Genomic DNA, 72,089 nt, shown 5'->3' with positions numbered 1-72,089 from the left:
AGCCCAAACATAAATGATGATGCTTCTTTGTTCCTGGAGTTGTTGTTTATGCATTAAAGACTTTGAGACAGAAAAACACAAAATACCCCATTCAGAGAAAGCAGAAAACTTCATTAAATCTCTTCCTACTCAGAACTGCTACCTTTTTTTTTTTTTTTCTGATTGTGCATGCTGCAGAAAATGACATCATCAGGCCAATTTTTTTTCCCCCTCTATACATCATCTTAATTTTCTATAACTTGGATTAGGTAAACACAAGTTAAACCAGCACAGAGTCCTGTCTGAGCAAAGGCTGACTTTCTAAGATGAAGCCCCTACTGAAAACTTTCCTTAGACAAAAACAGATGTCTGTGAGAAATCGATAACTAGAAACAAAGTTAAAACTGCAGTTACAAATCCCAAAGTTTTAGTTAAAATATACCAGCTATTTTTAACTGTACAATCAATTGCAAATTAAATGTTATCAGTATGAGCATATATATATATAAATGTTCAATTTAATAGAAAAAATGATGAACAATATTTGAGGGCCTCCTCTTCACCTGGCTTTTCCATGGCTTCTGTCGTTAGTTTTGCCACTCCTGTAGCAGCAATATCTGCTTTTGTGTGCAAGTAGGAGACCGTGTGGCCTTGTCTTCAAAGAGGGCTTGACTTTCCTTTATATTTGGTACTGAACCTCAGTGTTTTAAAAAACTAATGACATCAATTTCTGTAATAAATAATATAACTGAGTTATATTCACGTTTCTAAGTATTGAAAATATTTTTTTAAATATAGATATTTTATGACTTTGATATGCAGTTGTGTTGTAGATGAGACTTTTGGATCTCAGGTTTGCAGCCATGAAACATTTGACTATTCTGATGGAAAGTGGATTTTCACACTGCAGTATTCAACTCTTTTAGTAGGAATGATAGAAGCTTGAATATTAATAGCAGGATGGAAACTTGAAGTTTTCAGAAGTAAAATAAAGGCCTTTTAATTCTTAATAATCTTTAATTAGAATTCTTAAATAATTCATTTACACAGTACATGTCTAACTAATGCAGGATAATTCTAACTAAAACTAATATTATTCAAGCTATCACTATAATTTTCTTCTTTTCCCTTGTTTGTTATATAGTTGGTGAGTTAGAAGCCTGCCTTGATTTCTTCCTGAAGGCTTTGAAGTTCCATTAGTTTGTTGTTTAAATTAACTGTAAATGTTTAAAATTGCCTGCCATCAAATATGTAGGTGGGAGTGGTTTTTTTCATTATAAACATGTTGAACTTAGGTTGCATCTAAACAGTTAACTGCTTTCAAAGTTACAGTTGATAAATTTTCTCCTTATGACTTCTGTTGGATATTTTACACTGCTTCATCAACATAGAAGCAAAATATTTAAGCAGCAATTTCTTCATTAAAAAGTGCTATAGAAAACTGAAGCCTTCTGTGCATACATGGGCCAATGGAATTCTCTAAAGGATCTCATGTCTTAACTAATGAGATTTCAAATTAGTAAATTCTTTCATGCAAAGACATACATAGAAAAATAAGACATAAACAGAAATAATGTGGGAAATATGGAATTTTGGGTGAGAGGAGAAGAAAGGTGTATTTGTTGGCCTTCAAAATAAAAAGAAATAGGTAAGATGTTTCAAAATTGTTAACTTAGGCAACAGTATTTATTAAAAAAAATATAGGCAGGGATAATTTTTAAAATATATTTACAATTTGTTTTAGAAAGAAGTCTTAAAATAGATTTAAATTACAGAAGCAGGGACTTGAGATACTCAACCTTAACTCTGGTAGCCCTGTAGTGACACCAGGAGGAAAAAGGAAATCTTTATCTTCTGAAATCACTTTTCTCTAAGCTAGGATCTTGGTCACTAAAAGGCTTTTATCATGTCTTCATGATTAATGCATAGAATCAGTAACAGGAGCAAAGCTGATGCCTCTCATGTCTGTTCTTCCATGTCTGGAAATCTTTTACATTAATCTTAATCAGTTTTTCATATTCACGTACTACTTTGTTTCACTATTTTTTTTAAAATATTGTCTTAATAGCTTACTTTAAATTTTTTTTGGTAATTTTAATTAAATAAGTCTATAAATATCTTTGTGTTGTGCACAAGAAACAGATCTACTCCCTTATATGCCTTATGCATAGTAGATACCCACTTGTGTAATTTTTTGAAGGAAAATGGAATATATATATATATTTTATTTATTGATAATAATCTTGCTTTACTTTCAGGAGGAAAAAAATCCTACTACTTGATTTAAAATATTGTAGTTCAGTATGGCCACAATCAAACATGAACATTTGGGTTGAGGATGAATAATGGTTTTGTTTCATACAGCAGGTCTTGTCAAATTCAATAGACTGAACCATGCATGTGCTCAAATTCTACTTTGTGCTTGCAGTGCTGCTTCCAAACCTGAGTATCTCCCATGATCATTTATGATGTCAAATGTATGAAAAAAAATTTAGAAGGACATAACATTGCTCAGATAACATTAGTGCTTGATTTCCTAAGACACAGGAGTGTCCAAATGATATTCGTCTGGCCATCTTTGTCAGAATTGTCCAAGGAACTCAGAAATGTTTTCCTCCTATAGACTGTGAGCTTCATATGCTTTACCTTTCAGTTTCCCCCATATAAAGTTGGTTAGAGAAGAACAGGCAAGCATGCTCTGTCGCTTGTCTGAAGAGGTAGAAGTTTTCAGTCACTAGGAGTTTTCTAGACTTTTGCTCCTCAGATCTCACAAGAGGAAGTGAGGCTTTGGAGGCACCTTTTTAGTTGTTGCTAGAAATGCTTGGATTAGAGAAGATGAACACCTCACTGCAGCAGTGCACAGTAAAGAGGCTGGGTGGTTTCCAGTCTGTTCTGCAGTTGTGAGGGCCCAGAACCCTTTGTTGTGTTTTGCCTTCTCCCACATCATCCTGAGGTCTCTGCTCTTACCTTCTGCAGGATCCTTTGGCACTTCATAGCCACTGATACCTTAGGCCTGCTGCAGCAAAGCACAGGGCAGGTGAGGCTTTGGAGGAGAATAAGAACATTGGTTCAAATAGAATAATGTATAAATGCATGTGGGATAGTGTATGGGTAAAATAACAAACAGACAAATGTCTGGTCTTGGGTACAGGCTAAAAACCTGCTTCTAAATGTGTTCTTTTTAAGGTAATGGTTGTTTGGGGGCATGCTATCTGCAGATCTGCAGCATGCTTGCTTATTATTTTTAAAACAGTTTGCTCTGTAGATTGTATTTATGTAAAGATCTGCTTCAGGGTGCACATTTCAATATGAAATTTCAGTAAATGTTGAGGCTGTTAGGTTTAAACACTGCTTAGCTCCTAAGGTGATGTGTGTAGAACAGCTCTGCACAAGAAATGGTGAATTTCATTGGAAAGCCTTTACTGACAAACATAATATGTTTGCTTCCCCCCTGTGCTTTATGAGGCAATGCAAAGTTATTTCCAAGATCTGTGAAGGAAGTCTAACAGATTGATAACAGTAATACCTTTATTTCAGCAAAGAGGTCAGTGGGAAAACTAGGTGTATTTTTTGATTCAGCAGTGAATAATTGATAATCTAAATTAAAATAATTGAAAAATTGCCCAAACTTCTCATAAATAATTAGTATTCTTTTTATTAGCAAGTAATGACTGGCAGTTTTGCTTTTCCAGCAGTGTCTACTGCTTTGTTTAATACCTCATGAGCAGCTTCGAATATGAAACTCCTGGTTTCCAAACTCAAAAAATGTGTATATTAACAAAAAAAAAAGGCAAACACATGCTACTACTTTGACCCTAACATAATACATGTATTTTAGAATTTTATTAAAAAGGTCTGGTAATAGGGCAAATAGCTAAATTAATATTTTCAGGATTAAAGTATTCCTTGTGGAGTAAGACATTGTTTTACTTTCTCTTAATTTCCAACAGTGGCTCTGCTGCTCTTTTGTGAGTGGCCTTTCTGTATTACTGAGCCAAATAATTCTTTTGAACTTCAAACCTACAGCTGTGGCTTACCAGACACCAAGCTAAGCCTCACCTTCTGCTTTCTCCCACTCATTAATATGTGTCTTAAACACAAATAGGTGGCACAAACAGAATTTAAACCAGTCTGCCTGCCCCTATCTGCAAACTCCTCAAGCGCTGGCAGATGAATCAACTTGACCATCTGCATCAGATGAAAAAGCACGATGAACAAAGGTAAATGTTCTGTGTGTTTTGATGAAATGACAGGCTCAAATGGTCTTGTTCTGTCCCTGAGAAGCTTCATGTAAACATTGAACAAGAAAGGCAACAGAGTGGAATGGTGAAAAACCTGGTGCTGAGAGCCCTTTGGGCAGAGGAGCAATTGTAGGGCACTGCCCTCTGAGACCTCCTGGAGGGGAGAGGTCACCGCAGTGATTTCAGGCCATCCTTGCCAGAGTCTGCACATGAGTCAGCAAAACTTACTGGTTCATGTTAACAGGGGTTGCTGACAAATCTACAGTAATCAGCATGGAAACTTGACCTCTGTATTTTGCCAGGAGTAGATCACAGACCAATTAAGCTGGTGTAGTCTTTGTACCTTACCTAGGCTGAAAGCCAGATTGAAAAGGGTCATGGAAGTCAAAGATGCCAGATGGCATAACAGCTGTTTAACATAAACTTCTCAGTCACCTTCTTCTCTGCAGGCAGTTTAGACAAGGGATGACAATTGATAAAATTACCAATACTAAGCTGACATCTCAAAGGCAGGTGTGTAGCTGATTATTTAAAAAATGCTCTTAGCATTTTAGGTTTTCATGTTCTGATGAGAAAAGCAGACTTGATAAGATTTCTGACAATTTGATTTTGTGTCTGAAAAACAGTTACATCCTGCCTCATTTTACCATTCCTATCAGGATATGGTTAAAATGTTCAGAGTGCTTGGAATGGATCCATGTATTTCTTAGCAATACAAATGCCTTTTTCTCCCTATTATAATTTCCTGTTTACAGTCTCATCTTGAATCAGAAATCTGCAGCTTCCTTTAAGGCCTGAATAATTATATTAATCTGAAGGATATCTGCTGGATACTGCTGTAACTTTTGCAGTACATCTGGATAGAACAAATCCATCTTTATCTTCTGGAAAAAGATGAAAACAAGCTGATAGGTCACATTAATGATATATATGTTAATATTTTAACAGATTAATTGATGAATCCATAAAATTATGGATAAATTTCCAGTAAAATTGTATTTGATGATTTTTTAAAATTATTTCCCATCTCCAGTTTTCAAATACATAGATGCTTACATTTTAAAAAAGAGACAATCTAATTTATTCTTCTGTTACCAGGGAAAGTTAACTTCTTGCGAGTAAATGTAAGAGTATTTCTTCTGATGGCCTTTTTGATAAATAATAAAAAAATTAGTTTAAAAGGACTCAGTTCAGTTCAGACTACTGTTGTCTAAGGTATTCTCATCTGGGACTGTCTGTACAGTTTATAAATAAAGCTATAGTGCAGCACATGCTCGAAAAAATTTAGAGCTCTAGCTGACAGATGCATAAGGTCATGTAAGAATCAGGCACTTGAACTGTAATTTCTGGAGTTTAAACTTCTTTAAATCTGCTGAAAGTTCAAATCCATTAGGCCTTGTGGTCCTCAAACCAAAATGAACACTTGTAATGGCAGTAAGTTTGACCTGAAATGTAGCCAGGGCAGAGAGCTATAAGAGCCAACTCTTATAAAGTGGCCTATTGATTGGAAAACTTGCCCAAGAAGTGGAAATCTGGGATATAGACTTTCCCCAGTGGGAGGGAGAAGGTGTCCTAGCTAACCTTGTTAGCTATAAAGGTGTGCCAGCTGCACAGCCTGTGGGGCAACATTTTGGACAACCCTGCCCTGCTTAAGAGGCCACTGAGTAGAAAAGAATGCAAACTGAGGTTTGAGAACTAAGAATAAACCAGAGCCAGCCTGGATCTGGGGCATCATCTCACTGAATCACAGTTTCAGAGATTATTTGTGAATTTGATGGTTAAATGATATCTAAAATGCACAATAGCACTAGCAGTGAGGACCTCAAGGCAGAAGGTGGCTCTAACCCAAACTGAAGCCAGACTAAGTTTGATTTCCTTACAATTTACTACAGTGAGAGGATGTTTTTTGAAAAATGCCCAATGTAATCTAAAGTTTTCTACTGATCAGCATGCACAGAAATGGAGATGCTGGCAGATGGTTTGTGTAAACTTTCCTATTCATGTGAGACCGAATACAGAGACACAATTTTTATTAAAGAAAGCTCTACCCACATAATAGAAAAGCATCTATTTTTCAGAGGTATTCTGCTTGTATATCTAGATGTGAATTTACAGAAATCATCATCATAAAAAACCAAAGATATTCCAGGATGGGGAAATGAAGGAGAAGCCTGAAAGACATTTGCCTTCCTCACTGGAGTAGTACAGAAAGGCAGAAAAAATCAGTGTCTTGTGCTACCAGTAAGTGGAATTTTTTTCCCCTTTAGACTTCCTTCTAGACTTTGCATTAAACTAACGATTTGAAGAACTACAGGTACACTTTTCTTCTTTCTCCAGCTACCAGTGGCATCCTTGCAATACTAAAAGTGAAAAGAGTCATTCAATCTGATGATGCAGGAAGCTTTAATATACTCTTTTCCTTTACTCTCCTGTGAAGCTAATAGGTATCAGAAAGGAGCCAGAGATGAGAGCTTTTGCACATGTGCATTAATGTTTTCAGCGTTGCCTGTGTGTTCAAAAGAAAAAAATGACTGTGGGATTCTTTTTTAGTGTGATGCTCCTTTGTTGCATCAATTGAGAAAGGAAGTAATCACTTGGGAATAGCTACTGTATACAAGTTCAAAGGACTCCCAAAAGAGAAGAAAGTCTTGCTTCTCTGTACAATACAGCAAATGCCAGGAAAGGTGGGTCATTCTCACGGCAAGCCATGGGACACATGAGACCAAATTTAACCCTTGTCTAAATTCTACTTGAAGTAGCTGGAATTATCAGAGGATGAAGCTAGATAATTATTGGTGGAAAAAAAAATTAAAGAACTCTTTAGAATATGTGATAATTTCATGGTAGTATGCACAGAGGCTATCAAAAACTAGAGACATGCCAAGAAGTACTTACTGATTTTTATTTTTTTTTTTCCACTTACTGACTTAAGTGCTGATTAGGTATGTGTTTCCTTTCTGTTCTTTAAAAGAAATGGCTTCCTTGCATCCTGGAGGATATCTCTAGTCCCAGCCTGAGTGACCAGGTCTGTTGGTGGAAAGGTGTAGTGCAGTACAGATCTCAAACATGACAGACCTCTAGACCTTACTGTGCTGGGAAGAATAGATAATCTTACTAATAAGATTTTATGGCGTGCATCTAATCTGCACTGAAGATTTGTTTCTCCCTCATTAGCTCAATTCTGCATTTATACTAGCCTACATAAAAGCTCACCCTAAACTAAGAGAAAATCTAGATAACAAGTAAAAATCTTCATATACTGATCAGAATAGAAATGGAAGGTCTGTTAAGGGAGGTCAGCACAGATATGCATCAATCCCAATGCCATGTTCCCAGGATTGCATAGTAAATGTGGACTGTGTCTTTTGTTACTGATCTTGTAATCCTTGGCAGGATTTTCAGAGCATGTAGTAGTTGCTTAATTCATAGTTAGGTTGGACGTACCATGATTTTTATTCTGATTTCAAAAGAAACAGAGGTTGCGTGGCACAATGGACAAGGTTTTCTCAATACAATATTGAGAAAGCATATTTTTAAATACAGAAAGTGTTTAAAACAGAACATCTGTATGTACGCTTTTGATTATGTTCAGTCAAAGAAGTTTTCTGCTGTGAAGTCTTTGATTAAAAATGATTTAAACCACAAGTACACTTGCTCAGTAATTGCTTACAGCATCTACTCACTGGTCTTGTATGTGATCTCAGAAAATGCTACACTTCACAAAGTCTTACTCCTGGAGGTCCCCAGAACCTCTCTGTGTTGGCAGAATAAAAAAGATAAGACTGGATTTAGCAACAAGACTCAGGAATCTGTCTTCATTCCTGTCAGATAGCTGTGTTTGTATGTCTGGAGTTTCTGATAGCACCTCACCCTTCCTTCTTCAGCTTTGGCACCCAAATTTATTTGTAACTGCTACAAACCTCACACTGGTTAAAGGATTCCAGGGAAGGATGATTTGTACTGAGTTTTCTCCCTGCTTTTTGTAGGGGGAAAAATGCATTTTCTCATTTTTTTTTTTTTCATTTTGGGCTTTTTGCTGCAAACAGAGAACAGTCTATTCACAATGCCTTTCCTAAAGTGAACAATGGCTGGTTTATAACACAAGTAGGTTAAAAATGCTGGAACTTTTTGCTAAGAGTATTTTTCTATCTGACAATTTTGTGGCATTCACCTTTACTGCGCAAACTCTTGAAGAACCTTGCCTGTATTCCCATATGTAGTTCTGAATCTTGTCTCAATTAATTAATTTTAATTTACTCTATTACTTTAAGTGTCTTGTTTGTTAAATCTACCTGCTGCAATTGCTTTAATGCACAGTGTTAGCAGTCCTAACTGAATCTGCTGAATGAACATTGCGTATAATGGATCATATTATTTTTTATTAGAGTTTTTAAAAGGCTTTCCAAATTTATGCTTGACTCTGTTTTTACATTATTTACATTAGTTACCATTTATTTCTGTTTAGTTTATTCTTTTGAAGAAATGAATCTCTTCAGGGGAAAAAAAATGTAGGCAAGGAAAGTTAACTCAAGCAAAAGGTTTTTAAGTATTGAATTTAAATAATAAAGACAAGATTCTGTTGCCTGGTTTTATTTGTTTAGTTCTCTTGTAATATTTGTTTCAATTGCTTTACTAATTTTTTAATGTAAAGATACAAAGTATAGTGTGCCATCCTCTCACTGTGTACTAATTAGCAGTTTTGTGATAACATTTGGCAAGTTAAATTTATAAAAACTTCTGCAATTATTTTGATTTTTGCTATTGTTGCTCTGCAGTTTTGTGTCAGCTACAGAAATGTTAACATATTCCCCAGGGCTTTCAGAAACCCATTAGCCCTAGACTTCTGTATGTGTATCCTGGCAAAGGGTCTCCAACACTAATTTTGAGTGTTTGCAATTTTCAACCCAGCTGGTTGCACAGCATCCACAGTGAGAGGAATGAAGCCAGTACTACAATTTGCAGTAAGAACATTCTCTACTCCTTGAAGATCAAATATATTCTTCCTTAATCCCTTATTTCTTTACTCTGAAGTATACAATACTGATTTCATTAGACAGATGCACAATGAATGCATCCCAAAAGGTGGATGGTTTTATTTGGTTGCTTCAGTACCTTGTTCTTTACATACTGTCTTCATTCTTCAAATGAGAACATTGTATTTATTGTATGAGATTTAAAAAATACTATCTGGTTTTGGCCAAAAATATATATAATTGCTATCTTATAATTCGTGGCTCTGTGGTTATCTGTAAGACAAACCAGTGTCAATTGTGCCCTAGTGGTCAGACAGTAAACTGGCAGATTGTTAATCTTTTATTTGTACTGTATTTCCTCCCACCTTGGTGACTTTCCCTGGCTCAGTAGCTATAATTTAAAGAACTAAATTATTTCTATGTACCACAGTGTTAATTGGACTAGTTGTATGGGGTTTTCTTCTAATTTTCACATGGGGGAAAATCAACAACAATTAATTTACTTTAAGACCATAAACTGCTTTTGTTGCTTCTTGCTACGTACAATAATGGAAAGCTTCTATTACATGTGTGTGTAGAATTCATTGAAATTGCTACTCTGTGCATGCATGTACCGTACAGGCCAGCTCCTGTGTGCTCAGAGACATTAATTTCGAAGGAATTTGGTCGTAGGATCACAGTGAGTCACTGGAGGTAATTCTGTGCCTCTCTGGGGCTGAGGTTGTTTACAATGAGCAATGGGAAAGCGCTAATCCTCCCTCAGAGCTCTCCATCTGCAGAAGCAGATGACTGTTCATTTCAGAAATTTGTCCTGATATAGGGCAAAGAGCACATCTGCTTAATCACCCAAATGGCCCATTTTTATAAATGGGTGCTTTCTTGTATAACTATCGTGAATACATACAAATACAGACAGAAACTCCATTGTAGTTTTGGTGATTGATTTCATTATTTTAATGGGTGATAATCCACATTGTGGAATAACATGGCTTTTTTAGGGTAAAGCTTTTCTAAACCATTTTGTTAGAATATGCCACTTAGAATAGTTAGAGGAAAAAAAGAAAACAGAAAAGCTACTACTTAACACACATATATATTTGTGACTTCTGATACCTGAACTGAGAGACACCTGCTTATTGTAAAACAAAGGTAATGAAAGAATTATATAAGTAGCAGAAGCTTTCCCTGACCCAAACAAGAGAATACTAGAGATAGAACACTTTGCTGCCAGAATCACTGTCCCAGTACCCTACACACTTCTAATGCTTCGTGCTCTGAAGCAACTCTTTTTATCAGCAGGAGCGTGGAACAATTTTATGCATAGAGAGTTAGACTGTGCAGTTTTCTTGTTCAGCTAGTACAGTTTTTAACAGTGGGTAGCCACCAGGAAAACATACTAAAATAAACATGGTAGGGGTTTCTGAAATAATTCTAGAAGATTTTCCATATATTGGACAAAGCTCTGTGCAGTTTTTATGTTTTGGAAATTGGGACAATATTTCTCTGTTGACAAGACAGACCTCAGCCCTAAGCAATGACAGAGCCTCTTTAACTATTGTAATGAGAGAGGTTACATGGAAAACAGTTCTCTATACTGTGAAACTTTCCAGCTTTTCAAGTTCTCCCCAGTCTTTCTTAAGAACTGAGAAAAAAAGTCTTAATAAGTGTGTGTGTTGTGTGCATAGAAGCTGATTTTCTTAGACAGAGAAGAGGGATGTAGAAGAGAAATAAGATGAGACAAGAGTTTAAAAAAAAACCCTCAGACACACCAATGTGTGATAGTCAAGTACCTGTTCTGACATCCCAAGTCAAGCTCTTGAATTATTAATGAAGTTTGTCTTCTTTCCCAGTGGATGTTGTGCCAAAGTTGACTTGCTTTGAGTGAAACGTTTCATTTTTGAAAACCTGGCAGTTTCCCAACAGCCACAGTTCATTAAAGCTTTCCCATTAGGAGAAGCAATCATCCAGTGATGTGTTTATAGGTGTGGACTCCGCAGTACTTGTTGTACAGCACTGTGAGGAATGAACAGCAGCTCCATAGGACTCCTGGAATGTAGCATACCCACCAGCACTGTGATTGTATTATATGTGGCACACAATCATATAGAAAATCCATAATGTGATGAATATTTCATACCTTTCCTCATATAAATTATTAATTTGGCATTCATTCACCTTTAATGAGCTAAATTAGAATCACATTTGAAACATTGTTTAAAACATCATCCATTTTTACTTGTCTTATAACACAAGCACCTGTTAAAGATTCCATATATCAAGCTGTAGACCACATTTTTCTTTAGATATCCCTCCCCAGGTCCTGCTGCCTCTAAAGATAGGTGCATCTTATATATTGCTTTTTTTGTATGAAAAACTGTAAACAGCAGGAAGAGCTGTATGGAAGTGCCACTGAGGTTGTGAGAAAGCACGTAAGAACAAGCTGCCATTCCTACCCCCCTAATTTCAGCCTGGAAGAGATGCTCAGAACTTCCCCTTTATCTGCTCCTTGCAGTCACAGCATAGGAGTACCTGAAACAGCCACTGTCAAAGACAAGGTGACCTGGCTTCTTTCATTAGATGCCACCACACTTTAGACTCGGGTGCTAATGCAGAATAAAAGCATACTCATTTCTATCAAGCATACTTGGAATGTCGAAAGTATGGGATGAAATTTTCAGAACAAAATGAACAAAGTGAGGAAAAGCATAGGGGGGAAAGGAAGAATAATCAGAGTGAATGAGGGAATACCAGGCAAATGGCATCAGAATGCAAAAGGGCATAAAAAAGAAACAGAAACCAGTAAGCAAGAAGATGAAGGAAACATATGTTAAGACAAAAGACATCAAGCACAAATATTTAAACATTACCTGTGCACTCTGTCAGATGTATCTGAAAGGGGATGTTTTCTGCAGTCATGTTTTCAACTTTATGAGTTCGTAATTACATAGCCTGACTGCTTCAGAAAAGTGAATTAAAATAGAGTATTTAAACTCCTTTAAGCTGCTACCTCATCTGCCAGGTGCTAGGCATTTCAGAGTGGCTGGAGGACTCTATTTATATGTGTTATATGGTCTTAAATATTTTACAGATGTGAATACAATCACATAATTTTGAGTGTGCACATTCAATAAGGCATCTGCATTTTTCACAACTTCATAAAAGAAGGGATTGTGATTGAATCCTTGGATCTATGATTTTAAGATAAATATGTGGCAAACATTGTTAGCTGTTTATTAAATGGGACATGGGCTAAATACAAGAGTGTTGAGAAGATGTATAATTTCCAAGTGTTGTGTAAAATATCTCATTGGCATGGAAGATTCCAGCTAAATCTCAGCAATATAAAATGAATTACTTTCATTTTAGCTTTTTTCTCTATTTTTAAAAGAAAAGTGCAATTCTACTTAAAAAAATCACCCCCACCCTCAAATTTCTGATCCTTGTTCCCCAAGAAATGGCTTTCAAATTTATATTTTTATTACGAGGATTGAGCTGAATGCAATATTTGTTTAGATAATTTTTCAGGTTTCAGTTCTACAATGTAATGTGTTTGGTGAAGAGGAATAGCCACTGTTTATAACTTCATTTAAAACAAAATAAAAACTGTATAAAGGCAGATACTTGTGTTTTCAGGAGTGATGCATACTGCATTGCTATCACCTGGCAGGCTCAGGCAGGCATGGTTAAAATGAAGTAACTACTGGCTGTCACCCACCTGAAAGAAAACCCAGACTGCATCCACTGCTCCTTCTCAAGTGCTGCTTTACACTGGTGTGGAGTGGAGTGCCTTGGCCATGCAGTTAGGCTGTTGTTTCACCTGGAAGGTGCTCTCTCCCTCAGAATTGTGCATTTCTGCATGATCCCCTTTTCTTTGGTCAGTCTTGCGTTGCTTATCCACTCCTGGCTGGTACTGGGATGGAACAGGCAGAAGTACCTGATCAAGTGGCCTCAGATGGGTAATTTCTCTGTGCTAAAATTCCACTACATTAAGGGAAAATCAAATGTCCTGATAGGGACTAGGTGGGTTCACAATGTCAGATGCAGCAGAAAGCAGATTAAGGTGGTTTGCTTGCCTTTTCCAACAGGCAGCTGTGATCCTCCATGTAAGACTCTGTCAGTGTGACTGACTGTAACTGGTATCTAAATACTGTGTTCTTTAAATATGAGCACAACATGATGGAGCTTAAATTCCAGAGCTTGACTTCACAGTGCCACAGATGTGCCCCTTCTTGTGCTGGGTCACACTATTCAAACAGGAGATGTTTGCTGCAGAGCTGAACTTTGACAACCAATACACCTCTGTTTATTCTAGGCAGAGAGGCTTGGAATAAGCTGTATGGATTTTTTTTTTTTAAAAAAACATTGACTAAGAATGTTTTCTTTTGATATAATATTAGATTTATACTAGTTAAGCTGTCTGCATTGAGATCACATATTTCAAGTTTAGTTTACATTGCAAACAATATTTATCAAAATACATAGCTTTAAGAGTTTAACAATGATAATAAATTATGTTTCTCAGTTTTTCCATAATTTACATTCAGGACTGAATGTTGTCAAGACATATTTTGGAAAACTTGATTTCAAGTTTAAAAATTACTATAATTTGCTAAATAAATGAACACACTAATTTTCTTTTTTTTCTGAAATGCAAGCAGCAGAATGTGAGACAATTTTATGACTGACATCACTGATTCACCAATGCTAGAGCTCCAATGTAAAATCCTGAGGAATTTGTACCTAAAATCTGTACTACTCCCAGTACAAGGTTATTACATTCATACATCTCTTTGGTTATTTTCATCAGTAAATTCCCAAACACCTATGCTATTTTTATTGTAAAAGGGTTGGGTTTTTTTGTGATGGATGTGGTGTTTGTTTTTTTTTAAAGAAATTCAGCACATCCTTCTGAGGAGAGTGTTATTATTACTACTGTAAAATCAATTAGAATGCATTTGCATGGCTTAATTGACCTTGAATAATGCAAACTCTTCCACTCTGACTGAGATGAGATGGAAGGAAAAGGCAGTGAGACTTGCATAATCTTCCTATTAAATTCACAGTGCTAAAATGAAAGAAAACTGACTTGGAATTTGTCTTAAATCACTTTTCTCTTTCCCCTGTGATGCAGATACAGCAGGAATCTGAAAAGAATTTGGTTAGCCCTCAGGAAGGAGCAATTACATTTAATTTCAAGACATTTAATAATGGCTGACATTTGCTATGGTCCATGGAGTTCTCCTTTATAAAGATTAAAGTTCCAGAAATGGTAGTCAGGTTATTTTAAGTTTATAGTATTTTTTTTTCTGTTAGTGATTGCTACTCACCATGCCATTTCTCCATGCACTGTAGAGCAATGCTGAGTTTTACTGAGACGCCTAAGCAGCTTTATGTGTTGCATACATGTATCCATCCACCATGTGTAATTCTTTTCCAAAGCTCTTTGAGATGCTTCTGTTTCTCTCTAACCAGTGATGACAAGTCTGGTCTTCATTAGAATTCTTATATTTTAGAGACATTACAATTACCTCCAGTGTTTTCCTTTTGTACTGGTGGAATAATAATTTCTGGATGGTAACTTCTTGTCTGCCTTTCTTCAAATTTTATTAATATTAAAATAATATAAGTAGTACAGGTAAAACGTAGTGTAGAATTAACATCAGGCCATTACAGGCTTTCAGCACAGATAATGGACCAAAGGGGTGTCAGTGCCCTGAGTTGGAGGGCCATGGCTATGGGAATGATTAATTTCCAGATAACCCTGAGCTTGTGTGGCATCTGCTGCTCCAGCTGGATGCCTACAAATCTATGGGGCTTTAGGGGATTCATCCAAGAATCCTCAAAGAGCTGCTGATGTAGTTGTAAATCTTCTCTCAATGATTTATTCATTGGTTCCCAAGATCATTCAGAGTAATCTTGGGAATCTGGAGTGGTCCCAGCTGATTGGAAGCTTGAGAAAGTTGTCTTAATTTTCAAGGAGGACAGGAAGGAGGACCTTGGAAACTGAAGGCATGTCAGTCTCTCTTCAGTGCTCGGTAAAATCATGGCAAAGATTATTGGGGAAAGCCTTGAACATCATTGTCATCAGTCACAGACAACATGGCTTCATGGGGGAGGAGTCTTGCTTGTTAAATCAAATTTCCTTCTACTTAGGGTAACCACCTAGTTGAACTAGGAAAAGCAGTAGATGTAATCTTTTTGGACTTCAGTAAAGCTTTGGAAACTGTCTGTCATGGGGCCCTATCCAGCACACAGCTGGATAACCATGCACCTTATGGGGTGGGTGAGCAACTGGCTCATGAGTTAGGCACAAAGACGAGACTGAGTGGAGACCTCACTGGTGTCTTCAGCATCTCACAAGGGGAAAGTGGAGGGGCAGACAGTGATGTCTTCTCTGTGACCAGTGTCAGGACTTGAGGAAATGGCTTGAAATTGTGTCAGGAAAAGTTTAGGTTGGATATTAAAAAGAGGGCCTTCACCCAGAGAGTGGTTGGGCATTGGAACAGATTCACAAGGGAAGTGTCAGAGCACCAAGCCTGACAGAGCTCAAGAAGCATTTGGGCAGCGCTCTCAGGTACAGGGTGTGACTCTTGGGGGGGTTCTGTGAAGGGTCAGGAGTTGGACTCAGTGATACTTGTGGGTCATTTCCAACTCAGCGTATTCTGTTGAAATTTCATTCCGTTAAATGTCGTCACCATGTTGTGGGTTATTTTTTGAAAGCACATGTGTTACTTTCTAAAGTCTACAGTCATATTTCAGAAAAAAAGCACACGGTGTTAATCTATTTTTTATTTTTCTTTTGTTGTATTTAGTGAGTTCCATTGGTGACTTTTTTTATTCTGATGTTTTGATTGCCTTGAAGCTACATTGCTTATGGTGATTCTAATCACATCAGTATAGTTGAACAATATTCTAAATATAAGAGTCACTGGAGTGCATATTACTAACCTTTCTGTTGCACAACTGCAGAGAGAATTGGGCTTTCTTTTGTCAGCAAGCCTCCCTCTTCAGTTCATCAAAGGTATTCCTGCTTCACTAAATCTGAACATGTATTTCTCAGCCTCCCATATCAATCATTCCCTGATTTCTTCTGATTTTGTTTCCTCAAATTAGCAATATGTCTTTCATTACTGTCTTCTGTGGTCTTGATGATGAATGTTATCATTTATTGTATTTGTGGGGAAAATCTTAAGCATTGATGGGAGTTGTATGCAAAGTTACAAAGGTTCTTCAAATACTGGAGCTGCTTTACAAAGAAACTTCTTTTTACAGTTCTCCAATCTTATTAGTAACTCAGGTCTGTGAAGGGGTTTCAGAGTGCACATGGTGATTCGCATCACCATCCTTGTACCACATTTTTCCACACGAGAGGCTGTTTGGAACTCTGGAACAGTGGAAATCTAGTGGCCTTCTTATTTCCAGAAGAAAACCACAGAATTAATATATTATGCTTTACTTGGTCTATTTGTGTTTTTCTTTTCTTTTACTGTATTTATAATTATTTTGAGTATTCCGTCATCCTTTTGCTGACATTTCAGTAAATGTACAAGACCAAATATTAAAGCGCAGTCAATGCAAGTGATACTTTAATTAAACTATTGACTCAGGATATTTAATTCTGAATATTATTGAACTTGCATTCTCTCACATTTCATTGATTAACTGCATTTAAATGTAAGTTTTGATTTCACATAGCCTATATTATTTTTAATAGAGGTAATTTGCCTTTAAATATGGCAATTTATTCTGAATATATTCTTTACTCTAGATTATTTATTAGGGAAACCATTTGGCACAAGGAAAAGTATACTTTGAATTATCCATTTTTTTTTTTTCCCTCTACAGGCAATGTAAAGCCTTTTAACAACATTTCTGGATTTTTAAGCAAATGTTATGAATCTATGTAAAATGTATCTGTGATGGACATGTAAGCATTGAACAGAATAGGAGCTTGAAATCATTGCAAGTTCGAGTACCTGGCAAATTTTATCTCATAAAAGGAAAACATTTTAAAATACATTTAAACAAATATATTGTATTAGAAATGGTGATCATTTCAATTCAGTACTAGCAAAGCAAAATATTTGACCTCTCTTTTTAAAACGGCAGGTTTTGTTTGAAAATTGATCTAGCCTGAGAAGTACTTGAACTTCCAAAGTGAGAAGCCAACTTTTTTAGAACCAAATGACATTTTTAGAATTTAAAATTATTTCATTTTTTCTGTTTTTTTTGTTTTTTTCTTTGCTTCATTAATAGAACCACAACTATGAAACCTTTAAATTTCAACCTGATTACTTCTTCTACCTTCTTTACTGTAATTACAGTTTCAGACCCTTTTTCATGGGTCTGTGCTTAGTCCCCTACTGTGTCTGAATCCTTAGCCTGGCCCACTAGACTGTGACACTGAAGTCAGATATGAGGTAGGACTGCTTTAGGATGTTGACAACCTTGCTGAATTTATTTACATATTTACAAGTTACATCCCACCAAACAGTGGACATTGTTTTTGTTTAAACTTACTAGTAGATTATCATAATTTTTGCATCAAAAGAAGAAAAGTAAGCACTTCTAAGACTTAGCTCATCTCATTCTGAGGTGGATGTCTGCAACAGACCACTTACATCACATACTATCTGTTTATCAGTATTTCAGAGATTGCTCAGGGTGGTTAGCTCAACAATTAATATCTCTAGTGCAACAGTCTGAAACCAGGTGAGATGAATCTTAATATCCATGGGCAGCTATACTCTCCTTTAAGGGCTTTAAATAAATGGACTCTCTTAGCAAATGCATAATTGCTTCCTAAATATTTATCACCCCACTAAGAACTTTGAGTCTAATGGAATATATTTTCTCTGCTTTGAATGTTTATTTTCTAGTTTTACAGTAGTAACTGCACTGGGATGACATCTGCAAGTATCATGTTGCTTTATGTAAGATTCAAGCATTCCAGTGAGCCAATTTTTAAAATTAACCCTATCTGCTTTTAAGGGAAATCATCTCTTAATAATAATCTTGTCCCATCAGCAATAATTTTGTGAAGATATCTAAAGAATGTAGGGTTTCTTCCTTCTGTTCAAGAGCTGTTTTTTCGTATATATTAAATGATGAATAAAATTCTCTCCTAAATCTAGGGATTTGAGTAACTCACTATTAGAAGTTCAGATTCTTGCTAACTGCCAATGAAAAGAATCAAAATAAGTTTAGAGTTTTTCCTGCTGAGAAGTATCTCCAATGTCAGTGATTAAGGGGTTGTTCTCAGGAAACTGCAGATGAATTTTCTTGCAGCACTTGTTTAAACTTAGTCTATTTTATTAGTCTTTTTGCACCTCAAAAAGGCATCTCAGATTAAGGTGAGTTGAATTCTTGTCATACAGTGACAAATTTTTATAGTCTCACTTTTATAAGCACTGAACAAATGCTGCTCATGTTGAAATCCATGAGTGCTGTGTGAAATAGCACTTCTACAAATTCAGGCCAAAATTTGTAATGCAGTGTTATTATACCTAGACAAGGTTGTAGGATTTGAATTTTTCTCTTAAAAGTCTTTAGGCTAAACACCCTCAGATTAATGTGAATGTTTTAGGGTGCTTGAGCACAATTTTACACATGCTCACACACAAGATGCATAGTGTGAGGAGCTATTCTCCATCTGAGCATTCACAGCGGCAGTGAGCACACTCATATTGTGATGGAAGATTTGGCCTCCATAGCTCAAGGAAAACTTTGTCAGTGCATAAATAATCACAGAATTAACTAGGCTGGAAAAGACCTTTGAGATCATCAAGTCCAACCTATAAATAAAAACTCTTTCTAGCTGTTTCATATGGGAAAGTATATCAGTGATGGGGGGAAAAAAATGTGAATGTTTTTATAATATAGAAATGTTCATACATGCATTGACATAACAATAAATATAAAACAAAGGCTTGACAATCAGCAATTTCAAGCTGTTTGTATAGGTGCTACTGCTGAAATTACTAGCCAGTAGAATCATATTCCATTTTGTATTGTCTTCAAAAGATCCAACGCTCATTAGTTTTTGTTGTTAATATTATTACACCTTTTTTTATGGTAGTTTAAACCATGTCTGCTTCCACATGTATATACAGCTGTGTGATTGCAGCATTGGATTGCTGGGAGCTATGCAATATAACACATTTAAATAACAACATTGTAAATATTCAGAATTACATGTAACCTAGCTCCTTTCTCCACTTTTCACTGCTTTCTAGGACTGTATGAGGACTGTGGTAGGTGAAAAAGAAATCAAAGGAAATTTTTTGGGGCATTTGATAGTTTCTGTCTTGTTTACACAAAGTGCTTAAAAATCTTTTCAATTTCTTTGTAAATTACAAGCTGACATAGCTTGTCTTGTAAAATCTTTGCAAACAATACAACAGCAAAGTATATGACACTTTTTGTGTTTTGAGGAAAGCAGTACGTCTGGGAGGAAAAGTCTTTGTTTCCACTGAGAAGGATATGCTGTGATGTAGTATAAAGATTTTCTAGAAGAATGGACTTTTCTGTTGTACTTGCAAGAAGAAACACATTATTTTGTTTTTGTTTGCTCTATTAATCTTACATACTGTACTTAGCCTGTCAAAACCCCCTTTTAGAGTTCTCTCCATGACCTGTGAAACATGACACATGAACCATGAAAATCAGACTCGTGTGCTACTGAGTTACTTTGTGGTACTGGTGGTTCTTTTGTAAGTTCAGCTAATACAGCTTCACAGGTCAGCTGTGGGTTATAATTGAGTTAGATCATGTCATTGTGGCTTTGAAACAGCAGATCATGCAGCAAAACCTTAACAGCTCTAACACTTGTAACACACTAAAACCAGACACAAGTAACCGTAGCTTGAACCATTTCAAGCTGTGTTTTACCTCTGAGGGTGCTAAAAGTTGTTACTTTAAATGTAGGTATAGGTTTGTTCAGAAATATATGCATTTGTACAAATAATTTTTCTAGGCAAATAGATGCCGCTACATTTGCAGTTGTCTCATATGGTGTAGTTTAATCAATGTAATGCAAAATATTTTTCTTATTTTGAATAAAGATGGAAGAATTTATTGCAGGTTTAGAAAATAAAAATATCATACAATGACAAAGAATGGATCCTATTTAATTTAAGCCATGCTTGGAAAAGATAAAGTTTTAATTAATGCAATATGAGGCCTGGGGTGGGTTTCACATATTCTGCAGAAACAGGCTCTGTCTGTTGTGATGCTCTCTTTAAAGATTATGTTTCTGGCAGAAATAAGCTGTGGTCCTCTTTAAAGTCCTTCCCTCTAGTTAGGTTAAGTTTATATGGTCAATCCTATGGATTTTTTATGGATTAGTTTCACTAGTTCTCACAGATGAGTCTCACTGTTTCTAGGGAAGCAACACAACGCTGACTCCAAATTTCCCTCCAAGTGCTGTAGGGTACCTGCAGTGCCAATTGCTTAGCAGTGAGTGCTTGAAAAGCAGAAATTACAGTGTTAGTGACCCAGAGTGGGAATTCTTGCGATGTGAAACACATCTATTTCCAGAGGAGCATCTGCCCTGCTGACAGTGGGCATGCCAAGGGTCATTTGCCAGTGTGCTTCCAAACTGGGATTGCAGCTTCTCCAAGGAGCGAGCCGCTGACACTGATGGCCATGTCCCAGAAGGAGGAAGTGCAGACAGTTCTTCTGGGGGGCTTACAGCACCTCCAGTGGGGCTCCCACACCCACCGTGGTGTATGTGTGTGTTCTACTGTGGGGAACTGCGAGGAGCTCTTTCAAAAATAGATGGCCAGGAATGAAATTAAGCCAAACAAGACAAACATTGTATCTGGGAAGTGTTTATTGGTAAGGAAAAAACAAAATAAAAAGGAGTTAACCTACTAAAGAGAGCTAGAAAACACAGAGCAAAGGGAAAAAAAATGGGAAAGGAATGTGGGGAAGGAGAGAGAGGGGTGACAGAGATAAAAAGAGAGCGCTACCAATGGAGGTTGGGGGATGCCCTCAACATCCAGGAGATGAGGGCTGTGCTCTCTGCCTGCCTGAGCATGGCTTCAGCGACGATGCATGGCCAGACACCAGGTGAGGGGCAGGAGGGCCAGAATCCTGGACAGGGTCATGGTGAGGATTGTGGCAACAGGCTGGATTGGACGCAGGCAGGCTTGGATACAGGGGGCTCAGGCAGGACTATAAATAAGTGATGTGATGGATTGGCTCTTGCAGTTAAGGGACAAATATTGTGTGTATGTTAAGAGAAGTTTTATTGATGTATGGTTATGTGATCATGGTCTTGTTGTTCGCACACTCTCTGTGCTCCCCATCGTCCCCTTCCCCCCCTCCAGTATTGTTGCCACCATACAGCCTTGGGTGTGGAAGAGTTGTGCAGGGAGGGTGTGCATGTGTGCCCCTTGCATGGGGCAGCTGAGAATGAGCAAAGCTTGTTGCTGGGTGACCTTGGCATGACAACACCTCACCTCCAATCAAGGTGCAAGAAGGTGTCTACCAAAGGATAGCTGTCCTGGTTTAGGGCAAATTTGGGAGGAAACCTCTGAATGGGGTCCTTCTAGGAAACAGGTTCAAGCAGTCCCTCCCCCAGCTGGTTTGGGGAAAAAAATACTTCCTCACATAGAAGTGGGAAAAAACACTGTTTATTTAACAGGCAAAGCTCTTCCCAGCACAAAAATGAACAATGCTAAACAGCAAAACCTTTCACCGCTCCGAAGAAATAACAAATTCTGCAGAGTCCCTTCCATGGGTTGCAGCCCAGGTCACTCAGGCTGTTCTCAGTCCCTCCAGAGCTGGGAAATGCCACAGCCCAGGCCAGGCGCGGTGGGACACAGGTGTGAGCTCCTGGTGCTCTTCTGGGTCAAAAGTCCAGAGCAGGTTCCAACAATTCCAAGAAAAAGGAAAGAAAATCCACAGTCCAAGGAGCTTCTATGCCTCAGCTAGCCAGAATAAAACCAACCAAAAGCAAAGGAGAGCTCTCTCCTGCTGCCCACTGCAGACAGCATGGTCTGTGTGAAGGATGTGGGGGAGCGAGTGCAGTCTGTGATAACAAACTCTGCACCTCTTCTCGCTCTCTAAACTCCTGGAACCAGCCTTACACCTACAGAACTCAACATTCAACACCAGCAGAACAGACGGTTGGGGATAGAAGCATCATGAAGTCACCCCAGGACAACGGCGAAGAAGAGTTGACTGGCAGACTTTGGAGGGGCCAGGGTTGGCAGTCACAGCCCCAGGAGCATAAAAGGCAGAGCAGACATTTTGTAGACAAGCACATGGCGGCCGGTCATGCACTCCCAGCGCACTGCCCTTTCTCTTTATTCAGTCATTTGTTGTATTTGATAAGGTTTTATAAACCTTTGATAATTTCAAGGTGAGCAGTTGTTTCTCATAGCCAGGAATGCAGAGACAAAGATGGCAGGGCCTTGGTCAGGGACACAGGGAGGCAGGACAGACTCCAGGGCAAGCAGTGAGGGCAGGAGAGACAAAAGGCAGGCTGGGGCCAAGGCAAAAGCATAAGGCTGAAAAAACCCAGACTCAAAAGCATTTTTGGAGAAAGCTAGTCTCAAAGAGACAAAACCATAAGCTCCAAAAGCCCCCTGAGGCCTGTGCCACAGTTTCTGTTTACGCCCCGGCCTCTCCCATAGCGTTCCTGCTGGCAGGAGACCATTGGCCCGGTCCACCCTTCCTCCATCTGACTGCAGAGGCACCTCTGGGCACTTCACTGCCTCCTGTTGCCTGTCCCATGGCAGGAAAAGTTCTCCCAGTGACAAAGCTTCTGCTAATTGCCTCCCGCACGTGGCACGCGTGCGACCCCTCCCCGTGTGTCTCTGGCAGCCATTGCTGGCACCACAAAGCTGAATTGGCTCCTTGCAGTGTGCCAGCCTGCTGCAGCAGGCACATCGTGTCTGCCAGGAGGGGCCATCCGCACAAAAATGGGTCTTCAATTTCAGTCAAAGCTCCACGTACCCAACTGAGATGGAAAAAGAAGTTAAACCGTAGCAACAAATAAAAGGGTGGTCAGAGCTCCTACCTGGAGGCACAGTATGGACTGGGTTTGTTGCTGCAGCCAGAGCTGTGTCACTCCAGGCTGTAGGTTTTGCTGGGCTTTAGATGCTCAGCTGTGGGGCTGACATGAAAAAAATACCTGCTGTAGAGATAGAAGCCTGCCCTGGAGGCAGAGTTGTCTGCTAGCAGAGATGAAAGTTGTGCTGCTCTTGACTTGCCCTGAGGGTAGAGGCACACAGTGTCACTTCCAGCTCTGCGCTGCATGGCTGCCGTGCCAGCCTTGCAATGCAAACTGCCTCCACAGTAGGGATTCTCCTGTAGTACAGCAGGAAATATCCAGCAAAGGAATACATTCTGGGTTCTGAGAACTTGTGCAGACCCACCTCCGCACACGTGCTTCCAATTTTCAAGATGTCTGGAGAGTAAAAAGGACTTGTTTCCCCCATTCAATCCCCAAAGTATTTGTTGTCTCATGTTTATCTGGGCACTACATGTTTTTAGCTTCAGCCCGTCTTGTATAATATGAAATTTGCTTTGATATGTATAACCTGACTAAATATGACAAATTTGAAATAGGGATATTCATCTATGATTAAAAAAGACATTTATTTCTTACTGTACAAAAGAGGGCCTCACCATGTTCTTCATTTGGTTTAACAACCTCTGGGATCACGCTGGATATCAGAGATATCTGGATGCAGACTTGTGGCGCTGAGGAGAATTAGTTTATCTTAATGACACGACTGTGTTTTACAAGAAAAAGCTTCTGATGACATAACTCTGCTGCTTTTAAGGTAGAGGAGTGAATTAGCTTTCTTCACCTCTCTGGATATCTGTGTCATAAGGCTGTAAAAAGACTTGTGTTCCAGATTGACTTTATTGGCATAATATTTCTGGGGGCAGAAGTGCTTAGATTAACTGATTCACTGTTAGTTTGCTTTTGTCCACTAAAGAAATTAAGCATAGACATGAATTATTTTTTTTTTTTTTTTAGTTTTAATATTTTAAATTGATTCACTCAACTGGAAAAAGAGACTAGATTAAAAAAAAAAAAATCCCATGGTGGTTTAATAGTGTTTTGGCAGCTCCATTTACATGATTTCGATTAATTTTTAATGAATTTGTTAAGAAGTAACACTAACCTGGATAAAAATGTTTGGCTTGAGTGAATATTTTTAACTTAGAATCTGTATTTTTAATTATTACAATATAAGTTTGAGTCTTGTAGTTTGAAATTAGGCAGTAACTTTAAGATTGGAGTTACAGAGTATTTTGGATCATTTACTTGCTGAACTAAAAAAAACAAAGTAAATATCTGGGTTTATTAACAAAAGAAAGCAGGTAAAAGTAGGGAAAATTGTTCTTTATACAATGTTGCATGCATGCACATTATAGTACTGATTTTGAACTGTTTGAGATTATATTTGTAGGTGCAAATATTTTTCAGTATTTTTCTTTGGATGATAACAAAGAAGCAAATCTCATACAACAGAGGGAATTATTAATTCTTGAAAGCGATTTAAATAACTGAAATTTTTCTCAACGTCTCAATGATTTGAGTGAAGAACGACTAAGTAAGGTATCATATGAGTGATGTTTCACTGATTGCCAGCCAAATTATTAATTCCAGAAGCCAATCAATAAAGACACACAGTATAGAAAGATGTGTGTGAAAAGAAATGTCATTTTTGTGACAACACGAAGAAGCAGAAGGCTTCACATACATTGATTAAGGCATTGTATCATGTACTTTGTATGTCAGCACTCTTGAGGCAGTTTGTCCTCTCCAGCAGGAGGCCTTTCTGTAGTGCTCTGTGTCCCAATTTTTATAGGACTGAGTCAGAATATAGCTAAAATACTGAATACTAGAGCCACGTAGGGGATCTTACTTCAGTGTGAAACATAATTTGTTGGCGGGGTTTTTTTTTGGTTCTTTTTTTCTGGGTTTATTTGTTTGGGTTTTGTTTTTTGTTTGGGGCTTTTTGTTTTTGTTTTCTGGGGGTTTTTGCAGGTAATAACTTAAAATGCAAGTAAAACTCTTTCAGAGACAAAAAAGGAAAACATGGCATGAGCATTTAAATAGGGGCTGTTTAAATAGAACTGAGTTCTCATGAAAAATAATATTTCCTAGGTCCTTCACAGACTTTACATAACTTACTAAAACCGTGGTAAATTAATCTTTAGATTTTGTTCATGGTTTTAGCAAGAGCCGACACAGCTTTTCAAGAAGAGATCACCCCCAAAATTGTCTGCCTTGTGTACAAGCAAGCATAGGGGCTTTTTTTTCCACTCTATTTCCACCTGCTGAAAATGTTTCAGTCTCCAATCTAATAAGCTCTTTACTCCTCTTCAGACCAGCTGTAGGAAATCAAAAGGAGATAACAGTGTAAGTCAAGTTCAGGAAGTTTCAAATCTGATCAGAATCTCTGTTTGGCTACATCCTACGTCAGCGCCTACAGTAGTAACTTTCTAAAATACAGGAAATTACACTCTTGAGAATTATGTGCTCAAGAGATGTAGCTCCATTAAAAAATGTGGTTTGGGCTTTGTTTTTTCTGCTTTTTTTTTTCCTGTTTTTAAACTCGTGATGAGGTGCTGCTCTGTTTCTTGGATATGTTACCACATTTTCTCCATGAATATTAAAATGATACGTGATTGCTGCCTTGTCAATAAGGGAGCATGAAATTTGGTTACCATGTAGGAAAATATGGTCTTTGTATTTTAATGTTGGATTTAATACTTTTCTTCTTGCTTATGAAACTCATGACTTTGCTTTTAACTGAAACTTGAAATTATCATGTAAATCATAATTCCAGTACCACATGTTCTTGAGAAAGAAAAAGCTGAATAGTGTGAGACTTGTGATAACGTTGCAGTGCCTGTGATTGTAAGCTGAATTTATAAAGGAATATTTCTATATAAATGTTTACTCTATTACTAAATATATACAAAATAGATCACTATGTTATATGAAATGCTTTAAGAGTTTTTCTGAGAGTGATTTTGGCATGAATGTGAATATTAATACCAAAAATGTGTTTCGTTATTTAACTGGTTTTCATGAAGCTGTTATTCAGTTTGTTGTTTCACAGAACTAAGAGGTAGATGAAATTTTCAGTCTCCTGTATAAGTATGTATATTTCATTAAACCACCAATTTCATCAGTTGTTTTCAGCATATATATCTGAAATAGGATGTCAGATATGGGATGAATTTACAATTTGATTATCTCATTAAGTAGCTTTTATTCTTTAACCATTCCTAGTAGACAATCGATCCAGTGTTTGATATGAGGCATCATCTAAGTGTTACAAGTTGTTGAGATACCACTTTTGCTGCTATGTTATTATAGAGTACTCCTTATCCAGTAGCACTGGCTTTGCTTCGGCTTTCCAGGCGAGAATACTACACGTGGTATATAGGGACATACATTAGAATTCACTGAAAAACATGTCTAGACTTGTATTTCTGTGTGTTTGTAAATGAAAAAGCCTATCAAAATGATGTAATGGAATTAGGATAATTTATGACCAATAATGCCAAATGAACCAAATCGTTAAGAAAACTATCATGATACTTGTGTTCAAGGGGCTAATCCAAGCCACACGAATGGGCAAGAATGACAGTCTTTGTAATCTGCTCAAGGTAATCATCATTATTTCCTAATGATACTTAATAGACATCCCTCTCTGATGCTTTCCTGCTTCCTTGTTTATTTGTGATGATATCAGCATCCTGAGTCCTATGCTCACCTTGTGTTTGCTGTGAATACCTGTGCTGATCACTCCTCTGCTCTTCCTCTCTGTCGGAGTTGGAACTGATTTTTTAGCACTGAAGTCCCTCCTTTTAGCTATGGCAGCATGGAATACTATTTCCATAGCACAGGGGCTATTCTTCTCTGAAATGCCTCCAGTATGCTTTTAAATCAAGGGGCGATTTTTGTGTTCAGAGTGTTGTATAAACCCAATGAGAGGTTTTACAGCTAAATGGCTCTGAAGTTGATCTGATTGCTGTGGTTGATCTGGTTGCTCCGATCTAGCAAACCATCATGAATCTCTACCCATTTCTATATGTTCTGAAGCAGTGGGAAAAAAAAAAAAAAGGTCTGCAACTCTGTGTGTTCCATTCCTGGTGCCAATGGCAACATTAATAAGGGTCATGGCTTGTGGATTTTTAACCTTTTTGGTGCCCTGCCTTGAACCAGAAAGATGCAAAACACCAGAAATTCATATGTTAACCAGTGGAAATACGCATGTTTCTGGCTTGTGTTAAAATGTTACAAGACCCACAAGAATCCTTTAAGTGTATTTATTGTTTGGGAGAAGTGGTGTTGCAAGGCTTCTGAAGTAGATATTAGTAAAACCTATTCAAGCACTGAAAAATCATAAGGCAGAGTAGACACCAGGACTTGGGAATTGACTTCATTGCAGACTTCATCGGCTGGTCATAAAATTCAGTTGGTCATTGGAAAAAAAAAAATACATAGTACAACATAGGAATTGTCTTCTGACACTTATATATAGTGCAAAGTATCCATGGCATATTCTTGCAGGATATTATTGTCTGTGCTTTAGAAATCCCAGGTATTAAAACCAAACTGATCTGTCATCCTGTCAATATATCCTTACTCAATTACTTTTCAGTACAGGATTTTTCTCTTAATTTATTCTCCAGCTCATTGCTAAATTCAAATAGTTAAGCAAAGGAATTTCCATAATTTTTCCCCAAATAAAGTTTTTGATTGAATATCACTATAGGTTTTCTTGTTGCTTCATCTAAATTTACATTCTTTTAAGTTCATCAGATAATGCAGAATTTTACACTGCTAGTACCATGCTAGTATTACCAACTTAGAATCTCAGGAGAGTTTGCATACATCCATAATTTGGCTGAATTTTTAGTCCTTTCCATCCTGTGCTCAGTATTTACTGCTTTAAAATCACAAGTGGCACTTGTGATTTAGCTTCTACCCAGGCTGTATGTTTTCTTTTACTCACCATTATTACATTGTCTGCATAGTGTAAATAATGACTTAAAATTCTGACCTCTATCCATGCAAAACCCCTGTTTGAAGACAAAAAATGTAGTTTAACAGGAAAGTGATTTCAACCACCTGAGCTTTTCCATGAGAAATACATAGCAGTTAAAAAAAAATAATTTAAACCCAAGAAGCAGGTAAGTCCCATTCCATAAGAGTTTGAATACTGAAACTTCAGCTACATCTTTGTAGCCGTTCTGAAAATTCCTGCAGACATACTCTTCAAAACTGCACTTTCTACTGTTCAGTTTCTATTTAATATTTTTTTAAGTTAAAATGAGGCAGAGATTTGATGCTGTAGATGCAACTGAGATATGAATGGTGTGCTAAAACTGCCAGAAAAACTTTGGTCCCAGTTCTTGGTTACCAGTTCTTAGCTACATGTGACTCATCCATATGACTCATTTTCTTTTACAGGTTTCAGTCAAGTATTTGGAACATATTACTTTTTAACTTAATAAATTATGAACACATGTACAATATGCTTTGTGTTTTAATTAAAAACAATAAACCATGTATCTGCATTCCTAGCTGCTACATTAGATTGAAAATGAAGAGCTGTGTTAATGTATTCTGTGAGACTGAAGTAATACTCTAGAAAACCCTGCATATAATGCTTCAAATTTGATTTGTAATTTGGAAAAGGTATTACTGTTATTAATTTCTGCAAGAGGAAGCAAAGAGATTTATTTTTATGCCATAAATCTTTCCTTTTCATCCTCTTATCATCAGTGTTTGCATCCACAAGGAAAAACCTTTCCATCACCTGATGGTCACAGTGTTTTGCTTTTTAAAATTATCCTATCTGGGTTGAAAATATTTTAGCCGTTAGTGTGTTGCACTACCAACAACTTGTCATTGCTATCCTAAGCCACAGCTGAATGCATAGAAAGAACAAAGGCATCAGCTTTATTTTGTTCTCTTTAAATAACTGTCTCATGTAACTACAGTATGAATAGCTGAAACATTGTATTGCATAGCTCATAATGCCTGTGGAAAAAAATAAGAAAACTTGAGAAAAGTTTGAAAAAAATTGCTATATTATTTATTTTTTTTTTTAATTTGAGAAGATATGTAAGGAAATGCATCAGTTATTTACACATTTGTCTGTTGTATTTTGCTTGAAATAACTTATTCCTTTCTATACCATCCTACTGTTGTAATTACTTTGGGTAAAGATTTTCCTATTTATCCAAGATCAAACTCCACATCTTAAAGAAAGGATAACAACAGAAACCAATATGAAAGAAAAAATCAGACCTTGTCTCTGTGTGATTTGTGAAATTCTTCCTGGTGATTTTGTCAACTGAATTACAGGAATATGGATGCAAAGTTATTTTATAAAATTACTAACCTGCCATAGTAAATAAACAAATAAACATCAGAATAAACAAATTTACCAGAATTATCTAAATGGTTTGATGATAGTGGCACACTAAGCCTTGAAAATAGTGTTCCCTGTGTCTTTTGATAATAGTGTAACATACATGATTACTCTTTCAAGCAGCTTATCCTGATGGACCCAAAGAAATTGATTGCATGGTGCTTCTGCATGTCCTCATGACGTTTGGAAATTTTTTTTGGCAAAATAATCAATGAACAAGGACTTTAGAAATGTCTGTCATTATAGTTCCTCCTACAGCATTAATCATCCCATTCACAACATTTTTATGTTGTTTAAAGATAATGTTAATAATATACAAAGAGGTTTTCAAATGAACTTGATTTCTGTCTTCCAATTGCAACAGTACTTTAATAATATTATGGAAACTCTTAAAAATATTCATTTTTTGAAACCTGTTCCTATTTCAGCAGAAACACAAGTTGCAATACTGACTTTCAAATTAGAAAAAGGTTCTAGAAAGTCATGGCATTTTACAGTTTTAAAAATAGTGCATTGAAAGTTAGCAAACCATAAGTGTTCATCAATTTAAAATGCTAAACATCTATAAACAGCCATTCTAAGAATAATATATAATCAAGGTGGTAGCCCCTTATTATGGTGTTCAGCTAATGGACTGCAGCTCTTACAACTCTAATCATTAGTTTAGATCCCTAAACTAATATATGGCTATATGGAGAATAGACACAAAATCCTTCTTTAATCTTCTTTCTTTCACTAAAATTATGACCACTGTAGGATATTAAGGTAACAGAGTGATCTTTATAATGGTTTTTTGAAAGTCCATTTTAGTAATAAGAGTGAAGCAAATCTACTTTGTAGTCTTAGGACAGTAAATTAGATATTTACAATTGATGAAGAGGAAGCTGCTCACTGCATAGTAACCTTTTAATACAGTGGCTTGGCTTTATGCATACTTTATATATAAAATGGAATCTTTCATATTAAAACAATGTTCTTGTCCAATAGGAAATATAATACTTGTATCTCTGACATAGATGTAAAAAGTAGCTTTGAGTTTTCAGAATTTGTGGCTGCGTAACTCTGGTGATTCTTAAGTATTCTGCAGCTGGTTTTTAACAAATGTAATATTTACATGTGGATTCTTCATCTGTTAAATGGCAGCACAATCTAGATAATAGTCTCAGTTATGAAAAATCTAAATTTTTCAGTGTACTGTAAGAGAAAAACATGGTTATAAATTGTGTAATTATGGCTCTGATCCTGGTAAAGACTTTGTCTTATTGTATATAGTTACTGAAGTAGATGAATACAGCTAAATCAGAACCAAGTAAATTTCATAGGTTTTAATTTAATCTTAGCTTGTGGTTTTTTTGTTTGTTTTGTTTTGTGGTTTTTTTTTGGTTTTTTTTTCATTAGCCTACTACTTTTGTCTGTTCTTCATTAGTTTTTAAGCAGTTTGATTTCAGTCACTGACATGCCTGAAGGTAGAAGTAAACCCTGCTGGTCATTACTGGGGTTCTCCTGGGCTCCATTTCAGGGCCCGTTCTCTTCAATATCTTCATCAATGGCTTGAACACAGTCTTGAAGGAATATTGAGGAAGTTGGCAATGGTACTAAATTGTGAGGAATTCTTGACTCCCTTAAACTGGAGAGACGGGCAATGATGATGGAGTTTAAGAAACACAAGAGCCACATTCTGCCCCTGGGATGGGTCAACCCTGGATGTACGGACAGACTGGGGAAGGAGAGGCTGGAGAGCAGCGCTGTGCAAAGGGACCTGGGGGTCCTGCTCGATGGAAAGTTCCATGTGAGTCAGCAGTGCCCTGGCAGCCAGGAGGGCAACCCTGTCCTGGGGACATCAGGGACAGCACGGCCAGCTGGGCAAGGGAGGGATTGTCGTGCTCTGCTCTGCACTGGGGCAGCCTCACCTCCAGTGCTGGGGGCAGTTTGGGGTGCCACAATATAAAAAAGACATGAAGCCATTAGAGAGGGTCCAAAGGAGGCCGTGAGGATGGTGCAGGGTCTGGAGAGAAAGCCTTATCAGAAGCAGACTGAAGCTGTGCCAGGGGAGGCTTAGGCTGGATATCAGGAAAAGGTTCTTCCCCCAGAGGAAGGTTGGGCACAGGAATGAGCTCCCCAGGAAAGTAGTCACAGCACTAAGCCTGACAGAGTGCAAGAAGATTTTGAACATTGCTTTCAGGCACATGGTGTGATTTTTGGGGCCAAGAGTTTGACATTGATGATTCTTGTAGTTCCCTTCCAATTCAGCATATTCTATGATTCTCTGATACTGTGGTGTATTTTAAGTGAATACACCTACTTTATACCTTGTTTCCTTTAAACCTGATATAATCTTATCTTCTGTGATGGAAGCAAAAAGAAATTTTAAATTTCTTATTTTGAATCAGAAAACACAGAGTAAATAAATATCACAAAGTTAGTCTTGAAGACAAAATTTGTCAATATTAATATGAAGGTGAGGAGCAAAAAGTAGGAATTTAATCAAATCACAACTAAGAATTTGCTCATTTCATTCAACACATTTCAGTCATTACAGAGGTCATAGTACAACAATATCAGTAGTAACAAAAGTATTAAATATTTAGGCAATAGACATGTGTCTCAGAAACAAGCTGGTGAGCTTTGAGTAGACTGTGAATGGAGAAACTGAGAAACCAAAATGCTTCCAAGTCACCTGCAAAGAGGCATAGTTCATTCTGATAATGCAGAGTAAAACCTCGCAGGCTCAGCTGCCATCTTCTTGCTACTGAAGCTCACACAGCACAAAGAGAATTCCTCTATTAGGATAGGAAATACCTGTGCTACTTTTTCAGTTGTTCAAATCTGTCCTGTGAGGAGCAGGAGCTCAACTCAATGATCCTGATGGGCTCCTTCCAATTCAGTACGTTCTATGACTCCCGTTCCTGGTACTTTTACTGTGATTTGCTGTCAATTTGCTCCACCACTAATCTTTTTGGCTTCATGAGACCTCTCATAATGAACTGTATTTCAGAAGAGTAGGGACACAAGAATCTGTGACGGCAGTTGATAATTTTTGTTGTTTGTGACTATTTGATGACCTTAAGCTTGCACAGTATTTTTTTCAATAAACGTTGCACCATGCTTCTTCAAATAGATTATCTCCATCCTGAACAAGTGGAAACGTTTGGATAGCACAAAAGCAAGCAAGTCAAACTTTGTGGTTAAATTGCTTAGTTAATCTGCTAATGCAGACTAATACTCAAAAACTCTACCACTAGTTTTCTAAGGCTTCTAACATGCCTGGATGCCTTTATTAATATACAAGGCATGGTGAACAAAGAACAGTTCAATAATGCTATTTTGGACGACAATGTAATTCAGTCAAAATTAGACTCTTCTATTGGTTTGGCAGAGACTGAAACTCTTTTCACTCAGTAGTTCCCAGGTATGTGATGTGCATGCTGCTGTACTGGCAGGGAGTAGCAGCACTGCCTGGAAAGCAGTTGAAGAAAGGTGGTTGACTGATCAGAAATGTGACTGAGCTTTTATTGTTAATATTCCACGGTGTCAGCATGAAATATGAATGTATTGTTTAAGATCCTTTTAAAAATAATAATGAAGTAATTGAAGTTCCAACCAATCTAAAGGTGTTAAGCTTTCAAAGAAAGAGATCAAGCTTTTTTCACAGTAAATGTGAAATTCAGAGGGTCCACATCAGCAGTGCGCCAAACTTAGCACTGTGCATGAAAATGGTCTACGAGAACTTTGTGTATTCACATTTGAGAAAAGAAGTGTGGGTGAAAGGAAAAATTGTTGCCTTGTTCAGACTCATAATATTCTAACAATCCCAAGCAGTTTTTGGGCATAATACATTTGGTACTGAGAAAGAAATACCAAAGAAGCTAGATTGGTTTGTAATAGAGCTGAGAATATTCACACATTTTGTGGAGTATGTATTTTACACATCATATAATTGGAAACAGAATTATAGGGTGAACTGCAAGTCATGGAAAAAGAATTATAGTGATTTGAACATGCTGTAACTCTTTCTGAGGGTGGAAAGTAATAGAACTATCAAACTGAAAAACAAAAAACCTGAATTTCTTACATTACAGTTTAAAAGAAACATTCAAGTTTTATTCTTGAACACAAATAACAAATTTGCAGCATGCATATTTAAAAGAAGAAAAAAAATCACAGGTAAATGGAACAAGTTAAGTGTAAAACAGTTATGTTTAGTTTTCAGGTTGTTAACAGTAAGAAATGGTACAGCAGAAGCTTAAGAACATAAATATCACTAAGGGGGGAGAGGTCTCTGTAATGTTTCCAAGGACAAGGATTGGTATGATTTGAAAACATTTAATGACAAAGAAAATAAAACAAAAGAACTGTGTTTAGTCTTACACATACATAGTTCCTGAAACTAGGTGTATAAAATATTATTCTAACCTTGACGAGTGAGTGTGTGTTTTGATCTTGTGTGTGCTGCAAACAGTTTTTTCACAGGTGTATTCAGGCACTGCATAGAATAGCTTGTGCTTGACTGAAGTGTATTTTTTAGATGTCTAGTTTTCATTTGAAGACATAGAGAGGTAGAAAATGAATTACATTTCTTGGTAGGTTTTTCCTAATAGTTACTTTGAAATTTTCTGGCTTTGGCTTCCAGCTATGGAGTTGTATTAAGCCTTTTTGTGCTACAGACCTGTAGAAACCCATATTTTTCCTCTCTGGAAGTGCTAGTATACTGCTGTCAAGTCACCTTTCAAATTTTCTTTGATGAACTGAGCAGAGTGACACCTCTGAACATTTTTACAAGCAGCAGTGAAATACATTTTTTACCTTCCTCTGAATAGCTTGAGATCATTCTTTAAAATGCCAGCCCTCAGTATCATTTACCATCCTACCATTTTTTAGCTCATCACCCACAATTTTCTAATTTTTTTAATGATTGATATGTTGTGTAATATAATCCCTAAATATAACTTTCAAGGAATCATAGTTACATTTATATTTGACTAATGACTTTTGCTTGAAAGCTGCTTTGGGCATATATCTCCTAATCCATTCTAAATTCAAATTAGCCTAAGCTTTGGTAATGTTGTATAGACCTAATAAAATCATCACAGAATCACAGAATGGCTTGGATTGGAAAGGACCTTAAAGACCATCCAGTTCCAACCCCCCGTGCCATGGGCACCTCTTTTACACCAGACTGTTCAGAGCTCCATCCAACCTGGCCTTAAATCCTTCCAGGGATAGGGCAACCACAGCTTTCTCTAAGCCACCTGTCCCAGTGCCTCACCACCCTTACAGAGAAGAATTTCTTTCTAATATTCAATCTAAATCTACTCTAGAACTGATATCTTGAGTTCCACAATAGGTGTCAGCATATCCTTTTTTTTTTTTTTTAACTTTTTGGAGTTGTTTTTTGTTTGAATCTAAGGATTTTCAGTATCATTCTTTTCTTTATCAGGGCTTAAAGAATCAAACACTTACTAACTGTATTTCCACATTACCTTACCATCACCTGCACTTTTATTGGTATCTCAGATATACCAGAAGACTTAATGATTACGATGCATCTCAGGATCACATATTGAGCTTTAAGAACAAAGCAAGGACTATATTTAGACTGTAGGCTAATCTCTCCTAATATCTTAACCTCTTCAACAGCTTCTTATAAACAAATATTGAAGGAGTGAAGCAGAAGAGAATGATCCTCTCCTCACATGTGCGCTCAATAGCATTAGCAATTTCCTGAGGAATTGCATTCCAGATCATTGTGCTTAATAGCCACTGATGGATTTATCATGTATTTCCTAGAGACCTTAAATATCTGGCTTTTGTTGTGCTCACTAACGTATTCCAACAGGTCACAGTAAAGACTGTATTACTTTTTTTCAGATTGTTAAGAAACAATAATAATGCTTAATAAAGCTGCTAATAAAAATCTTATTCAACAGGACATATTCTGGGTTAACACTTAATTTGTTTCTTTAAGTTGGTGTTTTTGTTTTGGGGATTTTTGCTTTGTTACTGCAGTGAGTGGGCAAGAGTCCCACTATGAATTTTATTGTAGATTTTAAGATTTATAAAATCTTAGAGCTGCTGAAGAGAAATGAGGCTCCTGTACCCACAAAAATTAAGTGCATTTATAATTGTCTTTGTGGCCCAGAAAGCCTAAACAAAGGTAGTTTACCCTGTCAGTCTCCTCAGTCACTGTATTTGCTGATCCCTTCACTCTTGTGTAGGGAAGAATTACTGATGGAGCAAACAAAAATGATGCTTAAGAAGGGAAGAGGGCAAATGGCACTCGCAGAAAAATCTCTCGTTGCAAATCCAGCTTCAAACTTAGTCCACTCTGATGCTTGGAATGACAAGCAATAAAAAGAAACAATAGAGGACCCTACCCAGAAGAAGCTGGACCCGTCTTCCAGCAGTTTTATACTTTCATCAGTTGTGAAACAACTGAGATTCCCAATGATGATAATATTCCTACTTAAAGCTGACTAAAATTGTTCCTGGATCACCAAAAATATAATCAGAACAGCTGTAGTGATGGTAGCAAATCTTCCCAGGCTGCCCAGCTAGTTAGTAGGGTCCTTTCAGGCCATTTAAAAATCATGGGAGGAGGAGAGAGGTCAGAAATATAAAAGACAGTGAAAGCAGCTCTGTCTGTGCTGTTTGATACAGGTGCCCCAGATGCTGATGCTCCACAGCCCTGTACAGTCGCTTCACACCTGCCAGTAGTTAATTTCTGATGGCTTGTCAAATTGAAATTTTTACACCTTTGCCTTCATGAAGCACCCTTAACTTCATTTTGAAGAGCAAACAAAAGCTCAGGCTTGAAATAAGACCTACGCTCCTAAATGAAGGTTTCTGAGCCTCTTGATGGTAGCAATCTGTTTATCATTGCAGATCTGGAAAAATTAATCAATAACCTTTTCTTCTGCTGTATTGTTTTTCAAACTCATTCCAATTCTACTGGTAGACTTTACCCAAGATCAGGAGTCTGTTGAAGCCTGGAAATGAAAACTTGGGTACTCAGAGCTGCTTTCAGTTATCTTCTATAACTTTTGCTAACTACAGCACTAATTTCATTGCTTGCTTTCTCAGATTTCAATTCCAAACCGAGGCTTCAGTGAGATGGCAGAGTAAAACCTAAACTGAAAATTAAAACTAAGGCACTTTTATCTCCTGATGTCAGCTGTCAGCTTTGCTCATCAGCCTGATAGGATTTAGCAATGGTTTGGGGCTGCACAGCTCCAGTCTCTCTAAACCTGAACATTAACCTCACTTCTATCTCTTATCTTTTATAACAGACTCCACATCCACTTTGCCTCTTCTAAAACTGAAAATAAGATATTCAAGTCATCTACTGATTAATAAGCCAGTCTCTGTAGTTCTTACTTTCCTTGGGTTTTTCAATCTTCCTTTACAGTAACAATAATTGCTGAGACTTTGGTGTGTCCAAGTTATGTTTTAGAAGTTAGCAGCGTTGTTTGGTTTTATTTTGGAAAGTCATTGCTAATGTCTAGTGCTAATACCATTTGTTTGCCTCCCATTAATATCCTTAATGGATTTTATAGTGGTTTAATCTCCCTTGTTCACCCTTCAAGCTGAACCTTTTTTTGATAATGAATGGCTTTCCCAAGTTAAGGAATTACTGTTTGGTGCTTGCAGATTGCATTGAAAGGATGGCATTTTATGAACTTCTGTCATCTCATCATTTGCATGTCCTACTGTGCCATCTGTGTTTTGAGCTGATTTTTATTTCAGAAAATGTTTTTCTAAGAATCTTGAGTGAGTAGCTGGATTTTTTTCTGTGTGGTCTACACTAAACCCTGTGAAATCCACGGTGCAATTCACCGACTTGCAGACTCGTAGCTGCTGCTGTCAGTGCAGGGTTGTTACAGGAGCTCACAGATCAGCCATATCCAGCTCCATCCAGAGGTGTAGCTCCTGCCCTGCATCTACCAAACACTCTCATGGGTGTTAGGGACCTCTCTGACCCACGAGGCTGGTAGGAAATGCAAAGCACTGCCTCTGTGGACACCCGCATCTCTTCCCCCAAGCTAGGCAAAATACTTACTCAAACCATAAGGAAAGTGCAACTGTCTATGGTCAAGTAAATATCAATATGGAGGTAAAAATAAATTAAGATAAATCATAAGAAATATGCTCACATTTTCTGAATGGGAATGACAATGTCTGCATATAACCAATATTATACAATATAAAATTATATTCTGAATAATGCTGTGCCTTTAATCTGTTTAAATGTACAATTTGAAATTAAAAAAAAAATAATCAGATGATGCCAATGAAAACAGACTTTATTTTGGGGGAAAAAAAAAACAAACCTAGATTTATAAATTTCTATTTTTATGTTTTATATAATGTCATTTTCATTAGTATTGAATAGAGTGGGGATTTATTTTTATGAGACACAAAAAAAAGACAGTCATTTTATCTGCAAACCATTTTAAGAGAATACCTGAAATGCTGGTGAATTGAAAGTGTCATCAATGTATGTTTTGAAATGTCAGTGCCAAATTACAAAGAAGAAATATTTTAACAAAATGATGTAACGGTGCATGATCTAATGAGAGTTTCCCAGTGAAGAAATGTCAGTTTAGCATAAAGAATTACCACTTCCACTGTAGAAAGGAACTGAAAATCCTACTTTTTTGAGAAAAAAAATGTGATTTTTTCTGAAAGATTTTTCAGTTGCATTTTATAAAAGTTATGGAGGAAGATATTTGCAGTGCCAATAATGTGTACAATCATGCAAAAATTGTTTTTTTTTTTTTTTACCAAAAAGATATGTAATTTGGTGTATTACTTTTTTTTTTTTTTTCTTGGTACAGAAGTATATTTTATTCAAATAGGACATTGTCTTCTTGAAAACTTGATGGCAAAAAGCAATGCTTAATTTCTCTTTGGAATGGATTTTTTTCTTTTTTTGTCATTGTGTGATTAATTTCTCACATGCTTTAATTCTTTCCTTCAGAGTGTTAGTATAGATGAAGAGAAAATGAAACATTCCTTGGAAATAATAAGTTGTCAGATTTTGCTTTTGTTTCCCATGTGGCATATGGACATGTTTATACATAAACTAATACTGCTGGAGAATGGTTTTAGAATATAGATAGGTCAGACAAAAACATTTTCAAAACTAATTGAGTCCAAAGTGTGCGAAGATAAATGGTTTATTCTCAGATTTTTATCTTCTGGAGATTCATAAATTCCGCTAGCAAACACAAAGCTGTATTGCAAAGGTTTTGTTTTTTTTTTTTTTTTTTTTTAGCAGTATCTGTCAAGCCAGGAGATAGGAGTTAGATAACAAGACCAGTTACTTCAGTGCTGAAATAGAATATAGGAAGCTGATTTTAGATACTCATTTTCTAAAAGTCTTGATTCTTACATTAAACTTTATATACACCTGCATGCACGATAAAAGACTCTTCAGATAAATACCAGAACACTTTAGGAATGTTGAACTTACAGAAAAATTCCCTCATTATTTTATTGGTTTTCACTTCGCATTGCTTGTGCTAGAAGCATCAAACACAATTTTTTGGGGGGCACAGGGGGAAAAATTCACACACCTCTTGAAATGCAGAAGGAAGTATACACACAAGCCACTCTTAATCCAGTAATAATGTCCTAAGGAAGTATTTTCATTCCATACATGTTAAAGTATGTTAACCAGGAAAAGAAGGTCAAAGAAGGTGTACCCCTCTGATAAAAAATACTATAAAAATGTTAACAGTTGATGAGGAGAGGACTGAAGTACTCAACAACTTTGTGCCTCTTCATTGACAACCTTCTATCCCATACTTCTCAAATGGATGGAGAGCAGAACTGGGGATAGGGGAGCAAAGTCTCTCTTACTGTAAGATAATATCAGGTTTATGACCATGTGAGGAACCTGAATATACATAAAACCTGGTGATCTGCATCCCAGAGTCCTGAAGGAATTGGCAAATGTAGTTTTAAAGCCATTCTTCATGATATTTGAAAAATCATGGCAGTTAGGTTAGTGGAAAAAGAGAAAATAGTGCCCATCTTTAAAAGGGGTAGAAAGGAGGACCCTGGGAATGACCTGACCTCTGTGCCTGGGAAGATTGTGGACCAAACCCTCCTAGAAGCTGTACTAAGAGACAGAGAACAGGGAGGTGATTCGAGACAGCCAGCACAAGTCCTGCCTGACCAACCCAGTGGCCTTCTGTGATGGGGTGACTCCATCAGTGGACAAGAGGAGGGCTTGCTGTAGGCAAATGTCAGTGCCTACAGATGTCATCTATCTGGCGTTCTGTAAGCTCTTTGACACTGTTCCTCACAACATTTCTCTCTCAATTGAAGAGAAAGAGTTTTGATGAGTTGATGGTTATATGGATAAGATATCCTTAACTGTACCCTCAATTCAGCCCAGGAAATGTTGCTTCATAGTTGAAAAAACAGGAAAAAAATTATTCTGAAAATCATAAGCACATCAAATTTTTGCTTTAAATATATACGCTTTGTATCAACTACAACATGACAGCCAAAGCCTTTGAAGGTCTCACAATGTTCCAATTCACACAGTCCTGAAAGTATCCTATTTTGCAATTAACCTAACATATATATTCCCAGGCTACTACTGAATAACAGCAAAAATTTCATCAGTGGAAGTTGCATTCAGAAAGTGTTTTGCCAGCTCAGATATTCTCTCCCAGATTCATTCAGCTGGTAGACAATGGTATACAATAGCTTCTTTCCAAACAGGATGAGAGAGTGATCTTTCCTTTCTATGTATTTCCGATGTTTGTCAAAGGAATAGGAACTCTACTCAAAGTATGTATTCAAGACTTTTGCCAGCAGATAAACTGGACCTAAAACACTAAAAAGGAAGTCTAAGGAGTTATGAGAAATTCTGCATGGACAGTCCAAAATCACTGAGGAATGTCATCTGTTGTGGTTGCTTATTTTAACTTTTGATTAAATATTTTCTTTATTAGTGACTCATAGAACAGTTTGGGTTGGAAGAGACCTTAAAAACCATCTTGTTCTAGCCCCCCTGCCATGAAGCCGGAACACCTTCCACTAGACCACATTGCTCAAGTCAGGCCTCATGGTATCCATAATTGGCATGGACAGCTTATACTGCTCTTATCTGTAGGTTTGATGAAGGAAGCAGTAATTAGGACAAATGAAACAACAGGGAATACATAATTCTGTTCTTGGAAGTGTTTCAATTTACTTTGATAAATGGGATATAGAGAAAAGCCCGACTCATCTGGAAATAAGAATTGTGGCAAGAAATGCTAGATAAATCTCTTTAAAAGAAATGCAGTTTTATGCCACTGAGCTTGAGGTAAAATGACAGTGGGATATCAGCTACCTTTTCTTCACATGCTGAAAGGCACTTTGTTTCTTACTGTTGTGGGAAAAAATCCTGAAAGATATGAAGGAGAAGTTATGAGATAACTAGATAAAAACATGTCAGGTCTGGGACTAATAAAACCTGGCATACAATTCAAAATACTCTTTCTTATTGCAATATTGATTCATAAAGCAGACTTGGAGGTGACCAAGTTCTGATCAAATATGGAGATATAAGCACAAAAAGCATCTGACAGTTTGGTTTAACTGTGTTATGTTACAGAACCACGACATCAGAGTCAAGAGTGGATTTGGAGACTTAGTGGTACAGCCTGGTGCAAACTGTGAGCAGAAGAGCCCTGCACCCACACCAGTACAGTCACTATGTGAAGCAGGGACCACAGGGCAATTTCAGGCAGAAAGGGACCTCAGGGTTTCAGCTCGGTCCTGCTGTGAGCAGCAGGATCAGCTCTGAAGGCAGACCAAGCTCCTGAGGGTTTTATCCCATTGGGCTGTCAAAGCCTCAGGATGAAGAGTGCACAGCCCTTCCAGGTAATCAGCTCCACTCCATGACTGTCCTGTAGGAATTGGACTGGAAAGTACACTTGGCACTAGTGGGCTGTGTTGGAAGGAGACAGGTAAAGATTCTGTATGGAACGGTTAGATACAGTGTTTCAAGTAGAAAAGCAAACCCAAAAGCTGTGTTTGAAATACTGGCACCCCTGCAGATTCTGAGCAACACAGAAGTGATGAGAATGCCTGCCCTTCCAAGGATTTACCATCCTCTATTTGCGAATGTCTCCATCTGGTTTAATGCCAGGAGAGTGCCAAGAAAATAAAGGTTTATTCACCATCTGTCACTCCCACGTGTGTGCTTTTGAAGGTGCTTTTGAATTTGATGACATTGATTCACAGCTCAGTCCAGTACATGAGTCATCATGAAACGGAGGGCTTGAAACATAAATAGTAAAATACATTATTAAGTTTTTATCTTGTGGAGTTTCAAGTGCTGAGGCCACTATTTTCCTGAAAAGGAAAGTCCAGTTTGTGTGATACTTAGGATTAGTAAATAGTAGCATTATGACTGTATTTTATTCATTTATGGATATGCTGAATGCAAAGCAAGACAAAATAAGTAGGTAGGCATAGAAAATCTCTGATCAGATTATTAACTGGGGGAATCTTGTGTTCTGTGAAACATCTGCACACATTGCAATCTTAAATTTGAATATTAAAAAGTAACCCAAAATGGAGCTTCAGAAATTGCAAATTCTGCTCAGGTATAGGAGGGTGTAGCCTGAGGAAGAGCTTTTGTGCTACAAAGTCCTTTCAGCAGTTCCTGTTAGAATCACAATTTTAAGTCATCTTGGATATCACCAAATATAAGTTTTTCTGAGAGTGCTTCCTCATCCTCTTATCACTAAGAAAGTGTTGGGAAGAACTTGTTCATAAGGCTTTTAGCAGCCTACTACTCATTGCAGATCCCATTTGTTGAGCTGTGACTGCATCCATTATTTCAGCACAGTTAATAAGCCTCTCTGACTGAGACTTTGATTCTGGTGTGTTATGTTCAAATTTAATAGAAGAACAGTCCTCAAGAATGCAAGTATTTAAAGAATATCCTGAAGAACAAGTATTCATTTTAATGGAATAGATGATTGATGGTGTTTAATAGACTTTCAGACAATTGCAACTCCGATTAATAGTTTTAATTCTTGCAGTAGTTGTAATATGTTTTCCTAACGATTAGGGTGAATAAGTTCAGCCATCATCAAAGTTCATATAAAGCTGAGTTAAAATCTGCCATGATTACATGAAGCACTATTGATTCTTTCCAGGGGATCCAATAGGGATGCACATGGAGGAAGTTTCTATCTGACTGTCTAAATGCTGCATGCTAGTCCTTGTGCTTAGAAGCTTGGTAGTTCCATCTAGGATAAGGAATCCCTATAGATTCATGAGCCTCCAAGACAGGCAGTTTCCTCTCACAGTCACAGCAATCATGAGAAGGTATCTGTGCTTTACACACTGTCTCGGTGATCTCCTTGTCTTTCTCTTACTCTTTTGCCTGACGGGGCTCTTTATTAATGGTATGAAAGTTCAGCATCTGCAGTACACTTCAGACCCATCCACATTCTGGGATGATACTGGAGGTAACTGGAGTCTCTCAGTAGAAGTCTCACAAGATGGGACTGTATTCCCAGGAAGGAATGCAAATATGTGGATGCAAGTGGAAGCCTGCAGAACCTTAGAGAAAATTGTGCAGCAGTGGATGCTGGCATCATTCTCATTTGACTTTACAAATAGGTAACGGACAGCTTCACTTCTGCCTAGACCCACACACCTTTTCACCAAACCAAAATGATCCAAAATTGAAGCAAGAGGCTCAAATACACTTTGACTGGAGATTTGGAAGAACATAAATATGCACAGGACATGTGTGTGTGTATACATTTATGTATACACAAACACAAGCATGGTTATTATAATTGAAAGACACAACCTGTTTCTGGAATTCTATTTTTCCTGCCTTAGTCCTAGGATAGGAAAGCCTGAGTCAAATAATTCCCAGTAGCCACAAGTATCTGTGGGTTAAAATGGTATTTAAATAAAAGAGGAGCTGATGTTTAAGGCATTGTATTTTAACTACAAGTCTCAAAATGCCACCTTTGTTAATAATTTCATATGACCTTGAGCAAACTGTACTTATCCTAAGTGAACAATGCTTAATTTTACACACATTCTTCCTCATGAAGTTTAACTGGACCATTTTAATGATCAGTGTAAAGAGAATTGTCACTGAACAGAGATGGGGTTAAACAGCTGTTCGCAGTCTAAAGAAAAAAAAAGAAAGGTTAATATTTGTTACTATTTGTTACTGTTCTCTTATTGTCACCTATCTGTGGCTTCCCATCTGCAAAGTGTGAATAAAGGGCTTTTTTATTTAATTTGTTTTGCCCAGTCAGACTGCAGTCCTACTACTTATGTCAGCCAAATATATCCCTACCCAGTTTAAAGATCTACAGACCTTGACGCATCAGTCAAGAAGTCCTTACGGGGTCAGGTCTTAATTTGTGAGCCTTTAGAAAATGTATTTGGGATAGAAATTATTTAACATGTGTACAAGGCTAGACACTACAGCACTGGAGCCACAACATCTGTATTTATAATTTTAGTCCAAGTAATGCTTCAGCTCTCACCTGTACAATGTAATGAAATGCCAAAACATGAGTTTTGTTAAAAGAACAAACCAATACAAAAGTTAGAGCGAAATGAACCCCAGGCTTTTCTTCTGACTAGACCAGTTACTGTAACCTGATGGAGGCATATTTTCATCCCCCTAAGAAAGCAGTGATTCACAAGGGTCTGCAGAAGTCATGCCTTGAAGAAAATTGCCTGTCAAAAGAGTGTGTATTTTACTGTATGGAATTTGATTTACATTCTAAAGGAATTTCCCAGGATTTTCCCTTTGTAATTTTTGGACCCGAATTAATATAAAAATCTTTTAAAATTTGCATCTCAATTGGAGCCTTTAAATAGATGTTTAGACCTAGCAGGAGGAAATACCAGGTTCTTGCAAAAATACTTTATTGTTCTTTTGATGAATAGAAATGTGTATTTTCTTGACACTCCGTAACTTTCACCAAAAAAAAAAAAAAAAAAAAAGCCCACAAACATTTGGGAAAACAGTTTCTTAAAGGGACGTTTGGTGATTTTTTTGAGTCCAGAGCAGTAGTTAATTTTGTTATTTCCCTGAGGAGGACGATTTGATGAAGTAGTTCTCAGAGGCAGTTGTAAACCTATTTTGTTTATGACATTACTCATTCTTCCCAGGTTTCCTAAAGCATGCCTTTTTGACCTATACACTTGTTCTTTCCTTCCTGTGGTTCTTGGAGGGATTTGTAATGCGCAGTGTACATTTCAGTGGTAGGAAAAGTTGTCAGTTTCTAGATGAGGAAACATAATAACACTTCATCATATTATGTTTGGTAGGCACAAAGCTCCTAGGGAGATAAAGCTAGTCCCATGAAGTACAAATTAAATATTTGGGATCATGTTAACCTGCAACTCCACAAAATACAGCCACTGCATAAGAAATAATAGTTTCTGTGTAAATATTCAAGTCTGATTGTGTCATCAAATGAGAACAAATAAAAAAAATTCACGACCCCTTCAGCTTTGAGGAGCACTAGAAAATGAGGGTACAAAACCAGACTGTTGCTGAGTTACAGAAAGTAATTATTAATTTAAGAAAGGTGCAATTTTTAAAATATCAGTGAAAACACATGCTACTATAATATAAACAGCAAGAAATGAAGGTCAAGAATAAGAACTAGACAGTTAAGTTCACCTTGGTAGAGTAAGTCATGAATTGTTCGTTGTAAATTTCGCAGATGTAACAATTTACTGTTGTGCACAATATTAAAAAAACCCAGTAAATTAAATACTTCAGTGTAACATTGAAACCCCTGATACCATTGAAGCACTGGAAAATGAGAGAGGGACATATAGTGAGAGAGAGATTAGATGTGTTGCAAAATAATAGAAATGTGTTAATGAAGACAAATTGTATAGTACAAGATTTTCAATTTCATAGTGCCCTTATGATGTTTTTCACTACTTAGCGAGATGTGCTACAGGCTTAGAACAAGTAATTAAATTTTTTTTTTAGATTTATTTCCAGGCCTATGTTTTCCCAGGGCTGTGAATTGCTTTATAATGCATTGCTTTAGAATGTATTGCTTTGCCCTATAACTCTTACTGGGGAAAAGTGCAATTATTTTAGTTTGGTTTTGTACTGGGGTACCAGCATGCTCTGTCTTGCACATCTTCTGCTACTACTTAATTTATCAGTGTAATATTAATGTATCAATCTATCAATACATTACAGACTTTTCTTGGAAATGGGTTCTGGTAGTTTCTTTCAGTGTTCAAGCTTCATGTCCCAACAACCCCAATCATCCTATCTGAGATCTTTTTTCTGTAAAGAGTTTGAATCCATTATTTTATCAACTATATATATTGCTACTTTGGTGATACTGTTAATGGCCTTTGGAAGCTTCATTAAAACCCAAATCTTAATGTGCATAAGAATAACAGAAGCAACCTGAACAGCCTGGGCAGTATCTGCAAAGCAGAGTGTGCTGCCTCAAAAATTCTAGGTATTTGTATGTCCAAAGGTCGGTCTGAGATTCCCAAGGGAATGCCTAGATGAGAATAAAAAGAAATTAAAAACTGATTAATTTTGAAATAAATCAGTCTGTGAGAGTTTTCCAAATATCATACTAAATTTATGCAATTGTGGTCTTTACTACTGTGTGTAAAAGAAAATTACTGTGGGGCTTCGTGGTACATAAATAATTAAAAGCTGCTTTTATTGAGCAAGCCAAAGGCAGGGTTAAGTAGTCTTAAGTGTGTGCCCTGGTAATAGGTGAAAAACAATTTCTCTGTGGAAAAATGTAATTATTATTCTTATTGGTAAGACAAATATGTATATAAAAAGAATTTAATTTCACCATTACTGCTGCTAATGGCATTTTTAAATTATTTTGTAGCTATCTGTATATTTTAAACTGTTTCTAATTTATAATATTTTAGATAACTTTTTTTTTTTAATATTTTGTTGACTTTTGAGTAAACTCTGACTCATTATGTACAATGAGAGATTCTAATTTCCTGTTTTCTCACCTCCCTAAAGAATATTTGTAGAACAAGATGAATTCTTCCTGATGTGTGTGGCTCTCTATACCTTCAGATTTCCAGTAGGCCAAGCCCAGTGTTACCCAGTCTGACTGTGCAGTTCCAACCATATCAGCTTTGCAGGGACTTCACCCTGGGTGACTGTTAAAGGGAAGACTCACCTCAGGATTAATTTATTGACTTGCAAGGTGCTTAGTTTTGTGCCCCGAATAAATTTCTGACTTACTAACCTGAATCTACCATGGCAGATTTCCAAAATCTTTGCTGGGAATACACTTCTATTCAGTAAGACTTTTAAAAAACCTTTGAGATTTTTTTTTTTTCACCTGAATTCATTAAAGGCTTTAATGTCATCATATTTAGCATTTTCGTGTGTGTGTCTTTGCCTTTGAATCTCCCTGAAAGCCAATATGAATTAATCAGAATCATACCATGTACTACTTTCCTTAATCTTTTTTTCCCTTAGCTATCACACAGGAGCACATCAGTTTTAATGTTATGTGACAGTGCTTTGGGGAATCTGCATTCAAGCACTATTTTCTTACAGTTATTCTTTTATTTCATCCACATTTCCCCAAATCTATTGTATGCCTTCAAGAAACCACAGTAGGCCTGTGCTATTAGATATATACACAAGACTCCAACCTGGCTTTCCTTCCAGGAAACAGAGGAAGAAATTTGTTTTATGGAGTTTAAGGAGAAAAATAAATTCTTATGGTTTGGAAGCATTACTATAAAATGAAGTTAAAAATATTTCTGTAATTTTAGAGGTTGCATTAATTTCTTGTGCTGTTCTGTAGGACTGGGAAGCAGTGAGAGTTATTTAGAGTCAACCAGAAGCTCACACACTGATGGAAAATGATGTGTTGAAACCCCCGGGTACTTTTCAGAAAGGGATGAAAGTTAACTTTTTTTCAGCAAATTTTGAGTTGCATATTATTTTTATTATCTCTTTTCTCTTTTCAACTAGAGACAGTTTTTTTTTTTTTTTTCATCACCATTGGAAATTATATTCTTGATGGCTGCTTATTTGCACGTGACAAATTCCTTCTTGGTTATGCTTCAATAGAAAATGAATCAATAGGTGTTCTTAAAGAGGTTTGGGTTGATATAAAAAAATTACACCAAGTTCAAATCTTGTGACATTTGTTAGAATATGTGTAACACTAAATAAATAGCATAACACTAAATAAACCAAACACCATAAGCTACAGATTGTACTTTAGAACCTACATGCAGAGAGTGTGTTTTGGTGTGGATTTTTTTGTTGTCAGTGCTTTACAGACGATGGACCTGATTAGTTTTACATTTCACAGGATGAGCTGTGCTCTCATAGCTTACATCTTGCTGACAAGTTCAGCCAGAAGAGGTACTGAAGTCAGTAGTGCTCACTACCCTGGAAGTAACATGTTAAAGGTTATATTCATTACTATGTCAAAAGGCTGGAAGTCACAAAATGTCAGCTAACTCTGTGGAAGATTATGACAAAATTAATTAGGGCAAAGTATACTGGTTATGGCACACTGGAAATGGCATTTTTGGGTAAGTTTAAACAATCAGAGATAAAGATGACAAAGTGCAAACTTATCAAATAATACTCTGTCATCCCTAAATTACTTCTACTCTTCCCTGCTCTGGACAGGGATAGTTTCTGTTCTGTACTTCTCCTCCAAGCAAAGTTCGTCCAGTAAAAGATGTTGAATAAAAGTTAATTTATAGGCATTTTCTGATGCCTTTTAAAGATAATAAGGTGCTCTAAAGTTAGACCACGTAAAGAAGATTCCAAGTTATATAATGCATATCCTTTGACATGAGCTATCATCATTACAGTGTTTAAGGCACAAACAGAGCTTGGAAAACAAAGATTGTTCTTAGAGTAAATTGAGTGGAGCATAACTTCAGTAAAAAAAAACCCAAAAACAAACAAACATTTTATTTGGTTTGGTAGATGGCAGTTTATCTTTGTGAGGTATTTTTGATTTACAGCATGGGAAGGTGTCAAGGAAAAAACTCAGGCTTTCTCAGTACCAGGTAGTATTTCCAGTGCTCTCAGAAGTCTCCTTAATTTAGAACTCAGGTATGGGGAAACAAAGATGATTATAAACCAAATATGTCTAAACCAGTAGTGCCACTTTTCTCTTTTCCCTTCCCTGCTGGAAGGTAGACTGGCTTTGGACTCCTAAAATGTACATCACTTGCAAAGAGTCATTGATGCACAGACTGGGTCTCAAATGTCCTCACTGCAGGTCAGCACAGCCAGTGTCCCAAGGTGATCACTCATAATATTTCCTGCAAAGAGGAAGGCATTTAAATATTCCCAGCTGAAATTTCTGAAACCTATCTGCCTCTGTTCAAATCCTTTTCTTCAAGTTTGATTTTAATCTTGAAAGCCAAAATGCTTTATGTAACACTGTGCAAAATTATCAGCCCTGCAGGTTTTATCCCCCCCCTCTGATTTTGTGTTGATTTTAAAGACAGCTACTGGGAAAAGTAATGCTTCAGCTTTTGGTTTCATCAAGAAACATAAATCTCACTTTCATCTGAAATCTGAGAGTATATTTTTGGCACCAAAAATTATGGGAAGGTAAATTGCAGGTACCAGTGCAAAACTTTGCTTAACACTAGTGCAACTAAATCCAGGTTTGACAGCTACTGCTGAGAACACAATATTTAGAACAGTGGTTTGAGTACTTCAGTCTGATGAGGCCATTAAGCACAAAAGATTAAAGCACATGAACAAGATGTTCTAGCAAAAATGCTGCAAGTTACTTCATATCATATGTGTCTTTTTATTAATGAAATGAAAAATGAGCTCGGAATAACACTCTAACCAAAATATAATTTAGAAGAAAATGGAATGCATGAATAATGCACAGAATTCTTAAGTAGTCTACCACTGATGTTGGAAAAAATGTTAGTTATTGGTACTTAAATTTTCAGCTATGGCAAAAAACAACTTGTCAATAGATTATATTAGAATGGGGGTGTTTATATAAAACAATGTTTGACAATGTAAATAAAAAAAGATTTTAATATGTAATTTTTATTAACATTCTGTTAAGGGTTACAGCCAGTCATACAGTGTTGTAATGAGCAAATCAATCACTAATGTTTTAAGTAGCCTTGCTGTATAAATCTTTCCAAGCTCAAGCATTACATGGATCATCCAAGACTATTTATTAATCTCATCTTTGTTACTTTTTCAAAAGTTTATATTTATACCAGAACTTTCTTTGAAAATTTATATATGCACCTAATCACTGATACTGCAGAAGCGAGTGTTTAATTCTGTCACTTTGATTAGTCCAAATGAGATGAAGGGTATAAGTATTAGGACTCTGATTTTAATTATTATTACTTTAATATTCTTGTGTCCTTAATCAGGCAAAAGGTTCATTGTCTTTATTTTGGCTGTGCCCTTTAAGTGCTGGTATAATAAGACAAGTGTGTGAAAGAAAGTTCTAAATGGAGTGTACCTCCCAGAAGATGGCTTACAAAACCCTGTCTATAATCCTCCTGTCCTTTTTCCTACCTTATCTGTAGGTTTTCAAAACATTTATTTTATTTTATTTTCTGCTTGTTTGCCTATTCCTTCCTGCTATATCACTAGACAATTTTAGTGTGGCAAATTACTGTGGCAAGCATTTAAGTTTTAGTCATAATTTCAAGCAGAGCTGTCTTGTTGTTACAAATTGTAAATATGCATCACGTTCTGTTTCAAAATATTTAGTGTGTTGAAGCTCACAGAAAGAAGTTATTTTATCCTTTCTTTAAAAATAAGGAATATGTTTTATTTACTCTCTTCGAGGCAGTTGCAGAGAAAATAAAACCAGTTACATATAGTTTATCTTATTTAATAGATTGTTTTGAAGCGGGAGCTGAGTGGAATTTATCTCCAATGGGATATTACCTTGTTTTTATTAAACTTTTGAAACATAAGGAAGTGGAAAAGTACGTTGAGTGCAAGAGGCCAGGTAGTGTTGATGCTGGTCCCAAAGCACTTTAGTAAAAGTTAGTAACATGCATGTAAAATGCTACAGAGGGTAATCCATCACACCCTTGAGGTTCTCAGTAACTTTTGCAGTTAAATCGCTTCTATTTCTTCAGAAAACTGAAATCCCCTTTTAAAGTTAGAATTTGTTTGGCTTTGTTTTTTCTGTTCATCTTCTAAATTGAATCTCCACCTCAACAAATTCTTGAACCACTCACCATAGTCACTGAAAACATTAATATATTCCTGTCCTTTATGGCCTATTTATATGATTGAGTATTGGAATCTTCCCTACTGGTCTTTCATCTTGTTATTAATAACTCCAGTTTATGCAATCTATAAGATACATCTTGTTTTCTAGACCTGGGGTTATTTTCAGTGCTTTTCTTGGACTGCCTCCAATTTGTTTCTATCAGTCTTTAAATGCAATGTCCAAACCTGAATGCAGTATTGAGCTGGGAAGAGCCTAAAGAAATAATTTCATATATTCCAAAGACTCTTTAACTGTAGATAAAGAAAACCTTTCGCCGTTTTCACTGCAGCATGTCTCACGTGTAATTTCCTGGAAAGAAATTGTCTTTTAGATCCTTGTTTTTCACTGTGTATCTACGCATTCTGACCCAAATAGCCAGATTCTTCAGGAGAAAATGGTGTACCTGAACTTCTCTTTAGTCCTTTCACTGCATTTTTTTTCAGATAGTTCCTCTGACTTGCAATAGTGCAGAAACACATTTTTCTGAAAGTCTTTAAGAGCCTTTCCAAAGATGAAGTAGTGTAGCAATGGATTTATCTGTATGCAGAGATATTCGTTAAGGGATTGGATATTCCACCCAATTCATGATGGGACCTCAACCTTCTTTGACCCAGTTCTGCAGATGCACTGCAGTTGCACTGATAGATTACTTTGCTTAGCTGTGTATCTCTGAAAAATCTACTTTACTCTGCCCTCTGTAAATGCTTTTTTAGCAGTTAGACTGTACTTATGCCCTTAGAAAAGATGGGCATGTGGTGTGAGAGCAGCTCAAAGCCACTGCAAAATCAATCTCAGTTGACCTATTTCTGAAATAATTTCACTGGAGGGGAGGAAAATTGGAGTATGTTAATAATCTGTAATTATTCTTCCTTATTGACAATGACCCTAAATCTTCCTATCTTTCCTGTCCTTTTCCTTGAAACAGTCTTGTAGCTTTAACTTATTTCTAGTGATTAATATGATGTTTTTATTAGTATTAGTGGTGATTAATATAAAATGTGACAGGAAATATATGTTGTTCTTGCAAGCATATTTGCATTTTAAGACATTTTCAGAATGGCAAATGACACCAAAATTATTATGTATTAAACTAGTAATTATAGGTTAAGCCAGTGTTGTGAACATGCAGTACAAAAAATATATCTGGATTTAAAAAATTCCACAAACTTAATTTAATGTGATTTCATTTTGATCCAATGATATGCAAATTTTAGAACTATGTGTAGACACTATGGAATTTCCAAGCTCATTCATTAAGAAATGAACATGCATCTCAAAGTAAAGTTTTTACTGGCTCTTGTGAAGTCTGAATTTATAACAAAATATAGCTTACTGCACATCTAACATCTGTTTGTTTCATCATTATCTGTTCAAATTTTGAATACCCCACAAAAGAAATCAAATAAGGAAGTGGGCCTGGAATTAATTCAGTCATCATCTGAATTTATAAGTGGTTTGTTAAACAGATTGTTCCCAAAGTTTCAGTACAGCCTTAGTTCTTGTACTGCATATGTAGTGTCTATATTCAAATCTTTTTATAATATTCTCAATATTCAAAATTAGAACTTGTGATTCAGGGTAAGTATATGACCCTCCTAAATTTGCATCACAGCTCTTAAGGGGTAAAGGCTGTTTTAACCTTGAAAATGTAGTTTTAGATTATTTTTAGTGGGCTAGAGAGAGCTAAAAATTATGGTTATGGAAGAACTTCTAAACATAGATAACACAGCTGTGAGAACTCCTTCTCCATAACTTCTCATAGAGGGTAAATCTTGGTTAGTGAATTTCTTCTGCCCAGCCCGTTCAGTATTTACTCTTTATTTTTCATAACAGGTGGATGAACAGAATAACCTGACTCAGTTAACGCTTTTTCCACCCTACCTAATTTGGGAAGTTAGAGGAGCTTCAGAATGTGAAATCAGGCGTGTTAACTGGCATAGCCCATCAAGCATAAGGAAGAGCAATGGAATATCCTCACTGCCACTGCTGATAATATATTCAGAGCCTGTCACTTTCTGATCAGAAAATATGTTCATTGAGATATTGTGCCATTCTATCCATTTAAATTAGCTGCAGGTTTTCTACTTGGCTGCATGAGTGCAGGAGTCATGAAGGCTTTCACAGAGCTGAAGCCCTTCCTACCTGCTGCCTTGTCCATCCAGTTACACTGCATTAGGTTGTATTAAAGTTACTGAATTGTGACATAAATATAGAGCTGGTTGAAAGTACACTGCATTAAAAAAAAGCATTCCTAAGGAGTTGTAACAAGTTGAATCTCAGGTAGCTGATTTCAATATGAAGTTATTTCCTGTAACTAATTTTATAATATTAGAACTCTAAACTTACTTCACTATGGTTAGAAGAAATAATTCAGTGTTTGGAAACTATTTATTTCTAAATCTGTGCTGTTTATTTACAACATCAACAATGGAAATATAACAAATATATATGTACTGAAATTTTTGCTGTCTAACTTAAACCCGGTGATTTTTTATTATCTTAATCAAAATTATAAAGTCTAAAGCTCAGTAATAAAAAAAAAAAATGTGTTTGTGACACATATAAAGAGATTTCCTCTTAGTCACTTACACATATTTACAGAAGTTGTTATTTAAAGAAGGTCTGATTGAATGTAAAATTTTCATTGGGTGTAAGAATACCCCCTTTTATAGTGTTTGGAAGTTAATTTAAACCCCCTGATGTTTTGCAGTTCAAACTACAAATAAGTATATTTTAAACAGCATACTGGGGGAAGACTGTTGCTAAGTTGTTTTTGAATCTCACAACATTTAAATCTGTTTAATGAAAACCACCTTTTAGATGGATAGTTTTAACAGTATAGCTTGTGTGGTGTATTTTTTCCATTTTATATTGTATATAGGGGGGAAGGAATAGTGTAGAATATTCTTATGTTTAAGTAAATGAAATAGCACCTCATTTGTGAGGTTTGTCTGAAGCATAAAATTGCTACTTTATTTTGTTAACTGAAACAAAACAGCTTCTCAATAGCTATTGCTCCTTTTTTCATAAGCAATTTATGTCCATGAAAATATTTCTTTTAAATTAAGATTTTGGCAACATGCTGTGTTTCCATATAATCACCTAAACCTGAAATTAGATGTATATATAGCCAAAAGTTGTTATCTATAGAAAGAAAAATAAACCCACCTGCTTTGAATTTCAAATTGCAAATAGCAGAAGCTCAGCATAACATTAATTAATTAATTAATTAACAGCAATGAAGAAAATGCTTGCTAAAATATTAATATTTGCAAGTTCCTTCAGATCCCCACATCTGAGATCAAAAGGCATTCAAAGCAGAATGAAAATGTGGTGTGCTTTTCTCATTAAAATACAATACCTAATGAGCATTTGAAACTATTCTCATTTTTTAATCTGATATAACAGCTGTTGAGAATTTTAGAACATTTTCCGTATGATTGGATCTTCTTGTGGGTATGTCCATGCACATTATGCAGCTACCCAGATGAGGACAGTTTTTAAATAAATAAAACCATCAACATAAAGAAAAGGTTTCTTCAAGGTTGCTAAATATGTTGCTGCTGACACAGAACCCTAAGGAATTTGCAATGGAATATTGAAACCAGGTAGCTTGTATGTCGCTGTATTCAGCTACAGTAGTAGAGAATAAAATTACTATTCATAATGCAAGCACTTTATCACTGTTCTTTCAAAAAAACCTGCTGTGAACTTTGAGACCTTGAAAACTAATATGCCAGAAACAATAGTGGAGAGATGGGAATTTAGAAAAGGTAATTATTGAGCTGTTGTTAAATAAAAACCCTTTTGGGTCTCTGTATCTGGAAACATAAAAAAAACCCCAGAAAGCGTGCTAGCTAGAGAGCTACTAGAAAAATGCACTTTAAGTCAAACCATTTCAGACTAGAGGGAATATAATTCAGGGTTTCACAGAACCTGTAGAGTTTAAATAAACAGTTTTGAGAGTTTTTTTTTAAATAAATAAAAATGTAAAGCCATTTCAGGTAAACACTTCACTTTCCCTGGGGGAAATTAGTTGGTATTCATGGAAGCAGGGAGAGAGAAATGGTAGAGGGTTAAAGAAAAGATGGGATCAACATCCAACATACCATTTTTTAATGACTCACAGTAATCTGATCCACACTCTGGTCATAAAACTCCTGAAAGAAAAGTTATATAACTAAAAGGGTAGGGAACAGTTTAGAATAGTTTTAGTCTGAAGTGGACCTCCTTTATTTTAGGGACATTTTTTCCATTTTTGTTGCCCATTTTCTTCCTGATTATTTTGCAGCTTTTCTCTGGTTTCTCAATTCTTTGCCCTCCTCTGTACTGTCAGGCAGTATTTTCCTGTTTCTTGTTTTTCTTGAGGAGGGCAATACCCAAGACAGGGCAGGTCTGTAAAATGGAGAAAACTTCAGAGGCAGATTTCAATGGGGAAGGGAAATGTATTTGGTTTGCCAGTGAAAAGAGATTGGCTCTGTGTACGTGTTTCACTTTCTTTTATCTCGGCCCAGGAAACCCAGGAGAGGCTTTTCTATGTTTCCAGTAGAGGATTTGTTTGTTTATTTATGTCTGACCTGAGCTATTGTCTAACAGCAGTTTGTGGTAGGGGTCAAGAGTCTTATTTATGTTCTTAAGCGCGTGTTTCCTGCCCAAATTCCAGATGTGTATGTATGCCTGGGACACAAAGCAAGAGATGTTATCAGGAAACTAAGTATTTGGAAGTCATAATTAGATATTTTAAATCTATAGTGGGTTTATACTTGTTTTTTGAAAGTTGGGGAAGAATTTCAGATTCTATGACTTATAGAGATGTCTGAGGTAGATGTGAATATTTTCTTTAGAAGTCATAGTTTGGTATTTTAAATCTATAGGGGTTTTATATTTGTTTTTTGCAAGCTGAGTAACAATTCCAGATTTCCAGTATAACTAAGAGAGATGTCGGAGGTAAATGTGAATATTTTCTTGCCTATTATTGCCTTCTGCTACTTTGAAATCTCTTTTGTTCTATTAGGAATTACTATCTTGGTGCATTCAATTTTTTTTGCCTTTGTGAATACTGAAATTTGTACATTTTTATTTGAGAGATACATGCAATCAGATCAGTAAAATTGCCTAGATGTGATTAAAGTCTGCCTTGCAAACCTGTGGTCTTAGTAACCTTAGTGTTGATGGAAATCCTGACACGTGGAAATATCGATGAACCTTCAGTCAAAAATTAGAAGAGGAAAGCAATTTTTTTGGAAGAGAACATGCACATCCTAGTGTGAATATTGCCTTTCAGCCAGAGCTTTAGAAGGCATTTCAGCTTCTGCTGGGGTGCATCAGTAGATAGAAAAAGAGTAAATGCAGGAGTTCAGACAGGAACAGTTCTATGTATATCTTAACATATTTATTACTCTTCCTGGTTTAAACTGTATGCAGGAAGAAAAAGGGATCCTCATTTTAGTTCAGAATGCAGACCCTCATATTATATTTCAAGTGCAAAGCATGCAAGCACACTAAAATTATCTGCTGTTTATGTTCAGAGCAAGAAAAAAATAACCACTTTGATCAATTTGCTGCCTTGAAATGCCCTATAATTTAACCATTACAGAATTTTATTTGATAGTGTCTCCACCAAATGAGCTACTTTAGAAATGAGAAATGTCTGTGTCAATTAACACTCCTGTCGCTTGTGCATCATTTATCTAAATAAAAATGTAAGCACAGCATTTCAGCAGACTACAGAGCATGTTATTATACTAATACTTGTGTTCCTTTTAGTTCACTTGTATTTGGGAAATATGTGTCCATGTCTAAATGCTGACAATATCTTCATAACCTCTTCAATAAAGCCTTAGATTAGAACTGCTGGAATACACTCAGTGTTTTACTGAAGGGATTGAAGCTTTGGTGAGATCAGTAGAAAAGTGTGAGGGCTTTGTTATTGATAGTTGTCTTAAATCCATGCTACAGCAACTGTCAAGACAATTAATGAATGTAGCAATATGTAATAACGTGGCATTTAAGGGATTTTTCTCACTTGTTGCTTATTCAATAGATGTGCTCTCTCAGATATTTTCAAAATTAAACTCTTATTTTAAATATATGTGCACATTTTTAAGTTATTTGCTTTGTTTGAAACTGTTTCTAACCTATGTCCAATTATCACAGCTCTTGATGGACGAGGTCCAAAAGTGGAAGGGACTTGTGTGTGCTGATGCTTATCCAGTGGATTAATAACAGTTGGTAGCTGAGCACAATCCTGGTGTGCTCACCCCTCATCCCCTTCCCTCCGTGCTCCATAGTGCGCTGTCTTCTCTAATCTGCTGTGAGTTACAGAGCTAAGACAGTAACAAAGCGTGTTGTCTTGGCAAATCTACTTAACCACTGGAGGATAGGAGCTCTGCTCTGTGCAGCAGTGTCACTTCTTTTCCCTCTCTCACCCTTGTAAACCATATTTGTATCACCTGTAAAGAGCCAGAATTAAGTGTGCATCCTGGCTGCTTAGTTTTGAAAATGCCCCACTACACCTGACATATCCCAGCAGAATCCTTTCTTACTAGAACTTGTTTTATATTTGAATGTGCCCAAGGTAGGGCTGCTCTCATGCAACCTTAGCCATGCAAAAGACAGGTGATTGTCCAAACAGTTCAAGCCTTCCTGTCTCAGACACCAGGATACTGTTATCCAAAAATATCCCAAAATCCGAGGAGTGACTGCTCTGATGACACTTTGTGCATAACTTTCTCCTGAAGAAGTGCAAATTCCTCTGGTAAAGACTACATCCCTGTTTTTAGGTAATCTGCTCCTGTGGATAAGCTTTCTATACACAAGACATACATTTGTGTGTGTTCATATTGTGCCCCTTGTGATATTGCAGTTCTTTTTTTTTTTTTTTTCCTGAATTGTCTTTCTTTTATTCTCCTTTTATTTGCACTTCAGAAATTGACTTCATTTGTTACAGGACACTGGTTCTTGTGTTCTCTTTGTATGGATTAGGAGAGCTAGCTAGTAATTCTGACCACCTCTTGTGACTTCTTGTGACTGGTCCTCTACCCAACATCTGCTCTCTGAAGGCTTCCACTGATGACATTATTTTGTCAGTGCTGTGTGATTCAGCTTGTAATGGGAAAAAAAAGTGGTATCCAGCAAACCAATGTGGTGTGCTTTATTTGGACTTGAATTACAATGATTTTTTTAATTTTTTTTTTTAAGTTTTAAAACAAAAGATAGTAATTAATTTTGGGCCTGTTTTTAAAAGAAGAAGAGGGAAAAAAAAAAAAAAAAGAATGTTAACCAAAAGAAAATTATGCAAACCCAGAATGAAACCCTAAAAGTATAGAGGAGGAAAAAACCCTATATTTTTGGCAGAGACAAGATCATGCTGCTTTTGTTCTCTGTTTCAATGAGTCCGTTTTGTACTGGACACATTTTCTTTCTGACCTATAGCTGTAGGGGAGATGATTGAGGTACCTCTTTGGAAAATACATAGAATTGAGACTGCAGTTGCTAAGTATGGTACTTTTCAGGCTATGTAGCAGTAGACCAATGGTGGATTTAATGCTGTTTAGATTTGCTCTGTTTTAATAAATAGAAAATAGCGTTTCAAATGTTTGTGTATACATGTGTGTTTGTTTTCATACCTAATTCCCCTGCTTAAGTGTATAGATCCTCTGCTTTAGACCCAGAAGGAATGAAACTGAGTAAATACAAAATACTTGAAAACATTTTCTTCTGTATGTCCAATCTTGTAACTTACCCTAACTGTCAGATATTAGATACTTTCCACTGAAATTTTCCCTCTTGCAGAGGAATAAAGATAATAGCTTAAGAAGGGTCAAGCTTTAATTTGGTACTACAAGGTGAGGCTTTACCGAAAAAGAGCCCTCTAAATTCACCACCCACTTTGCAAAATATATAATTCTTGGATTTTGCCACATTAAAGCTATTGTTAAATGTTATACATATGAGTAGTTACTTTTTATAGAAAAAAAAAATTGCCCTCTAGGACTGCATCAGATAACTTGGAAAAAATGCAGTGGTATTAGTTTATATACATAGTCATTGTATCTGTGTTATCAGAGCTTTAAATAGAAATCAGATGTACTCAAAAGAGAAAATGGAGCTGTTTTCAAATGGTCTGCATTCTGCTGGTGTTCCTGAACCTGCTGTTTCCTAATTGTATCTTGATGGCTCCCATTTTATCTCAGCTGTTTATTTAGAGTGTCTAGATTGCTTTTTAGAGGCTCTCAGGATGTGTTGACCTTTACTGACCAGATACATGACTTTACTGCAGCATTTCCCAGGATGAAAACCCAGGAATACTGTGTTCAGCTGTGTATACATTTTACAGATTGTCTTGAGTTTTGTGTCCTCTGGAGTGAAACTGATAAGTGATGCAGACATGTCTGAGTTAATTAAGAGAACTAACAATTGCAAGGTGCAATGTTATTTAATTTTGTTCCTAGTGGTTAAAGTACATCTGCATTCAAGCTCTTTCCGAGCGTCCTTTAATGTTCAGCCATAACTTTGTGGATTTGTGCATGTCTGCAAACTGCACGGGATTAAGTGATTCCTCAGGAGGATTCTGCAGAAAAGTTACTGGTAGAAAATCATTGTTTAAAGAGTGAGATCAGATTAGCCATAGCTAAATTCATTGTAAGATATAATCCCATTCAGATGCTGTGTGTTTAGTTTATTATTTTTTATTCTTTTGTTAGTGTTTTGAAAATCTATTTTTTTACCATGATTTAGGAAGCTTCTTGCTACTAAAATTTTAGACTTTGATTTGCTACAGTGATCTCTTATTACTGCCTTCTTAAGTATTAGGGTGAGTATTAAAGTGCTACATCTCTTGATTCGGAGTATCTGTTCCTAAGTAAATTCTTTGAGCCTTTTTAGCTCATCAGTACCTTTATTGCTAATGTGCACATACCAGGAGAACATCTGGTGTTTATGAACACCTTCATAATTTGGAGTTTTAGCTTGTATTATGTACAGTCTTTTATTTGGACATTTCACTAAACCATTGTTAGCAGGGTTTTTTTCCTTCCTTATGCATGTGAGCTTCCTGGATTTAAACTGAATAGAGAATGCACACAACCTGTAGTAGCAGTGCTTACTTCTCCAGAACCTGCTTAAACTTCCTACATGGTAGACAAATGAATGCAAGTGTATTATTTATATAAATAATTATCATAATAACTGGGAATGGTATTAAATTATCAGAGTATGTAGCTATGTAATATTATTTTCATAAACTTTCAGTTGCTTTTATATGCAAGTATTAAATAAGAATGCACTTATTTAACATTTGAAAGCTGTTTTTATGTCCAATATGCTTCTGTAGTAGAAAAAATAAAACATTTCTCTCTGTGTAGGAGTTGAAAGAAAGAGTATTAGGATTTTGGACCACATTTAAAAAAAAAAAAAAATCCTATCTACCACTTTTCATGTTTAGCAACCTTGAATATGTCTGGCTAGTCCTTGAAGGATGCTAACCTTTTGGCTAAGGAGGCCTTACAATTATGATTACAATACTTCAATCTACAAATCAGAATGCACTTTACAAAAAGCAGTTGGTGATACTTCATGATGCTATGGCACTTTAATAACATTTTAGTTAACCATATGCAAGAAAACAGTAATGATAGAAGGTAATAGAGTCTACAAAGAGGAGACAGTATTCCCCTTGAAGTTTTTCAAACCTTTTTGATTCCTTAGAAAACACTGGATTCTAGGAATTACCTAAATTATCCAAGATTTTTCAACTAATAAAATTGGCCACTGAAGTATATTTAATTATTTTTTTTTTTCAAAATTCACACCTGTAAATATATTTTAATGTTTGCAAGTGTATTAAAAACTGAGGATAATTTCAACTACCTAATGTGACTTAGTACTTACTATTCCTAACACAGTTTATATATAAAAATGATTTGTCAAAATGAGAGATATTTGTGTGGAAGGAGGTGAAGAGTCCAAAACATTTTATGACAAAATTTTAGGAAAAACAAATATTAAAATGTGTTTGCAGCAACAGCAATATCTGTATGAGAGTTAATCATCACACATTGTATTCTCATGTTTCTTCAAATGTCAAAATTAAAATACTGACTTTAAATGAATCACACTGGCCAGATTAGTGTTGAATCAGTAAAATTTTCAAAGCAAAGTGGAAGCAGGGTGTTTCTGTTCATTGTCTGATGCCTAAATCCAAAAGAAGACAGACAGCTGAAAATGTTCTTCATAAAAGCTGCTTTTTAATAGAAACATGGTATCCTGATTTCTCTTGTTAAACATACTTCAGTAACATTTTAATGACATGGAATTCCTACACCTGAGAAAAGCTTGTTTTGAATATATCTTGGAACTCCACTTGAAATCACATATTCTTTAATAACTCAATGTTATTCTCAACCTACATGCGGCGTGCATTGCCATTTTGGGAAGTAATGGTGAAAATGTTATTGATAGTATTTGTACCTAGAAATCAATTTATATTAAACTGATTTTAAAATAATTGTACTGAAAGGGAATGCAGAAGAATTCATCCTAAGAGCAGTTTTAAAAATGTTTTTAACAGTGACATGGTACCTTAGGCAGCAATATCTTAAGCAATATTCTGAGTTATTTTGATGAATTTCAGATTTCCTTCCTTAAATTCATTCAATTTCAAGTTTGAGTTTGGTCTGGATGTATTGTCAAAGTGAATGAGTGCTATTTGATAGGAAAATTCCTGGAAAAAGCCTTTTTTAGCATGAGATTCTCATTGCATTTTACAAATTCACTTCTACTTGTGTACTTCTATATCATCTTGGAAAGCCTATATGGTATTGCCTGATTTTCACCTTAGAAGTCTAACACAAATTTGTGGATTCAAACACCACAATAATTTGTGTAACTACCTTTTTTTTTTTTTTTTTTTTTTTTTTTTTTTTTGGTAGAATGAGGCAAAATAGTGAGATTCAACTTCCAGAGAAGTTAGTGAGAATGTTCATGCAAGACAGGAGACCTCATCTTAGGAAAGTGCAAAGGCTTGCTCTGAGACAAAAAGAGTAAGGACTGGTAAAGGGATCTGTTTAGAAAATGTGGATTACATACTGCAATAACAGAGCAAACCAGTGCAGGGACTTTGTTCAGAACATTGGATCCAGAAATATCATTATCTAACTGTATGCTTTGATGTTATCGTAATCTGATGAAAACACAAAAAGCAGTTCTCTGCTTGATTCACTGACATTACAGGCAGTGCTGCAATCTACATTCTATTTTCTTTTTTTTCCCAAGCAATCCAAGTAGCATGTCTGTGTTTGTACATTGTAGGTCTACATATCTAAAATATACGGATTACTGAAAGTACATTTCCTTTGCAATTCCAATTTAGTTGGAAAATTCATTAACCACAACACAAATATTCAGTTCTATACCTTACCCCTCCAATAGCATAGTTAAGTTCATTTTTAAAGCTCAGATATTTAGATTGCTTACCAAAAACAAATTTAGAAAGCTAATCCATGAGTTAAAAATTATATTGTTCTATTAATTATTAACAGTATTGTAGAATTCAAAACTATTTTGGAAATGCAAATGTTTGGACAAAGAATTTTTTGTTCACTTAATAAAATAGGTTTTGGTAGATATTACACTCAAAGCTATTAAATAATTGAATTTATATGCAATCAATGTTGCCATGACATTACAGATACTTCAGCGATTCTTTTGGTACCAAAACTGCTGCTGTTAAGAATATGTACTCTAAATAGAGATTGTATTACTGCTTTCCAGATGACAACAATGAATTTTCAGAACATTTTAAAGTATTTTTAACCCTTTCTACTGTGAAACATCAAATATAATTAAATTAAATATAATAAAAATAAGTAAGAAATATGTGTGTGCACACAAGTACTAATAAGAAATAACAAGATTATAAGGAATTATGACTAGGATTTACAAAGAATTAAAGGACAAATTCATAAATTTTCTTATTAGAAGACTTTTTTTCTATCTCTTTTATGGAGTAAAAATTCAGACTGATCAGCTGTACTTCTTGGAAAAGCGTAACTGCAAAGGCTCCCTGAAGGCCTGAAACAGAAGTACCAAAAGTTTTATTGTTTTAAATTTGTATACCTTTGGTTTCAAAATCATATCATTTAGACATCCTCTAATGTCAGTCTGTAAAAGACTAAATGGCAATGATACAAGAGAATTTTTTTCTTTCCATTTCAGACTGTACAGGAGGTAGTTTCATTCTGAAGTTCACGCCACTGATGAGAAATTGCTCTTCTCCTATGTGCTTTAACTTATAGCATTTTCCAAACAAAACACTTACCAAAGCTAAGTGCCGTGTGCCTGTGTACCTTAAGACAGACTTAATTTCTTTGATGAACCTATAACATGTATGGTCTTGGGAACATTAGAATTGATCCAAGGATGACTCTCTGCCTTGGCTCACCACAAGGATGTTTTCCCACAACAAACTCCTTAAACTTCTTTGTCCCTAAACAGTAGGACAAGAGGAAATTACCTCAAGTTGCATCAGGGGAGGTTTAGGTTGGAAAATAGGAAAAAAAAATTTCTTCATCAGAAGGGTTGGCAGGCATTGGAACAGGTTTTCCAAAGAAGTGGCTGAGTCACCATCTCTGGAGATATTGAAAAGATATCTGAAAACTGCCCGTGGAAGAAGTTATAAACCTAAACATAATATAAACACCTAATATTGCAACATTGGTGGCAGCACAGCAAATTTTAGAGAAAGATTTTAGAAGAAGGGATTTGGATTCTTTTTAGAACTGAAACTGGTGTGACACACATCCCTGCCCACATATCTGCAAGCACGAGGACATGTCTTCACATGCTCTGGGCAGAAAGTCAGGTGCCCAGATGTTCACTGTACAGGCAGGTCCTCCAGTCTTGGTCTGCTTGCTGGATGCTGTGGAGTGTGGTGGTCCTGAGCCAAACCCTGCCCACCATTCTGGGTTTTCCTTGGGATCTGGGAGATCCTCTCTGTCCTCTGATAAAGCTCACTGGAATGACTCTCAGGCTTTCTCTACTGCCTCTCACCTGGATGTCCAGAGAAGCAGCATGTGAGATCTATGAAATACTCAGGTTTTACAGACTGGTGTTTGGGCTATTAGCTTCTGCCACTTAGACTTCTCCAGGGTCTGCTTTTCCTATGGCATCCACACCCACCCGGCCCCATCATTCATTTCCTAATGCTCCTGTTGGTGCTCTCTGTAAGAAAAGAAATGTTCTTGCTGTTGAATGCCATGTACTGATGGCTTCCAAATTAGCAGCTACATTATGCTGCTGTATTTGCTGTCCATAGTTTGATAATCCTTAGGGCAGCTATATATCAGCTCAGCTGAAAAAGGCAGGGAATGACCTGGGGAAAGCATACCTGGGGTCATGCTTCATGCAGGCTGGGCAGGTCTCTTCCTCATAAGCTCTTTGTGCTTCTTTTAGCATCTTATGATTGGCAGACGAGATGGGCTCTGATTTTTTGTAGAAGGGAATTTTTTTGCCTATTGTGAGAGCAATAGCTGCTAGGAACCTTTGTGGTCCATATTCAGCTCTAATCTGAGTGGGAAGGAGGTACACAAGCATGAGACTTTTCTGGGACAGATCAGCTGAGGTGAGTGCCAGTGAAGTGCAGAATTTTATTCTATCTGTGGATAACTTTATGTCTTCCTTCAGTCTATTATTCTCTGGATAATTGTTTCCTGGTTTTGCTTCTGCACCCTAAAGCCTTTTGTCTTACTGTTAACTATGTAGACTGGAAGACTCTTAGAAGGACCCTTCTTAAGTAAAGCTGAACTTTATAGTTTGTAAAGATGATATGAGATGATATCTCCTTTAACAGGTCTTTGGCATTTTCATAAAAGTTTCCAGCAGCCTTGACCTTCAGCATTTCTTCTCTAACTTCCTCAGGTTGGATGCCAGAAATAAAAGCTTCTTCCTCTGAAGTTTCTTTCTTTTAGTGGCAGCTTAATAGAAACTTTTGACACAGCCTGCTCTTATGAGTACATCTCCATGGAGAGATACATTTTGGACAGACAAATCACAACAGCTATGGCTGAAGCCTTTGTGCTCTGACTGATAGCTAATCTAAAAGAAAGCTTTTAATTTTTTAAGTTTGTTTTTTTTAAAAGAACTATCCCTTGAAGACCTGTGCTCATTCATTGTCCTAGACACACAGCAACACAGTCAAGATGCATGGGATAGGATTTAATTAGGCTTCAGCTGTATTAACACTTCTGGGAGTTATTCAGCACTAATTCAAATAGGGCAGGTCATGATTTTTCTCTGGTGGAAGCCTGGATTGCTTCCTGATTAACATTATTGTCCACAAGATGAAGAAATGGCCTGGTACCAAAAGCCTTGTGTACCACCTGGGTGTTGGCACTTGTAATTACCGATGTCACCACTCTCTGTGTCAGGGTAGAGGGAGGAAGGGAAGAGAATTATGATTGTGCTGTGAGGATTAGATTTGTTATCTTGTCATGAAGAGGAGAAAACAAAACAAAACAAAAACCAGACTAATATTCTTTTTTAAAAAAACAGTCACTTGTCACTGCTCTGTTAGAATGCTTAGCAATATTTCCCAACACCTGAAAATAAAAGCCAGTATATACGAACTTTGCTGGAGGGAGTTTAAGCCATAGCTGAAACTAATACCAAGGTCCTGATCATATTTCTTTGGCAGCCTCGAGCCCGTAAGCAGAAAGCAGACATCTCCTTACATGTCTACTTTTCCCCTCAGCTTACCACAGCAAGTAACTGCTAGGTATTTGTTTCCCCAAAAGAAATAATTATTCTGTTTTTGTGGTTTCTGCACTTCCACAGCTGCTTCTGGCTGAACTATTCTCTTAAATGAAATAATTTCAACAGCAGCTTGTGTGCTTGGATTGTAGACTGAGAATGTATAGATAATACATGAAAATTTTAAATTTGAGGAGGAATAGAAAGGAACTGGCTTAGATAGTACTGTGAAAGAGATCTGCTAAACCTTACAGTAGTTTTGCTGAATGAATTAAAAACTTCAGACAGAACTGAACTGTCAAAAAACTTCATAGTATTTAGAAATTTTATATTGGTCTGAATTACAGAGCTGCTTTCATATATTTATGAAGTAAAATGTTTTCTTTCACAAATTAACAAAGATGGTGTCGTCTTACATGAAACAATCAAAAGGACAAGCAGCATTTTCTATTGAAACTAAGTTTGAGTTTAAAAAATAAATAAAAAGACTAATGATTCATTAGGTTCATGGAACTAACTCAGTAGAACTCCCATAATGAGAATGTTTCCTTTCTACAGAAGTTTAGGAAATATTCTGGTTCATTAGAGATAACATCTGGTCAGCTGTAAGAAGTTTTTATTACTTCAAAAATGTTTTTATAGGAGACTCCGCTAATGCAGATATTTCCACCGGCAGCTGGTTCTAAACTGAGGATAATGGATTCATCTATCAAGGGAAACAGTATACATATTCAATCTCTTGCCACCGAAGTTATAAGGATTTCATGTAAATGTGAAAAGAAAGGAGTATAACAGATGACTTCAGGCTTGCTTAATGCTCTTTCTCTGATTTTTCAACTCTAGGCATAGAAAAGTGTTGTGCATTTATCTTCTAATGTTGATACATATTTTAGCAACTCAGTATACAATTGGTTCTGCTAAAAATCCTATCAGCCCTTCTGCTGCACACAATATTTTATTGAGAATGCTTTTTCATTTATTTCCCTGTTTTCAGCTAAATGTCCAAGGTAACATTACCAGTCTCACACAGAATTTTGTCACGTATCTGCTTATGCCCCTTGTTGGAACACTTAGCTTGGTAATTGGAGAGATACATACATCAAATTCCTGCAGATTCAATTTTCAATCTGTTTCATCTGCTGAGATTTAGCTTTCCAGTCAGTGATCTTGTCTGTGATTTTAAAGATATCTTGCCTCGAGAATATCAAATTATCCGTCAATCAGATAGTTTCAGGGATCCTAAAGACTGGTGTTCTATTGAAAATTGTGACTTTTGATGTATCTTACGCTGTGGTCTCTTTGCTGGACATTAGTTTTGGCAGTGGTTTCATTCTGTAATGCTGTACCTTTCCCTTTCCCTTTCCCTTTCCCTTTCCCTTTCCTTTCCTTTCCTTTCCTTTCCTTTCCTTTCCTTTCCTTTCCTTTCCTTTCCTTTCCTTTCCTTTCCTTTCCTTTCCTTTCCTTTCCTTTCCTTTCCTTTCCTTTCCTTTCCTTTCCTTTCCTTTTTCCCTCAACACAATTGCAATTCAATCTTCTGCTAGTTTCCATTGCTTCCCCAGATTTTTTCACTTGCTGTTGGTGAATTGGTACTAGAGCAGAAAAGATTCTATTTTATATCTAATACCAGAGTCTTTTATATTAATTAGAATAATTTATATGTACACATGTAATATACAGAGGTGCATATTCAGGGAGAAGAAAAAGAATATTATTAATAAGCAAAGTAATTAATTTAAAATGTAGGAAATACCTTAATGAAGATTTTTTTCCACGCAAGCTTACTTGGCCTTTCCATGAGTGCTAACTTGTTTAATTAGATGATCACTCTCTCTTTGCCCTCTCAGAGCCCATGCACAGGGTGCCCTGTAATGGTGCATGTGCAGATATTCACAGTATCATTGTTTCCGTCCCACTGACATAAAAGGGGATGGTGGTTCAAAACCCAGGAGTTACAGCTTTGTAGGGATGATAGATCCCGCCCTCTGGGGGGTTATGTTTGGAAGGCAGGAGCTCTGTGGGGAGGCTGACATGAGGCTCAGCTGTGGGGCTGGGTGCACAGGCATGCACACCTGCCTGGAGGAATGGCATCTCCTTCTCCTGCCTCGGCATTTTTCAAGGTGGATGAAATGACACTTGCTGCTAGGGAACAACAAGCAGGCAGTTCCAGTGAAGAATTCCTGAGCAAGTTAATGTTGCCCTCATTTGAGAGGTGTAGAAGGGAAACACTGAGAATTTAGATTGAAAATTTTGTGTTGGAAAGTAGGTAGGTCAGACTTGTCTGGAGTAGGTGATTTTGCTCTCCTTTTCTTCCAGTGTATCTCTGAATGGTCAGTTTGACCAAATCTCTGTCTCTCAGAGAAAGTATCCTGAAAAACGGATAAGTGCATACTTACATTAACTTCAGTTCATATACTTATCTTGTATTATGTGGCAACTTAGTGGGATAAAGTCCAGGTTCTAATGCAGCAAGTGCCTGCACTAATGTTCCCAAGAGTTAACATCAACACACAAGTCTGAGTGTAAGATTAAACGGTGACAGTATTTTATTCTCCTTTGTGTATGCTACCTTATATCACAGGAACAAGAAGCAGGGTTTTCCACTGAGACCAAAAACTATTTTCTTGGTAAGAGAGGAATGGTGGGACTTGGGGAAACCCTGCAAAATTCCAAAATCTGAAATAGACATTTGCTGTCTGCAGTAAATATCTCTTATCATCTCTTGTCTGATGATATTCTTGACCTACTCCTGCCTCTGCTTTCTATTCCTTTTCAATGTTCCTGTTAACTTTGCCTTTTGATTCCAGTCCCATCTTTTCCCTACTCTAACTGTTCATTAAATTTATGTGAATGTGTTTTTTAACTTTGTACTACCCCCTGGTTTTGCAACAAAATAGAATCATTAAAATTCAGTATTAAAGGAGAGGATTTTTCATTGTGATTTTCTGCCTTACTAATAATTTCTCAAAGAAAATTCAGATTCTGTCTTTCATTTCTAATGCATATTTACCAAATTTCATACTAGAACTATTGCTTTGTGGGCTTTACAGTCTTAACATACTGATATTCAACATGCCTCTTCCTATTCTTCCAGAAACTAGCTTTGCAAAAATTCATCCATGAATAAACACAAGAAAAATATGCTAGTATCATTTAGAAGAATACCTTACTTGACTTATTCTTTTTAATGTAGATGATAAAGTCCCGTATAATTCTGAGATTTACTAAAAGACACCTGGTGAATAAGGTTGCCTGGAAGATGTGGTTCACCGTTAAGTCTGTAAGGAAACAAAAGATGTGCAATTTTGCTTTGCAGGTTTCAAAGATCTCTCCTGCATGGCACATGCTGTATTATAAAATAGTGTTTTGTAGTTATATCTTTCCACACGTTCTGTTTCAGAACACCTAACCTTCCTCTGAACTAAAACAACAAAAGACCCTTTCTAATTCAATTTAGTAGAGGGCAAAAGGCAAGCTATCCTCTTATTTTTTTTTCTTTTCCCAGAATGGTTTTTGGTATCACACACAGTGGACTCACTATTCAACAGAGAAGCATGAATAGAACAATCAACGTGACATATTTTGGAATTTTATTTAGGTATGTGAAAGGGCTGAATTTTTCCTGCACCTACTATTCTTAAGTACGAAAATGGAAAGTGTTTCTAGTATGTGTGAAAATTCACATTTGTAAAATGTATGTTCCTTTCAAATAATATTCATTACAAGTTAATTTGAAGAAAGAATTCTGTCTTTTAATAAGCAACTAAAATGAGGATGAAGTATACCTGACTTCTTGCTGTTAAAAATTATGTATTTAATTTTTCCATAATAAGTATTAAGCAGTTGTGAAAATCAAGAAGTCTGCGTCAGATTCTGTGTTTAATTTTCCCACACAGTGTGCAAGCAGGAGAATACTGTAAAATCCTGAATGAATAAGTGGTCATTGAAGATTGTTTAATGATATCACAAAGGAAATGAGGATCAAAGTTATGTGCTTTGTATTTGTTTTGTTATGCTAAGACTTAGGGAAAAACCTAGAATTACAAGAAATTCTTGCCTTCACTCAGACTGCCAGTCTTTTTAGTCTCTAGTGAAGTGAGCCACGTTCATCTACAACACACATAGATGTGGAACTTGGGGACAAGGTTTAGTCACAGGTTTGGCAGTGTTGGGTCATTGACTCTGACTTTTGAGGTCTTTTGAACTTAAGCAATTTTATAATTCTATGAACTTTTTCATGTCTTTTTCCTAACCTTTCCTACCCCAAAAGAAATTGACAAAGCTGTTTTTTTTAATTTTTAAAATTTTTTAAATTTTTTTTTTCTGGAGGTGGTACATCAGTTCCTTCTGGTTCCTGCTTTGGGTTCACAGGTTCTCTTCTGCAGCTGTTCTTCCATCCCCAAGCAGGTCAGCTGTTTACTGCTTGGGGGTGCACAACATATCCATTGTTTCTACAGGGCAGGATTAGTAAAGGCAGCTGATGCTACTTTTTGTTTGTTCAGGGTTTTTTTGGTCTTCATTATTCCTTTATCTACTTGGAACTCGTGCCAGTAATTTACAATAGGGTGTTACACGCTTGTCAGGCAAGTTACTATGCTAATTTGTGAAACAGTTCTAAGAAGGATTATGAACATGGGACTCATTTTTTTTTTCTTTCCTTTTTTTTTATTAACTATATTTTTAGTATAATTATTAGTTTTTTCATGTTAGCCAGAAAAATCAGGAATGATGTGCTAAGAATGTAGATTCAGTCTTGGTGAGATGAGATGAATCCCAGTATATGCTTCAGAAGATTCACTGAGGGTTTTTTTTTTATTTATAAGTAACCTTTCAGTTTATTTGAAGTATTTAAAATAATTTCTTTCCCTTTAGAAATACATTTTGCTGCTGAATTGTGTTATACAGAATTGAGTCAATTTATTTAAATTACTATTCTGCATGTTGGAGATAAAAATAAATATATAAATAAATTAGCAAATTCAGACATCTGTGACAGAATTTCTGAATGGAACAATAGGAATAATTTAACTGAAAAAAATTATACATGCTTACCTTTTAATTCTTTAAGTTTATATGTGAAATGGTACCTCAAAAAGCAAGGGTGAATCTCACACCTTCGGCATTTTAAATCACTTTTTTGCTGTCAAGAATGTCTGTTTGATTTAATTAGTTTAATGTCCCGACTTCTATTTAAATAAACATAAAGGAACAACAGAATATTATTTCTGAGCAGTCCATGCTGATGAAACTACCTTCCCATAAGAATACTGTACTGTGAGGTTGACACCTCAAACAAAACCAGATGGATTTTCTATAAGTAAAAGGTTCCATGTTTTTCCTCCTGCATTCAGTTCTGCAGAACTTTCTCCAAAGGCAGACTTGATGTTTTCCAAAAACAAAAAGCTAAAAGTGGCCAATCTGAGACATTAGAGAAAACCTGAATTTAAGGGAAAGTACCTAAATTGTTCAGGTTTTATGTAATGGGGAAAAGCATTTAACCCTGTGTTTTCAGGGATTATTTCAGTATTTCAAATGTGTTTGTATAGGGACTTCCAAAGACACTCAAACTGTCTAGAAAATTCACATGTACATGCAGATCTAGTCCAGAACATGTCTGACAATGGTCTCAGTACATTCATTTTTTCTTTTTCTCCCCTTATTTTCCCCTAGCCATAAAATAAGATCTCAAGAGGATCTTATTTCACACAGGATATCTTTTGCAGCAAATTACTGCATGCCTTTAATTCAGCAACGTGTAATTGAAAACTAAACATGTGATCAGTAAGTTCTCAACAGGTTCAGATAAATAGAGTAGGATTGCTTTTCTTCTTTCCCTTCTGGATTTGATTCAAATAGCTTGGATGTCTTGCCTCTGAAAGGAAAATAGCTTTTGGAAGAGTTAAGTTTTCAAGGTTGATATTTTATGAAAGTAAAAACATACGAAGAAGACTGGCAGAACCACAAAGCTGTAACTGAAGATCTCTCACTGTTGTCTGTCAAGTGTAGATAAGCAGCACTAATGTCAGGGTTGATTCTGGCTTGCAAACATCTATATAATTTTTGTTACTTCCATGTAAGTTTTTTGTTTTGTTTTGTTTTGCTTGTTTTTATTTTTTTTTTCTTTTTTATATTCAAGTCAGGAGTAAGATTTTTACTTCCATTCCCATCTCTGCTATCCATTGCTTCCTGGTCATTGTCTTTTCCTATTGCAACATATATTAATGTAATAAAGTGGATAAGGAATATGCAGCATCCCCAATACACACTTTTTACTTATTTCCATTGCTGTCTGTTTCATTCCACACAAACTCATTTTCCCTCTCATTATTTTAGTTGCATTTTTTTAATTTAAAAAATTGTTTACATAAATGTGAAGTGCAAACAAGAATGCAGTAGAGTTGATTTTTAATCAAATAATTTTTATATGTTTTATTTATTCTGTAGTAACCC

This window comes from Cinclus cinclus, chromosome 5, assembly GCF_963662255.1.
Source record: "Cinclus cinclus chromosome 5, bCinCin1.1, whole genome shotgun sequence".
In the NCBI taxonomy this organism is placed as follows: Eukaryota; Metazoa; Chordata; class Aves; order Passeriformes; family Cinclidae; genus Cinclus; species Cinclus cinclus.
Note: the sequence above shows the minus strand (reverse complement) of the source record.